The 59,815-nt window shown below is 39.2% G+C and overlaps 1 protein-coding gene and 1 pseudogene across 2 annotated transcripts; one reads left to right on the top strand and one right to left on the bottom strand.

Moving 5' to 3' along the window:
• The first annotated feature begins 11,647 nt into the window (after positions 1–11,647).
• Positions 11,648–18,054, top strand: LOC145908126 (uncharacterized). Its single transcript, XM_082995318.1, has 6 exons — positions 11,648–11,803; positions 12,209–12,418; positions 12,802–12,904; positions 13,433–13,580; positions 14,012–14,092; positions 14,370–18,054. Exons 1-6 carry the CDS (start codon positions 11,692–11,694, stop codon positions 17,229–17,231), a joined length of 3,516 nt encoding a protein of 1,171 aa, XP_082851444.1. The 5' UTR covers positions 11,648–11,691; the 3' UTR covers positions 17,232–18,054.
• Positions 18,055–45,234: 27,180 nt separating this feature from the next.
• Positions 45,235–59,309, bottom strand: LOC145909384 (uncharacterized; annotated as a pseudogene). Its single transcript, XR_014403134.1, has 10 exons — positions 59,232–59,309; positions 58,715–58,885; positions 54,175–54,309; positions 53,208–53,300; positions 49,910–50,062; positions 48,155–49,618; positions 47,766–48,027; positions 47,385–47,461; positions 46,812–47,051; positions 45,235–46,360 (listed from the first exon to the last, which is right to left on the bottom strand). The product of XR_014403134.1 is annotated as an uncharacterized LOC145909384 (transcript).
• Between the last annotated feature and the right edge of the window lie 506 nt (positions 59,310–59,815).

The following is a 59,815-nucleotide window of genomic DNA, read 5'->3' as shown; positions in this document are numbered from 1 at the left end:
ATGGAACAGCAGTCTTTTCATTTCGGAAAATCATTATCATTGGTATAAATATCGCCATTAAACGTCAGAGAATGTCGATAACCATGTAAAAATGAGACTGTGTTCATTACCAACTTATTACACAATATTGTTTTCATATTGTTTTAATTATACTTATTTTTTACGCCATCGATACGTGGAAAAAATTTTACGCCATCGATACGTGGAAAAAAATTGGAATCTTAAAGTAAACTACACTGCCCCTCTGCTCAAAGCCATTTTTACATTTAAGTTGTCGCCTACAACTAAAAAAGTAGCTCATGGAACCTTTCGTATTTTTTATGGATCCCAATGGTTCCGCGGAGCCTACTTTGGAATCGCTGTGGTATAGAAAGTTAAAGGTGCCACAGTTTGAGTCAATGCGGCTGACATATGGAGAAATATATTAAAAAACAATATGTGCGGATATACGTCGAATAAGGAAATTATGTAAGACAATGGCAACTACATAAACTTCGGTAATCTGTGTTGTTTGAGTAGACATGATCTATCTTTTCCCAGACTTGCTGTTTTCATGACAAGTTTAGTTCACTCTGTAGATGTGGTACTTTAAAGATAAGGTTAACCGCATACTATCTTGAAGCTTATACGCACAATTGCCTTCGAATGGTCACAGTGCTTTATAGTTTGTCAAAATGAGCTTGCCTCCTGTCTGGTATGAATGACACGCACAATGAAGGCTTTGTCATGAAGAAGAATTTTCGCGAGCAAATATGTTGTTCGGATATTTATCATTTACAAAACACTCGAAGCTTTTATGAAGACATTGATCGTACAAATTTGCAAGATAAAAAGTTAAAAAACAGGTTTGCAGCCAATTAAAAACCAAAAACAACAACTTTTTCCTGGTTGCAAAAACAACCAATTTTTTATAGCTTGCAAACAATTAAGTACAACCTAACGAAATCTCATTTGTACCTACTAATTTAACCTTCCATTACGTGTTCACAATATGGTTCTTGCAAGTCAAAAAGTGCTACATTTTCTTAAAACGCAGTTGTTTGCATTGATGTGATACTTTTTTCGAGTTTGGTTTGATATCAAAAATTCAATAACGAAGGTGTACAAAGGCCGAATGCCAAATGTTCTTTTGTCGTATTGCAACAATAAATTAACTTTCTTATATGCCTGGTACAAATCTGTCATGTACTTTCAAGTAAACTTTCGAAACCTTAAATTTTAAAACATTGGTTTATATTTCAAAAGCATTAGGCTGACGTGATATCAAAATATAGATCAACATAGAAAGGTCAACTTTTATGACAAATCTTCACACACATAGCTGGGGCTGCAGCAGCGTCCTTCATTTGTCGATAAAAACGTCACACACTAAATATATTTTAAATTTTCATAAGGATGCATATTGATGGGATGATATATTTGCATATGTATAATGGTCGCGCCCTATACATTGCACCACAGGTTGGCAAACTTTCGTACGTGTCATGGTTACAAATTATGTGAAAATGTGAACCAAAATATACGCAGACCTAAATATGTTTACCTTTTTTTAGTAAACCTCAGCGTCTTTTATTCTAATGGGTACATTCATACAACCCCTGATATTAGACATTTTTCAACCTTTCTCCCAACACAATCCCGGGCGTATGGCAATGCGCTATTGGAATATTAGCTGTAAATCACGTGGGATGCCAAAAATAGTCAATCAAACTGCCACCCAAACTTGGCACGTGTGCCAGGGTAGCCGAAATCGAAACTAAACAATTATCCAAGTATGCTAGCTTCTATATTTTGCAACAACATATGCATTTCCAAGCGCGATAGGTTACATAAATGTGTATTTCCAGGAAAGGCTAAAGCGATTCAGTAACTTGTTTTACTCGTGAACTAACGAAGCGTTTTAACCTCACCAAGGAACTCTCTTTTCCAGTGTGGTTGTTGTGCACTGTTAACACAGTACAGCCTTTTGTGTCTTCGCTCCCGCAGCCTATTCATTGTGACTCGTATAGCATTTCGCCTGACGTGTCACCCATTGCGCAACAAATACCAGGAAAAGCCAGCACGTCTAGGCGTCGGTATTCAAACGGATATCAGCTATTATCACCTATGACAGACACATAAATGTCACGTATAGGCTTATGGCTATCAATTGTATAATGAACCTACATTAGACTACATTTTCAGTGTTAATTTCGACCCGTATGTAATTTTATTTTGTGGTTTTTGTTGTTTTGCGGTTTTGCTGCAACCGAATTTCTGTCATACATTTTATTTTTCAACAGTCAGTATGAATATTGTTTGAGCCCCTGAATAATATCATACTAAATAAAATGTTTTTCTTCAAGTGTTTGATGGGTTATCAAACTTACAACAAGGCCAACAACACATAACCGCTTAACGAACATTTTTTGGTGTGAACAAAGCTGTATGTAACGTATGATACTTAACGCATGCACAATATTGTTTGCTTTTGTTTGACATTGGAAAGAGAGTAAAAATCAATGCTGTAATGGGAATTACTTTGGAGCAACTGCTGTCGCAGTATATTCGTTGTGTTTTTTTCTCTCTAAAAGCAATTGAGTATCGATTTTAGTGGGTTTATTCATAAAACAAAACATTCTGTTGGTTGTTTGCGCCCGCAGGTCAGAATACTCTGAATGTCAGATGTAATATTCAAATTTCGAACAATTCGTCGTCATACACTGATAAAATCATGTATGGACATAATGCATTATCGCGTACTTTTTACCGAAGAAATCGCTTCGCCTTCACTGTAATTTACATAAAACGATCGACAACCAACACAACATTATTTTAGCTACGAAGCCTGTGAACCTAATGCCTTAGCTGCGAAGTCTATTAACCTAATGATGAAAATACAAGAGCCGAGATCGCCAAATATAAAGGGCCTGCGCAAATAGGCGATCCTGCCGTGCTATGCAAAAATATGCTGGTATTACTTTAACGTTGTTTTAGCTATGCGCGCTTGAAGGTGAAAATGCCATACACCCCCAGATGTAATTCTGATATTTGAATAAAGTATTTGTTTTTGAAAGTTGATAGATTGAGAAGTATCTGATGTGTTGTTGGACACAAAAATTCGCTTGGTTTTCTTTGCTGCAATTTGTTATACAGTAATAGATTTTACCAAGGCGATGAGTCTCTGATTCATGTCAACTGACTAATTCCTTTGGAAATATCGATTTCATTTACGTTAGCATCATTTTCTCATGGAATAGAATCAGCAGTAATAAAGTAATGAAACGTTCGTACTGTCTAAAAAGTTAAACGCAAATGCTGGATTCATAATCAAACGGTTATATTACGCGAGGATTAGGAGAATTTTGCGTGTTTATCTTGGCTAAAGAACCTACATTAAAACCACAGTTGTGGTGCCACATTATTTCTGGCTTGTTCATACCTCGGAATTTCACAGCATTCAAATATTCCCTGCGCGCCTTGCAGACGACATTATTGTTTGGTCGTAAATCATGTTGTTGCTTGCGGATGTTGTATTCAGCACTTTGGCAATCAAAAATCGTTCTAATCCTCAAATATATGAGTGACTGAAATCAAAGAACAAACCGTTTAGTCAGAGATAACCGCTAACAGGAATACATATAAAATACATGTATGTTTTGTGTAGTAAACATTTTAAAGTATTGTTAAGCAACTTTACACTATGGAACTTTTAATCCTTTTAGGATGTTTGGAAGAAAAAATGCCTTAAATGTTGATACATGTTTGCAGATATGTGTCTATTAGTGTCGTCTAAAAACTTCCAAAGGAAACGGACGTGATTACAATTACTTGATTCTTATTGTAACTTGATTGCGACTGTGCATGTATTTAAATCGCACCTTAACAAGTTTGGCAAAAGTTGGAAAACCTGATGGTTGAATAAATGACCAACGAAATTACGTTTACAAGTAGGCAGTACAATCAGCGCGACTGGCTTATAACGCTGTTAAGTATGTGAAAGTGCTTTACCGCAGTTTAATGCCTCTGCGAAATCCGATGGAGTTTGCCTACCTCCGCTATACCAACGTTTGTTTGTTCAAAGGCCTGTTCTATAGATCATTAACCTTTTAATGGTCGTTATCTACATTCCCCAAGCATTCTTGTTTGCCAACTTGCTCCAAGCAAACGTCTACTTGTTTGTGTAGGCAGGCAGGGCAGCTCCGGGATAGGTTTTTTCATGTATAGCAGTAAAAAAATTCTCTCTACTGTGTTACCAGGAACCGGATAAAAAGGAATTTCGTTGACAATTCCTACTCCCCTGAAAAGTAAACACGGTTTTCCGGGTAACGATGTGGAACTTTTATACACTCATAGGCCGCATCTGAGGAAGTTTGTTGTTTTTGATATCACTCTTAAGTGTTGTCACTTTTGAATTTTGACCCACCATTACTCAGTTCTGCGAATTCTCTGATACGTTTTTGTGTCCAAGACCGAGGTATATAATCTGAGGCTTTTGAAAGCAAGAAACTATTGTTTTTGGCAATTATGTTTTTCGGCCAAGAACTTGCATGTGGTTACACTTCCTACCAAAAACTTGGCAAACCCCTCCCAATCATTCAAGTGTTCATACATTTGTAGGATACGTTTCAACTGGATTGTTGCACAGTGCCAGATGACTTTGGCGATTTTAGGACGTAAATTTGTGTAGCACTTGTTTTATCTACGCCGGGCCCAACTTCTGTCGACCAAGACGAACATTTGGTTTTGAGATGAAGTCAACGAATTCGCGTAGGTTAGCTTTAAGAGGTGCCCAATCCACTTTACCATCTGTAAATATTGTTTATTTATGTTGCACTCATTTTCATAGGAATTTGGGTTCGTTTATATCAGGTTAAACAAATACGAAACTCATAATAACGCCATGGCATTCGTAAGATAAGCTTTACAAATGCGGCGCTCCAATTCGGTGACATATTGTGTCCATTACAACTGTCATATCTAACAGTATCATTTACTATATGCCATAAGAGACAAACATACCAACTATTTGATGAAAATTCCATGTTAACCGTGGGCGTTTACGTAAACGACTTATGTTTGCATGTTTGCCACAAACATATATGGTAGAGCTTGTGAAAGAACAAATCATGCACGCTCAGACTTTGAGCGTAGGCTCTCGATCGCGTACTTCCTTGTATTGCACAAGTTTCCGTTTGTTGCCGGAGATCAGTTTCGGTCGTCTATCTTAAGTTGACTTGCAAAGACTATGCAAACCGGGAATGCAGTCAGTGTTACTTTACATTCTTTTTGACATTCGCCACATTTAAGTAACATTGGAAAGATAACTGCTTATTACTTTTTCATTATTCTTTTTTACAAACGCACCCTTTGTCACTGTGATAATTATATGTAGTAGTGTTACAGGTGTTTTTAAGCTAATTTATGATAGAGGCGTGAAGCTACAAAGCTTCCTTGAAAAATTCAGCCATGTGAATCTTAATGCAAAAACAGCATTTTGAGGCTCATATCTGGCATACTTTGTCAGACCACTGTACAATGAACGCTACATTGCCCAGGTCACGTGACGTTATAAGCGACAACATAGACCGTCATGTTGTCGTGGCATTCTTCATACAACTAAACCACCAGTTATTGGTTAAATCACTCACTAATACATTACGTAAGCATATTGTTGTTTTTTTCATTTCTTGTTGTCCACAAATAACTGAAGAAGACGTTTCTAATTTAAACGTCGCGCAACCTTATTTAAATTGACGACATAGAGACAACGATTTTGATGGCCATACATGCATCAAATCATCAATAGTGTGAGATGACCAGCCTAATGGAAAACAACAAACAGGGTTCCCCAAATGCTGTATATAAGAGAAAAACTGTATCCCACTTTCAAACAATCAAAAAACGTTTGTATAAATGGCAAACAGGAAGCTTCTTAATATCCAAAACAATGCTTCAAATCGCAGCACAAACTTATGTTGTACTGCTAAGTTGTTGCAAGGAATAAGCCTCGCTTTGCATTTACCAGGACCATATGCTATACCTCAAGCAAGATTTGGTTCTCGAACAGTGGAAGGCCTTTAAAAGCTGTGTCGGGAATTTGTGTGCAATTTTAAATAACGTTATTTGAATATGTTCATAATGAACGTAAATTCCCTTGCAGTTAAAGCAAATTTAGCTGCAACAACCGAATTGAGCGGAAGGTATAATTTTGACCACAACCAAACAGATGAAAACAAAACAAAAAGATGTAAACAGCAACAGTGCAGTGTTTGTAAAGCATTCTGCCTTCAAGTCTGATTCATTTCCTTCTTGAATCTGCCGCGTCCGTCACTCTAACATCCACTTTGCATCTACCATTTGAATCATTCATAAGCATATTCATGCAACAACGTTGATATGGCATGACTAGACGTTGATGCTCCTGTAGTTGAGACTTGAGATTCCATTGGACGTTATACATACCTGTACGCTTTATACCAAATATTTGATGGCCCTCACTAACTGTCACTACATTCCATAGGCTATGTACCATTATGTTATGTTATATAACAAACAAACCTTCAGTAGAAATGCACAAAACAAGCCAACCAACGGAAAATGAATGTTATAAAATCCACAGGAGTCAGCTTTAGCTTGGTGGAAAAATCATTTTCTACACTTTTATGGAAATGGATTTTGTGTACGCATAGCCAGCCTATAGGATCTGTCTTGGCTAGTCAGGAATTCAAAATTACTCACAAACAGTTGCATTGCGTCTCGACTACTGGAATTACTATTTTGGTTTCATGCATTGATGTATTTTAAAAAGTGGTGCGAATATAGGACCATATATACCAGTTGACCTGGCTGTCGGGCCATATATTTGTTACAACATAGTGTTATACTGTAAGGCTGGCAACGCACACAAAAACCATTACCATAAAAAAGTAGAAAATGCTTTCTCCATTGCTGGATGCTAATGGTGTACAACGAGCAACGTGGTCGATAAATATTTCTCTTTGTCGGTGACCTGTTGTTGCAAGTAAAGATGTGAAGATATGAAGATAAGCATGGCTTAGCGGTATTTCTTCTTAAGAGCTTGATAAAATCAGTGATTGTAGTCACCTATGATTGATTTTCGGCTGGCTCAAGAGTTCCCAGTATTTACAAAGTACTTCACCAATGTTAAACTATACGTGGGGTAAAGGTAATTTACGAGCGCCCAAGTTTGTGCCTTATCGGCAACGTGTATGCCATACAACCAACGCGTTTACTATCCTCTATGGGAAAACCTATTGTCGCTCACGGTCGCGTGACGTCAAAATACAAATAATCCATTTTTCATTTCCAATGGATCAAGACCGATAGATTGAGAAAGTTGTTCAGCTTGGAAATGAAATCTGGTGAATCTCCCCTTTTTTCAGTAGCGGAAAAAAAATGTTTCAAAAATATTTCTGAAATAACTTTACGTGCTTGACGTTATAAGGGATGTTTTCTTACGGATGAACTCGTTAATGTGCAACGATATGGGCGCGATAAATAAGCCCTTTTCCTTTGAACCCTTTCCTGAAGTTTTGAATCACTCTACTGCTGAAAACCCGAGGGTTCGTAAACTGAAAACCCGAGGGTTCGTAAACTGTAGTTCACACAGCTTTACCGAAACCACCAGAATTATTTTACTTTCCAACTCAAGCATCTGTGGTGTATCTACAGGGCTAGTAGATGGTAACGGCCTTGCTCATGTTTTCGTCATGGTTGATACTTGTGTGCGGGAAATATATCGCAGAAGATTGAAAACGATTGTGTGGAAGTGGCGCCGTTATTCGGTCCGGTTAGTCTCTGTGTAGAGGAAAAACAACATTTATTTTGCCACCCACCACATTTCCATCTCCTGTTATTCTTCCATTCCTTTGTGTTCATGCCACTTATATTTTTGCAAGGCGCACGAGTTGGGTGGGACCGTTTGTTGTTTTGATACGTGGAAAAGTTGATATACCGTCCTTTCATAAATTGTAAATAAAACTGTGAAAACTCAGTTACCATGACACTAATTGTTATGCTACCATATACCTATCAAGGTAAAGTTTGTTTTAATTGAGAAATACAATTATAATCAATCGTCGGTTAAAGCGAGTTCTTTTGTAAGAAACCAAAAGATGCTAACATTTTATTTCGGATTTAACACTTTCCTACAGGAAGATACACATTGTCTATCGAAGTATTTGATGGTGGTAAGGGTTTATTACAGACAAACATTGTATTACCAACAATTTTTTGGATCAAAATACTTCACATAAAAAATATAGTATTGTATATATATATATAGCATGTAGGGTCTAAATTACACTTTCGGACAGTGCGAATTTTATGTTACAACAAGCAAAGCGGACGTGCATCTCCAATTGGTAAATTGTTCCCGCGATATGGTTTTAATCGCGATGACTTGAGTAAATATCGTCTATTTCACCCAAAGCATAAAAAATTCCAGTTAAAAACCTGATGGCACCAATTTAGTAAAACATTTGAGAATTTTTATTAATCCATATGCAGAATACTTATTTGGTGAAAATTCGTAGTTTTTCTCAATGAAAAACGTTACAACGAGTTACATATTTTTTTTTCGGAATGCGTCCATGACTATGGTATAATAATGGACCATTAATGGTAATTGCTTTACCACAATGGTTTACTACCTTTTTATAGTCACGGACACCTTTTACAAAATCGTCTTCGAATATCAGCCTCTCATTTTCGTAAAGTCCCTGCCTCGAAAAAGTCGTGACCTTCTTCACGTAAGAAAACGGGGTTGAACGCAAGCAGGAAAAAAACAGTAAATTTACTTCAAAAAATCAAATCATGTGTATATTGCGTAAAAAAACAACCACGCATATGACACCGAGAAAAGTAAAAAGGTTATCAAGTCAGGTTTTAATTTTAATTAGAAGGCTGTACTTGTTCATTCACGATCACCTGGGACCATCCCACGATACCCCTTGTGGTTGGCTAACCTGAGGTTGGAAACCAGCAATACTTTACTGGAACGTAATCACTAAGTGTACATTTCACCTTATCACATTCAAGGTCAGTGAAATCAACGCCTCTCTTTGAATTGGCTCAATAAGCTTGTACAGCGGTACTTAGGCAACCAATCGATCAGTACGTTCTCAATTACTCTTGGCATACCGCAGACTTGTTGGTCTGAATGGAGGTTTGTAAAAAGGTTGGGCATTGTGGTTTACCATAACCTGGTGGCTTTTAACAAGCGGTATGACGAAATCCATTCCATTTCTGATTATCAGGGCATCAGACACCTGGGGGTAATAATAAAGCTCACTGCCAACCATTTTCAAAAATATATAATCATATGCAAAGGTTTCACCCACTATAAAATATGTAATATCTCATCATGATATACAAAGTCTAGGAACTGTTCGTTTTATCAAAGTGGTCGGTTAGCGGCCCTTATTACCCGTGGCCTTATTACCTTATACATGTTCTGGTTCACTATATGTAAAGGTTACGGCAAAAACTTTAGCAGTAAAGTGTAAAGTGGTCAACAAATACAATTGCTCAAATGCAGCTTTTGGTTGCAACCAACACATTTTTAAGCGAAAATGTACAACGCTTTAATATCATATTCTGAGTTTAATCAAGATTTTGCTTATTACGATATATTGTACATCTACGTTGCATAGTGCTAAAAAATCTAATATTTTGCTACTCTTTATATACATTTAGTGATGCGGCTATGTTCATTTAGTGTTACGAATATTTCTACGTCTTCGGAATTCGACCGAAGATTATTTGTGCACATTTACGATGTGCCTAAATTTGACATAAACCTAAAATAAACAGAATATTTAAATATTTCATATTTTTAACGTGGCGGTGTCAATCTCCCTTTATTTATGTTCCTCACTTTATTTGTTGATACGTAATTACGCACACACGGTTTGTGAACTTGAAGTGAAAATGACTTTTTTGCTCATGTTAGTAAACATTTGGAGTCAACACACTTCGAAATCGTTTCTCTTGCGAAAAAAATTTTCACCATCTGATGGGTGGATTTTTAACCAAACACCGCAAAGTTGATTTTCGACTTATTAGTACGACGTATTCTAGAAGCTGTTTAAAGCTCAACTGAATTCCACTAAATATTGGTTTTATTTCAGTATACACACAAAAAACATATAAACATAAATACACCACATATACTTTCTATTTGTTTTGTTAATGAATAATTTTTTTCGTTTATAGCGTTTAACCCTCAAAAATGTCCTTCGAAATATACGTAAATATGCTGACAATTGTGTTTTGTATTGCGCAAGACAACGCTTGTGAAAGCAGCGTTGTTATTTTGGGCCATCAATACGCTTTATAATAAACGCGTATTCTCTACATGACGCATTTGCGAATGTATTTATATACGACTGCTGGTTGCTGTTTCCCCAGTAGTGGCCTGCTGTCGGTGCGGGCGTGAAACCAGAAGAGAGAACAGCCCATTGAAAGAACGCAACGATTGTTTCGTCACAGGCTGTAATGATGCACCTTTTTCCCTCCGCCCGCGCGTTTATTCTCTTTCTTTCTCCTGGATAGCATCGGAAAATCTCTCGCCTTTCCGCCCGCGCACAAACACGCTGTTAGGCTTAGTCTAGTGCAAAATACTTGAGTTACTTCACTACCAAGCTCTGATAGGTCGGGGGTGCAGCCATGTTCGTTTTCAGGTCAGTAATATCTATGAAATATGGCCGCAGGCAGTCTGGCTTGCTTTGCTGATGATCTCTCTGCCATTCAGGTAGACAGGGAGTCCTCAATTTTGAGTACACCGTATTGAAAAACCAATTTGTTTGTGACAATGTGCGTTCAGAAAGCTTGTGTATTATGCAGCGGTACTGAATTTGCTCGAACTGTAGTGGGTGTAGTTATTGGTAGCTAATATAGTTTGGTTTTTATAATTAACGTTAGGAAGCTAATTAGTTTGCAGAAATGTAGGCCAGAGTATGGAGAAGCAATACAAAGTTCAGCTAGTCATTTCAGGCGTCCAGACATGTACACACCACCGCTGTAGTCACGCCGACAGTCTTATTATATCCAACGTGACGAAAAGAAAAAGGCTTGTAATGCAATACATGGCCTGGTCTTTGGCGTGGCGGGCAAAAAAGGGCGCGCGTTGTAACGCCTGAAACTTATGATGACGCGGCCTTTGTAGATTTCGTTTCCTGTTGCAATTGCGCGCCTCGCAGGACACGCGTTAGCCTTCGGCCTTGAGACTTGCATCACATTTTTCAGTATGTTGCAAACTAAATAAACTAGTATTTCACAAACCCATGACATTCCTTTATTAGGTGACAAACGCTATTATTATGTCATAAAACGCAACAGTTTTATTGTATTCAATGTAAAGCGTGCACTGAACGCTATTTTTTCTTAGTCCCTACTTAGGTTTGTTTTTGGCCTTCGGCAACTACCAAATTCTTGTATTAAACTTAGCTAGATTTAGAACGACGATATTTCTAAACGTATTAGTTAAGTAGTGTAGTACTGCCATGTTGATTTTGTCGGAAGTGTAAAAACCGCTTTGTGTACACAAGTGCTTTGCTGAATCCAACAGCTTCGTTTAAAATAAACGATACCCCGGCGAAGGTAGATATTGTTATAGTGCAAACTGTGTTTTATTTGCAGCACCGTTTACATAACAATCTTAATGCAACTCTTGCTAAAAACCTTGCAATGAATCGAAAAGTAAGTTTGCGTGTTAGAGAACTACACGCCCACCTCACCTGCTATTTGTGTGATGGCTATTTCGTGGACGCCACAACCATCATCGAATGCTTACATTCGTGTAAGTAAACCTATTTACCTTCTAAAATTTTTTTAACCGGAACGCCGTTCCGATCTGCCTGAACCTGAGAAAACAAATTTTGAGAATTCGTTTTTTTCCCGATATTGCCTTCGTCTGGTCAAGTAATGTAGAAATTGTACCAGTTCGACACACCAGTTTGGAACACCTTAACCAGGAAAAGATTTAGATTTAAAATAAATGAACGTTGGATCCGGTACTGCCGAGGTCCTGGCCTTAGGACCTAAGAGCGTTAAGGATAAAACCACTAAATCAAGTTGCCTAAACAATTCGTCCCAGGTTCACTCTAATATTTTTGGGAGGTCCAAATGTACATTTCAGCATTGTTTATTGTCAATTGTTTTCTCTGCGACCCTATTCCCCAAGCAAGAATTCGCATTTTTTTAGTTTGCCGAACTTGCATCGTACGCTACCTGACTGACCACAAATCTTGTCCGATTTGTAACGTGCAAGTACACAAGACCCGTCCATTGCTGAACATTCGCAGCGACCAAACACTCCAAGATATCGTGTATATCTTGGTACCCGATTTGAGGAAGGATGAAATGAAACGAAGACGTGAATTTTGGAGCGATCACAAGATGTTAAAGGATGATGGTAGGTCATTAGCTGTTGTTCGTCCTCTGTTTTTGCACGTCTTTACATTTGCCGACTTGCTTAGTTTTTAAGAAAAAGTACCTTTGCTTGGGCGCCGAGGTTCATAATTTTGTTTATTCTTTGGGCCCGGTTCGTGCACCAGTTTATCCAACTTAACTGTCCCCCCTTAGACATTATATGAGAAAAAAAATTCTGGAACGCTTCCACCGTAATATTTTTCACCATAAAACCGTTCCAAACCTCTGGGAGACTGATTTACGATAGATTTCTCTTGTGTTTGTTCGTCAAGTGCATGGCGAACTTTTAGGGCCCAGGGGAGCGCAGTATTTCCATGTCTTGTTTGCTGTTGTTGATATTAAACTCAGCCTCGGCTAATATTTTAGTTGCATGGAGTCATCTTACCCCCGAAGATCTCGGCGAAGCAGATGAGCTTAAAACAGGAAAGTCATCTAAAAAACTTTGCCTCACCATAGAACCACACAAGCGGTAAGCACTGGCCTACAAACTCCCCTGTAGATTTTGTTGCATTTTTACTTAAATTTCTTCCAAACATCACCATATGCCACATATTTAATAAATTCTCCGTTTTGAGGGCGGTGCGTGGCCTTGAACGGTTTTAATTAATGGCAATTCGTGATAAGGTTAAATCAGTAGTTGAACTTTTGCTTGGGCGCCGAAGTTCATGACGTAACTAGCCAATTTCTTGATCTGCCAATCACCATTATAGAACGTCGTTGACTGGAAATAAAACTGCGATAAACGTTTTATCCCGATCGGGTCGAAGATAGTTTTGAAGAATGGTCTGAGTTAAAAATGTTTGAGTACTGCCAGCCTAATGCACAGCGCATAAATCGCAGCATGTCAAGCAATAAGAAAAGTACGTCATTCACACATTCGGGTTAATTGCGTCAAAACCACCTCCTGGATTGGGATTTTCCAAACCGTTGGAAAAACGACCATTCAACCGAAATAATTCACAAAACACGAACGCTTGTTTCTTTTTCAATTTATCAGACGCACCCGAAAATTGGAGCCGGACAGTGATTGGATGGAGCTTGACAAGGAAATGACCAAACGCTATCTGAGATGTTCGCATGACGTCACAATGCTGCATTTGCACAAGCTCATACGCATGAAATTCAAAGAACCCGAACATATTGAGGTATACGCACTACCCCTGATTTCATGAGTACCGAAGTTGTTAGCTTTGTAATGCGGCAAAGTTCAAGCAACATATGTTGTGTTTTTGCTCGAACGCTGTAACCTTGGCCAGCATTTAATTGATCAATTAAAACCGTTGGCCTTGGGAATATCTTTCGCAACAAATCTAATATCGATTATTAAACATGAGATACAATAATGTCAGGACGAGTCGTGGTAACACGAGAGGTAATAACCTTTCATATCCCGGAGATTACCTTGAAATATATCTGTTTTTTCATGACAGTGTGTGCAGTGGTTTTCTTATTTTTACGGCGCTACGCCCTTTTTTACGTTTTCCAAAGCAAATACCTTAATTTATTGAGAAGAGAGTGGTGTGTATTTGGTTCCGTCTCGTTCAATGACAAACACCTTGACCACTTTCATTTTTAGGTACTCATATTTTGTGGCGAAAGCATCATCCCACAGAAATATACACTCGGAGACGTGTTGGAATCATTTCCTTGTGCCTTGGTAAAAATTCAAGCTTGCTTTTTTGTCGAGTAATTTGTCTTGGCTGGGCAGTAATTCTCAAATAAACATTTTGTATATCGTCAGTGTCTTCTGAAAACATCCTCTGTACTTCATAAAATTATTTTTATTTTTAAAAATTATTTGTGCCTAGATATAACAACATTTTTTCATGTTAGTATTTTTGTCTGTATTCTGTGCTTAATGAAATTATGGTTCTTTTTGAACCCCAACTATAGTAATTTACAAAAGGGAAACACGATGTCTTGTGTTTCCCCAGAATCAAGCCCTCGAGCTCAAATATGGCTTGTATGTTTCAAAAACCACCAAACGCAAGAGGCCGGCATTTTGGGACAATGTGGATGTCGCAAGATTGGCCAAGAAAGTTTCGAATTCCAACGTCAAAAAGGAGAACACCAAATCGAAAAAGCCGCTTTCGGCCACTCCACAGTTAAAAGCGTTTTTTAACAGCATTAAAAACTCCGCTCCGAAGACGCCTAAGCTGCCTACAAAGGTAAAAAGTGAAACCAAGCATCAGCCTTCCATCATGGATAACTCCCAGGCGGTGGAAAATCGTGAAGACCACGCAAAAATAGAGCTGTTAAGCATGGTGCAGCTTAAAACAGTCGACAAAAATTCCCAGGACCTTCTAGATGGGGATGCCGAGTCTAAACTCGTCACAAAATCAGATATTAGTGTAGAAAAAAAGTCCCCAGAACGGGAAATACCCACAAAAGAGATAAGCGCCAACGGCGATCCGCAGCAAAATCACAACAATCACAGAAATGGAGCCGCCCCCCAACCGAAACGTTCATCGCCTGGAAGTTCAAGATCGCAGGAAGCCGCGGTGAAATACTCGAAGTCGGCCAACGTGAAGTGTTACGAAATGCTGGATATTCCTGTGGCGGAGGCGGTTCGTCGTAAACCACCTACACCTGTGGAAGTCCCAGACGTGACACCAAATATTGTGGAAAGGCCGAGCATTTGCAACGTCACTGAAGGTGAATCCGAAAAGGCATCGGAGGAAGCCGTATCGAAACTGATGCCTTTCGTTCAGCGCAAATCCCCTAAGCGCGATAACAGGGACGCGCGACCCAGCATCAGCCAATCTCGAACCAATCGACGCAAACCGACTAATCCAACGCAGTATCCAGGTAGCAACAGCAACGTTCCTCTTCGCCAAGAAATAGGGCATCATCTCGCTGGCGGTCAAAGAACCTTAAACTCGCCAAAGCGTCCAGTGAGTGACGAATATATGGTTCTTGGGAACTCGGTAAGTCCAAGGATGAACCAGACCCCAAAAGCAGGGCAGTTTATTCTCTTGGGCCAGCATGGCAACAAAAACGATGCTAATAAACGACAAATGCCAACGCAGCAACGACCACAACACGCGATTCAACCACTCCAAAACGGACACCACACCAACGGAATCCGTCGAATCCAACCTCACCCTTCAAACCACGTCAGGCCACCACAAAACGGAAGGCGACAGGGCGGTCAAAACCTCAGCAACCTGAGCAACGCCGCGGCGCACCGCGTAGCATTGGACGCTGTTAGAAACACTATGGGTGGCGTGAAGCTTCCTATTGATAAGAAGCAAGGCCAGTCCAAGAGACCAATTTTGCCAAAATCCACTCCTAATTTTTCACCCTTGGTTGTTACAAGGACGGACGGAATACCGCAGATTCCACACGGCGGGCCGACACGGAATATATTCCAAAACGAGAAGGTTACTTATCCAATGGGCAACGCAACTGGACAAACCCCCAACCAACCATTCACAAACCAGAACAACGGCGCATCACCCCCAAACCGCCAACCCCATGCTGTGAACAAGCACGTCCCTTCCGTTAATCCCCCACGGAGCGAAGGCGCGTTTAAGCCTCAGACTTCGCGTGGCAGTGTGCACCCGTTTAACACTAGCGCCTCGTCGTTTGTTTCAGCTTATCAAGGCGTTAACGGCCGCGGTCAGCCCGGTATTAACACCCCCGCGCAACAACCACAACAACAGACGCTGTCCCATCAGCAACAGCGGATTTTAAGTTCCGCCCCTGGACCAGCAAGCAACCGACCCTTCGTTCAAGCTCCCAACAGCTCCATGGTTAATTCTCGCGCAAATCTACCGTCTCATGCTAGCAAAAGATACAACAGACCGGCACAGGCAGCTTCCCATACACTAAACCGTAACGAAAACAACCACCACCGTCCGACGGAGCTTTTCAACAGCGAACTGTTGAGAGCTACCATTATGAGCCATCGCAACCAACCGCCAGCCCCTATACCTCGTAGCGGAACTTCATACATGGACCAACGCATTGATCAGGTTCTGGCCCAAGGACCGAAACCCGCACCAGTACGCGAGACTTCTACGTCATTAAAAGACCCGTACCAGCAGACAACCATTGAAAAGACCAAAGCTTTTGTACGTTCCTTAAGCCAGCAGCAGAACATCCAGCCTCCATCCTCATCGAGTGTGATGAAGGCGATACAGACCGCTAAGCGTCCGCGCATGACGCCGCACACACAGAATCACAACCAAAGATTGAATAAAGCATTACCCAATGTACGTTCCGACCCAATAGAGACAGCCAAGCTTATATCTCAAATCAAGGAGAGCCAACGAGTTTTACAGAAGGCTCCCAGAGGCGGAAGCAGCAGTGGCAACAACAGTGGGAGTGGCAGTGGTATTAATAGTAGATCTGGTGCACCTTCCCCAATGAAACGTCAACATTCAAAGGAACGCCCTGTTGCCAAAAATGCTCCAACCTTTGCTGTCGCAACTCCTCCCGCAGGTACAAGGAGTCCTTGGGCATCCCGTGCTTATCCTCTTCCTGCTCCGGATCGTGGCAGCTACTCGGAGTCGGAGTACCAACCTCCCATTAAAAAGAGCTTCACGCATCCTCCAAAAGCTCACCAACCTCCCCAATCTCCTATAGCTGGAAGTAGGCATTCTCCGGTTACTAAGCGACCACCTGTTTCCCAGGCCCACGCAGCTGACATGGTTCCTCTTGAACTGACTTCTCGTACGAGAAAAATCTCGCAATCCAGCACATCTTCAATATCGTCTTCAGCACCCACTCCTCCAGCGAACCCAGTTCCTGCTTGCGAACAACCGCTATGTCTTGTGATGAAAAAAGCTTGAAAAAAAAAGCCTGTCTTGATTCCGTTTATTTGGCGTGTTACACCTACGCTGGTTACGCCCAACGTGTTTCCTATGGCGTAAGAGAAGAAGCGGGGTTTTATAAACCGTCGTTATTTCGCTTGAAAACATTCGGTTACAAAGAACAACGTTTTGTACAGGCGGTATTTTTTCTCCGGGATTTTGCTTGTTGTTTTGAAAGCAACAGTGTCAAATATAGCTCCTCGAAAAGTAATTATGGTCGCACCCTCCAGGGTTTTATTCGTGTTTTAACCCGCAATCCTGCTTGATTGAAACACAATAGCATGGTTGAAAGGTTTTCATTCGAATGCCGAAACTGGACAAGGTGACTTGGGCGGTTTTATTTGATGCTTTTGTGTATTGGCGAACGTGAAGACTGTCATACGATGCGCGTTATAGTGCTTTTGTGTGGTTGGGTTACGTTACATAGCGTACAGTTTCTTGTTGAATCAATTACGCAAGCCTCATGACAAATGACGCGAACACAGTCATTTTTAAACTCAAACGACATATGGGAACGTGCAGCAGCCATTGCATGGTATAAAAAAATCTTGACGTTATCGATTATGCGTGAATTCTTGTGCTGAGAAGACCGACATGACATTGGAATTTCAGTCGTTGGCGTATCTACATATACCTGGTGTGTTCGACCGGGCTTCAACTCTGTGTGGTTTACCAATGCACAAGCTACCAACGTGTATCAAGTGTATTTTCCAATACCCTTACATAAGTTTCGTTTTCACCAAACGCGTGATATTTTCGTTTTTGTTTTGAGTTATTTTCTTTCAAAAAAAACAGTTGAATACATTGTGTGTGTTTTCAAGGGCTCCCGATTTAAACAATTCTTCAGTTAGTTGATAGGAATGCGGTGAGAAATGCAGTGCTCAATTGACAACCTGCCAGAACACCGTTTGAATCAGTTTTTTTTGCATTACTTCCTTCTGGAGTTATATTATACGAGGCCATTGTGTTCCCTTATTACCCAGTGTTTTAACAGCTTTCAAACAAACGAAAGGGAAAAGCAGGTACGACATTCTCATGTGATCTGCCTACAAAATTTAGTCATTTAATTAGGTCAGGGCTATTTTTAGTATGCATTGAGATGAGGCAACGCACCATAAAGGGTTTTTTTGCTTGTTTTGTTCGTCTGCCAGTAATGTATAAAACCATATTCGCCAGACGTTCGGGATGCTTTTATTAATTTGTCGTAGGCTATGTCGAGTTAATTTTTATCGTTGAGGTTTTGTGGAATTTATCCGAACCTTGTTGATGCAAAAATACTTTGACTAATACCTTTCTTTAGTGATGCGTGTGGTTGCAGTTGTGAAGCTTTAATCGATTGTAAAGCTGTAACGACGTGCACTAAAAAACTCCATGGCGCAGTTACAACATACACAGTATGATCGGTGCCAAATTAACTATTAGGCAAACAAGGCACATGCCAGTATGCACGGAATGTTTTCTAAGTGCTTTTCAAGATCACAGGCGGCATTCTGTATTAACGCGATGGATGTAAACTAACCAAGATGTATAATATGTTTACTCGTGAACATTGCGGGTTTGCTCGGTCGTCACGCAACACCGAACCCGCTCCAAAGTTCACTTGTTGTTTTTGGCTTGTCAGCACATTCTGCCCTCGGTACTTCATGTGTCTAGGCGACCTTCGCCACGTTGAAACGGAAAAAAGTGTTTTTCAAATTTAAACCAGTTTAACGATTCCTTGAACTGCAGGTTTCACTCACAATATACTTGAAACATTTGAAACATTTTATGTTGTCCAACAAAGGGGAAATCGTATTTTTTGGGACAGGTCACTTGAATTCGACATGGAAGGAAAAACTACAGGAAATTAAAAGCTGCGTATAACGTGTTGTGTTATACATTGCGTTTGACAATACGGGCCATAATCAATGAAACTTTTTTTAAACACGTATGTTAGCTCCTATTTTTCAATGCCGACAAAATATCCGACATTACAATTCAAAATTTTTCATGCAGATGCGACTGCAGCGCCCCAATAAAATCTATTGGAAAACTTGAGATGTTACGTATTTGATTTGAATAGCTTTGAAATTATTGGCGCTTAAATAGAGTAAGGCGCTGTTTAGTATCTATTGAATTGTTTAATTGGGTCAAAATGAACAGCTGGGTGCAAAACAGTGGCAACTAGGTTAATTACGGCGAAAATCAATCATCTTGCAACGACATTTTAGATATTGATGAAAACTGTATAGTATGCGCTGTTGTTTGGCTGTTTTCACTTTTATTTTAATCCTATCCCCCCTAGCCAGAAATTCATAAATTAATTTTTTTCTTGGAAACAAGGGCAAATTAAGTGCTTTCAGAAATTAAACATCTACGCAACAACAACTTAAAATGAACATATTCAAAGATCATTAGCTGTCAAATGCAGTTGCTGTATTACCCCACGGTGAGAAGGACACAGCGTCGTTGTTATATGTTTTAGTCGGCCATTGACGACATAATAACAGCGCGTGACGTCAATAGCCAATTAACCAAGCCAATCAGGTTACTTATGGCTTAACGCATCGAACGCCCTTTATACAGTTAAATGTTGATGTAATTACTCATGGGCATAGTGCGGGATAATAGCATTGCAAAACCTATGATAAGGAAGGGCTGCATTAGTAAATCATTTGTTTGTTGATTGATATTAATTTGCTCTGTCCATGTTTAGAACGCTCGGGGTAAATATGATTCATTTTGTGCAAAAAGTAAACACTGTATTAATGTTTTCAGATGGTGTTGAATCGTTCTTTATTGACCTTCGACTGTTCGCAAACATTAGGTTGCTAATTCTTCCATCGGTAATATACGCATTTATGCTGGGTTCGAGTGTTGTTGAGTCCAGGCGATCCGTTTTTATCCATTGTTAGTGCGTTTATCTTTAGAGCTACATATACGGAGCTACATATAAGGAGCTACACCACTTTTACCTAGCAGCAGCATTACGAAGCATCAACCATCACTTAAAATACGTATTACAAACGTGGCTCTCAAGGTAACGGGTCTTATTTCGAGCCAAATTGACAAAAATTACGCGTTTACGAGTGCCCCGGGCTAAAAAAGACCCTAGCCAGGCAAAAATCTCCTAATGCCGTTTAAATGAAAGGAAATGACCATGTCCAAAACGTGACAGCATAAGAATATAATATTGACAAAGAAAGGGCGCTTCCGTGACAAAAGATGCTTCCAAAAATACCCACTTTAACCTCATGGTATTAATAGTATTGATGTACTTGCACGTTTGACAACGTGAGCTGTGTAAAAGATTGAAATAACGAAAATATTTGACGTTTATTGAACATTTGTCTTCTTCCTATTGGCAACGTGGTAAAATGTGAACGGAAATGATCTACAGGTGAAATCAACACATTTCCTTTTATCACTCAACTTCTGAGGACAGATTTTAATGACTATAAGTCGGTTCAATATCTGAAATACACACAATGGAAAGGTTCTGTATGGATTAAAGTTTTTATGCCATGCGTTGTACTGTTTATTGGTGTTGGAAAATTGTAAGATTGTTGGTCCCAATATTTGCTGATACCTTTTAGTAGTAAAGGTATTTGGCGGTGGATCCAAGACAATGGTTGGATTGCCTTTAAGTTAATGTCTACCAAACAAACTGCCTCCTGGTACCAATTTAAAGAAGCCATATTATAAGCCAGTTATCGCACAGAAGCACAATTTTTCGTAGACGATTAAAAGTTGAGGGTCGTGAACGTATATTTTGCCTGTTTGAGTTGTTTCATGTTTTGTCCGTTTGATTTCGATAATCACGTAGGTTTAAGCAGCGTTTGAACCTAATTAAACCGGCAACTTAATCACTCACATATAGTTTGCCGCCGGATTTTGGCAACTGAATGCAATGTAAACAAAAAGCACATATAAAAGAACCAACCACCCCCTTGTTTGAGTGGCATGAATTGTAATAATAAAGTCCTACGGAGCTCTTCAAAGTCCTGGGAACCGTATTTCCGCCTACTCTGGTCATGACAACTGCGGACCTTTTCAAAGGGCAGTAAATGTCAAAATCGTGGCTCAGACCAGCTGTGTAACCGTTTCTGTTAAACAGATTTTGAACAATCTGGCTACTGAACAGTGGAGAAGATTTCGCAAGCGGATGTGTGTGCGCAACGGATATGCAGGTGAATGCGCGTGGCTGACTGCATCTATTACCGGTGAAAACTGTCAGTCGCTTACTTGATATTACAGCGCAAGCGACAGATAGTGGCCACGATTATCGCTGTTGTCGGGGATTCAGAAGGGGCCAAAGGAGACTTTCGCCAAGAATATGATGTTATACTGAAAAAAAAAACTTGTCACTAACAAAAAAAAATGTCTCGAGATTGAGTCCCGTCGAGCGACCAAAATCGCCATTATTTCGTCAATGTGTTCTGAATAGCAATTGCCTCTACTGGAAAAAAATTCCGGATCCGTTCCTGGTTCCAGTCGAAGCTCCAACCTTACTCAAACATCGTTATTTCTTCACTGTTTGCCCTCCTTTAATTTTCGATTTGTCTGGAAAACGCCTCACATGGCAAACATGAAAGTTGACAAAGGATTTTTACTACGAGTGTTTTGTCCGAATGGTTCACACGAATGAGGTTGGCTGTGTGGAGTTTTTCTCGGCTTGTGGTGTTTGTTATGAATACCATATTCAATTCATACTATTGTGGTATCAGTCTGTGTTTACAAACACATTTTTTTGAAAGAATCAGTCTGTCTCAAAGTGCAGATATATTGAAAAAACAGTCGAATAACATGTTGAAATTTTAAAAATCTGTTTTTAAATATGCGTACTTTGCAACGTTACTGGGAATAAAACGTAACACGATTTCTAAATCTGAAAAAACAAAGCAGAAATACACGAACTAGGAAAACATACACGCTTCATACGAGTGTTTCTAAACACAGTCATTTCGGTTACGCGACCGTTTCACACGACCGTGGTGACAAGCATCACTGGTTTCGCCCACGCATATTTTAACGGAACTTATACACACCAGTCGTACTTTGACTCAGGTTTCTGAAGTTGAATCATGGCATTTGTTTTGCCTTGAAATTGTTCATGCAATGTTGAATGTTGCTATAGCATATTCGATACTAAAAATAACCCATCGTGGACACGTTGTTTCATATTTGTGGTATTCATGTTGCTGGGAATGTGTTTGTCAGCCAATAATTAAGTGTAGGTATGACTGTGTATTACAGACTTTGGTATAAATAGGTTGTTTTGTCGGCCCATTATAGGGATTTCTTGTAGTGTTCAACTAACAAAAAGTCAAACTGCACTTTACATATCAAGGTGAAAAAGGAATGACCTAAGACGTTAATTTGTACGAATCAGATGTAAAATACGACCTTCATATAATAACACGAAAGCCTAACCTGTAAAAATGTTGTATCATAAGAAAGGAAATTCACATTTGAACGTCCAAAGTCACACATATACAACATTTTACTCATAGGTTAAAAAATAGAAGGAATACGTGGAAAAGGTTATTGGAGTTGTAACATGCGCCTTATAGCAGGGTATTTACATTGAGCCGATAACGTTGGAAAGCACCCACATGATTGAACTACTTTCGCAAACACAGTAACGCACAACGATCGAAATTGTGCAAGTTCGGCTATATCGGGATCTTAGTGACCACGCATCTCACGTAATTTGGTGCCAGGCTGTTCTGTAAAAAACTTTACTCAAGAATTCACAACATTTATAAACAGTATGCCCAAACCCAAAGAAACAGTCCAAGAGTGAATAAACAAAATCCTTTAGTAATTATACTGGTATTTGCCTACAGTTGCATATCTCTGGTTGTTTTGAATGATTTACGTATAAATGGATCATAGTGGGATCTTACAAAGGAATTTGCATAGACTTCGTAGTGAGGAATAAAGTAAATAAATATGAAAATGTAAGCTTTCTTTAGCCGTTTATCAGCTGTCCCAGACTGCTGGATTAAATATAGAGCTCAGCATGAAGGCGGTTGTGGCGATTATATTCAAATATATAAGGTTTACAAAGATCTGTCGGTCCCCATTCCTGTGAAAATTTGCCTGTTGGAAAGCTCAGGTCTTTGATGAATGATGATATTTACTCATGTTGCATAGCAACACCAGCAAATTGCGAAATCATGACATTACCACAGGTTGCATCACCTTATTAACACGACGGTGAAAGGTATATGTAGGCTTCAAGCCCCATATGTTTTCTCCACATGGTTGCACTTAGTTTGAAGGTAATTGTATTGGCACCACAAAGTAGATGTCTATGCCTGGCCGTCTGGCCACAATAGTCACAAGCTGCAGTGATGAGACTTAGTATGAGGCCGAAACATTGGCCATCTGTCTGTAGCTCGCCAAATACACGATATGCACTTGAAAATGTGGTCACTGAGCAAATAATAATTTACTTTAAATATTGCACAACAAACACTATACGTAGAAATCGTAAGGCATTAACCAGGAATGGAAACCGAAACCCTGAATAGGTTTTATGCCAAGTGGATTTACGTCACAAATTTGGGTCGTTTTCATTTGTGCGGTGGAATTTTCGCGACGCCTCGTCGAAGAAATTGGCTGCTGCACCAAACACATAAAGATACATTTGTGTATTAATGTTCCAATGTTCGTATCTCGTGGCTTAGAAAGTACTTCACAATTGTTTTACCAACAATTTGATGTTGGGATTCACCACACTGATCTATAAGGCTATAACAAAGGGATAACATTAACTGTTCCAATTTCCCGTTTTTCTTTGTTTTAAGAAATCTTGGAATAAACAGAAACGTCTGAATATACGCAAATCAATTTAAATAGTTGGTCTTTTTTTTGTATTCCGAGAATATGGTTTGATTCTACTCGTTAAGAGCTGCTTAGTTTTGAACATTTGGGGATATCCTCTGTATATTCTTTTGCTTTGCTGACACAGCTATGTTGCAATTCCTGTTCCGTTGAAGAGAGTTGTTCTGTAAGAATGTTCCCTCAAATAAAAGGACTGCTTTACTCTTTGCTATGACGCAAAAGGTGTGATTGTCATCGACGTTTTTCGACTTTGAATTGCACAAGGAGAATTACTATTACCCGAGTAAGGTAGTCAGAAAAATGTTGGAAGCAGACGTATGTGTTTTCCAAAAAAAACCTGTGACGAACGATTTTCGTCGCAGGAAAAAGTCGCACAGCTGTTTTTCTTGGCACTCGATGGGACGGACGATCAGGTAACGAACCTAATTCCAGTTACACTGAGGCAGCCTTCCGCGTGAAACGCGAAACACAAATGACGTCATTGTCTGTGGTAAATTCTTTTACTCGATACCCGGCCGCCTGATCAACGAGGGTTTGGATTAAATATTCGTTAATGGGTATGGGTTGGCGAATTTGTGGCGCAACACTCAAAACGTTTCAATCTTGTGTCGGAAAAAGAGCCAATAATGTATTTTTTTACAGTGTAAAATCGTTTCAAGTCACACCTAATCCACACCGAGAAAATATATTCGATCGAAGCAGTGGCTTTATTGCATATCACTAAGGAAGTTTGCATTGACTTTTGTGTGTACCAATCGCTATTATATATATATTTTATAATAATATATAATATACATAGTAGTAACGTTGATCACTTTGTGGACAAAATGCTCTGAAATATTTTGTTTCAGTAAACACTTCTTTCGAACGCTATTTGTCCTTCAGCAATGACAAGCAAAATGTTAACAGTATAGTTTCATTATAAACAACAAAGTCAAAAACACATGATGTTTTAAAGTTGTGTTAAATTTATGACTAATCAAAATATGACGGATTGTAAAATTTTAAATATGTTTTTTTGACCTCTGGCAGCCTTGCAAGCAATCGAATTTCCCTGTTTTTTTGTTGAGTGTAAGGTCCAGAACCCAATTGACAGGTTAATGTATGCTCATGACACAGAAAATGTCGTTGTTATCCATTACGGGTCAGTTTATTGCCTGAAAAAGCTCGAGGCCTTTACGGTTGTAATCGTGGATAGTTGCACTGAAAGCCAACAATGCTTTCAGTAATGTTTGCATCACAGGTTGGTGCCAATGTAATCGGTAAATGTGTTGTTAAATTATTTAAACACTGTGTTTTACAATTGGAAAGCACCATTGAAAACCCGCAGTAAATTCCATATTGTGCTGCAAAATAGTATTGTAATAGGAGAAGGTAATTTTCAATGCAGATTTTCCCTGCTATTTGAGACTGCCATGAAAACGATTGTGCTGTTTTGAAAGACCACATAGGGAGACGAAAGCAAAAACAAAGGAACCGAAACTTCAGAACCATATTGTATGTACTCAGGGTTCAATAAATGCACGGCGGTTTGCGAAACCTTGGTCAACATATTTGCTTCACGCTGATGCATCAAATGCCATATTACTTTGATTCAGTGAGCATTAGTTCAAAAGCACTGCAACAAAAAATTCTTTTTACTGATGAAGAATTGGAATCAATAGAACCGATTAATTGTATGGAAATTAATGCTAATTATAATCAATAATCGCACTGTAGGGGCATTACCATTGTACAGGTTGTTTCGGTTCGGACGCCGAAGCAGTGTAGCTATGGCATTTGTATATGCACCTTTGCACACTAATTAGTTAGTTTGGCTTCCAGCAATTTAAGTGACCTCAAAACATCAATGTAATGTAAGCAATTTCAGCGTACAAATAAACAAAGTTGTGGTTATGTTTCTAAGTGCTTGTTTGATGATGAATGAAAGGGAACACATCGCTTGATACAGTGGGGTTACAATGGACAGTGAGGGAACTCATCAATCAATGACAAAACTCACTGCAAGGCAAACTAACTCAGCGAAAGTGCCAATTTATAAAATAAAAAGTTTACCCGAGGGCTATTTCGTTTTGTTTTCGATTGGTGGAGGAAGTGATCAACAGACTTGCTTGAGAAATACTTCGCTAAGAAATTTGGTTGTGCTCACAGGACCGATAATAATCATGTTCAGAACGTGACCTGGACTCTGTAACTTGTCCGCCAGAGCATTTATGCTCTGGTTTTAGGCCAAACACGTTTAGCCCATGTTGTAAAACACGAAGCTTTCTTGTTCTGTGACCTGACTTAAAAAATAAATCTATGCTCTCTCTTAGTCAGCAACTGTCAGCGTGTAACACGGAGTTGCCTCAAAATTAGTGATCTCAAAATGGGCTCCCGACCAGTATAGGTTGAGTAGTCCTGACTTTACACATTGGCGTGGCCAGAAAGGCAATGCTGCCCGGCTAAAGCGTTTCTCAACTTTTTGTCTGCTTATCAATTTTATGTCACATACATTGAGCAATTTATAGAAAATCATTGTCATTTTCCGTCTTGAGAAGTCTCTGAATCACACAAAATAACAGTTGGCTCTGCTGAAAAATGTTTCGCAGTTTGGTATGTTTAATATGCTGCTCAAACTACAGTTCATGTATTACATGGTGATCTTGTGTTAAGCGCAGATGCTTCGCAAGATCGTTCAAGAAATAGGAGTATACGTATAAGAGTTTGAGAGTAGGGATATATAAGTAATGCTGATCCCTTTTTTATTCAAAGTTACAAATACCTCTGATTTCGTGCATAGAGTGTAAGTTATTGCAATTCAATTAGTTTGACAAAGCAAAATGTCTGTCGGACCATTTACTTTACAGCCACATTTCTTTGTATATATCAGCACCAGCAAAACGACGACCGTATTTGGAGCATAAGCAAAATTTTGAGAGCACATACTTGAAACCGATCTAATGGGTAAGTGTTTGATCTGCAAAAATGCCACGGCCTCATGGTCCGCCAGCGTACAAACGGGGATGCGTAATATCGCTCTTGTAACAACAACAATGGCACCAAGCACGCGTCACAATACACAATTCTCAACATCACAATCGCCCGATTTCCGCCGTCACCGAGAAGCACTGGCGCACAAACTCATGTGGCTGCAACCGCGTGCACGCGCACACACTCCACCACCCACCCAGAATGTGAATAAACAAGGCAGCTAAAGCGGCACTCGCCCACACTATGACGTCACAAACTTCGTATCGCGTGACCTGTCACGTGACTGTCGCATCCAGTACCAACAAAAGAGCAGTGCGATTCTCTTCTTTAGCAGCGACGCGATTCGTTTGTAAAAGAGTTTATTTATTGTGACTGCGTTGCGGCCCAAACTGTACCCGTGAAAAGCAATTTTAAATCCTCTCACAAAAAATCTTTCGGTAACAAACTTTTGGTAAAAATGACTTCACTGACTTGTTTCTAAAAACAAACGGTCATCCGTTGATCTGCTGAAACAGTATCATTGTGTCGCATTTCCTGAACATTGTCACAAAAGTTTTTATTTCTTCATAAATAATTATTACTCTTAAGTCGTCATTTGATCCAATTTCGTCATGCACATTTTCAACACTTAAATTAATTTTGTCGCCAATGCTTCATGGTGTCATCAATAAAAGCAAAAAATAGTTGTGGGAAGAACATCCACTATTTCAAAGAGTAAGCCGTTGTGATTGCTTGTACATTTTCTACCCAAGCAAGACTTTTTCTGTATGGAATTTGAGAGATGACTATGATTAGGAAGCCTTGTTGAATAACAGGCGAAACGTCGGTGAATAAAGTTACGTTTTTTATATGTGCCAGAAAAACAGATTATTAAATTAAACTATGATTAGGTTTGTGCCAACATTTCAAAAAACGAAAAAATCTTTCCGATTTGAACGGTAAAAAATCGATACTATGTACACACATCAATGACAAAAACATTAGTATTTTTGTATAAATAATTCACATCAGTACCATGCTAGCAGATTCCTAGATATGGCATTTATGTATCAGATAATACGGCCACAGCATTTTGCATCTCTCTCGCAAGGTTATTGCATGCGGACAGTGAAATCTGCAGCGCAACATAAAAGCAGACCATTTCTAACATAAAGCAATACTATTTCTATTGTCAGAATATTTTCTACGTAAAATTTCACAAAAACTGTGTACAAATCTCTTTTCTTTTCAATCCCATATTGTGTTACACGAAAAGCTGTATTATTCATTGAGTAAACACATTTTTGTTTATTCATTGGAAGACACCCTCTTTTCGTTGCTGGTTTAGGTTAAAATGACTGCAAGCCGTAGACCTTTCTTGTTTTGGGAAGCGAGATTTCAGCCTTGGACTCCTCTTCGCTTGTATCCAAAACATATTAGGCCCCAAGCCAAAATTTTGGGCTGGCTACGCTGTTGGTGCAAAAAGCTCTTTTAAAACAACTACTACTGGATCACTTATTTTAAGAGTTTTGTTTGCGGCCCCAATGGAGGTCATCAGCAGTATTTTAAATGTCGCAGGGGACTGCACTCAAATTTATATTCAATATGGGGTCGCAGAACACAAAAGTTTGAGAAGCCCTGACTTACAACTAAACCACAAAAGACTTTCCTTTGCTTTTTTTTATCACAAGGCAACCGTTTGCTATTCCAATTTTTTGGCATTCAAAGTTTTTAAAACCTTGCGTATACGGAATCTTTCCGGTCTTGCCTTTTTCATTCCTTGCCATAAAATTGTTCCGGCAATTCTGCCAAAAAATAATGTTGCCTTTCGTTAAGTAGAAAAGTGCAGTGGTTATCCGAATTTGTTTATTGTTTTTTATTGTCGGCCATGGTTAAAATGCCCGGTGTTGACCAAGGTCGCTTGGGATGAACTGCCCCAGTTATGCAGCTGTTGGATTGGTTTGCATGCATTTGCCCGAGGCGCTGTTTTAATTTCCTTTGCAATGACGCGAATCAAAATATGTCGTTTGAGGTCGTTGGTAAGTGTAGCCGTGGTTTTTGCCCATTGAAATAAAGCTCGTTGCAATTGATCGTCTCTTCGAGCTTTTCCTTCACACACTTATTATTGGTGAGTGAGGACCAAAATTGTATACGCTTTTTTACGTTTAACTTCATCGGTAGCTGCAACTAATAAATGTCGCTTGCACAGCCGGGATATCGCTAACCAACGAAAGCAGGACGTGTATTTTATGTATTTGTGAAAACCGATTTCAGAAAACAGATAAGATGTTGGTTAATAAAAAGCAGATGTTTAGCTTAAGTCACGAACTAAAATCACCACCACCAGGTTGTGTTACCCGTGAAAATGACGTCACACTTTGTCAAAGAGGAATCGCTTTTTCAAACATGTAAACAGAAAGTTCGTCACAAACACAATAATGTCACCCGTATTAAGTTAATGGCAGTTTTGTCTTTAATGAGATAACTGCTCGTATTTACTGCCCCGTTGTTTCTCATATACCGGACGCAGCTTGTTTTGTGCTCGGGGAAGTGCACGAGTTTAACGTCAATTTGCCGCAGAGTAACACGGAACACTGCATTCCCCTTCCTCTGTGCTTCCTCTATAACAAACCATGCTGCAATTCGGTACCATGTGTAGGACAGAGAAGGGTGTGTTATGTGTTGCACAAAACGGAAACTTTATGCATTCTGTCGGATTTTTGAAACCGTGCTTCGTTTCATGCAAGTCACAGTACTTAGGGACATTATTTGAAGGCTTCACTGTTTTAAGTTTGTTTATGTTTTAAACTACATAAACTTTAAGCAAGCAAAACGATTGCTGTGTCCATATGAAACAAACATAGACGTTTATGGATATCAATAAAATAATTGGGTAACAAAGAAATAGCAAATTTGAAAATATTCTTCTCTTGGGTCTATTTAAGTGTTTGGACGATTTTACCCACCGCATGAAAATTGAATAAGATAAACATGGTAATTTTGTCCCTAGCCGTAGTTTTTTAACTAAACTTAAAATAGTTGATAATTCGTTGCTATCAGGGAATATCGTCCTTCTTGCATCACATTTGTACCTGAAATCAAGGTCTTTTTCGCAGTTTTTTTGTATCGTTGACGAAGTAATTATCGGGTGCAGGTTTGTACATTCGTACCATCTTCTTATTGTGCACTTTGAATGTCAATTTTTTAATAAGAAACATGCCTTTGCTCATTTACCGAAGCCCTGTAACCATCACACAACCTTGCTTGGGATTTTCAGAACCGCTGCTTTAGCACAGAAACCACTGCTTTAGCACAGTTAAAGTTAGGGCATATTCCACATGCATTAAATAAATAGTATTGTCGCAAATCATTGTTGATGGAACAGATTTATTCGTTTAAAAAACTGCCAGGCTTAAAACTAAGCGATTTGTTAATTTAATTTTAAAAATAAGCGATCGCTGTGGATTATTCAAAGGCACTGCACAGCACAAGAACCCGCGGAATGTAATATAAGTTACGTGCGTGCGAGAAAGTCATGCTTCATTGATCGTGTCGATACAAACGCACACGTACGTTAAATTGGGTACAAGCATAAACACAGGCTACGTGTTAACGCCCCACTTGACGTGTGAGGTTCTGTCTTAGCACATGATTGATTTACTTGACTTCAAAACTCAGCTTGCTTTTTGATCCACACCTGTGCAAATATATGAAGCTGTTAGAGGAAGTAATTTTGACAAACTTATTCTTTTGTGCTGTGGACTAAACACTTGTTTTTTAATGTACATTTGTGATTTGGAGAAAGTGACGTCAAATACAATTGATCGTAAATGAGTTACGTTTTACACTGAGTTACTTAATTTGCGCCCGTAATGTCTTGGTTTTGAGCTAGATTCTTGTATGGGTTTTCAATGAATCTTTATCTATCGTTTTGGCCAATATTAGGGTCAACTACTTAAATTGCTTGTTGACATTGAAAGCAGCTTTATCACCACCAGAAACTTAAAGGTTTTGAATATTATATGATTAGGGAATTGTGTTTGACATGTTAATGGAAAATCAGTCATCCACAACAACGCATCGACGAAGAAAAATTCGTTTGTCTGGGGGGAAAATTGTATGTAAATTAGGCGGTTTGCTGTCCGGATATAAACTTTCTTTTGTTTCAATTTTTCGATCGTGTTGGACCATTTACATTTACCTTTCACACGCTTAACATGAAAAGGACTAGGTAGACATGTTAGTGTATAACTACCACGTATGTTTCTTCTATACATTTTCCTTCTTTGAAATGGGCAGATGCGTTTAATAAGTATATGGAAAGGACTGCACTGACGAGCCCTAATAGGTCGAAATAGTGGCTCTGTATATCCAGCCCGCTTAAAGTATATCTAATGTGGGTCTTATATTCGCGACTCCAAATAAATCAACTTCATCCCCACCGAATTTCCAATGAAATTTCTATGCGTGACACGTGTTGCCTTGTAGAAAGTCAATGCTCACTTAACGCTATGTTTAGGCGGAAACAAGCACGTGTAACGATGAAGCCATGTACTCGCATTTATAGCTTGGTAATGACTCATAAGTTTGTCATACGGACAAAAAACTAAAAAAAAATGCCCAAGAAAAGTCCACTGAAATTTATAGAGATCCCCGTATGAAATTTCACCCCATTTTTAACATATGTTGTGTCTCCCGAAGTCGTGTAAGTTTGCTGCATCCGGATAGATTTACTTATGAAGAGCGTGGCTGGTATTCGTGCTGGTACGATTTCCCGCTTGTCTAGAATTGATTGTTACCAGACTACATCCGTTAACAGTTGCATTGTATTGTTGCATTCTAAAACTAAACCCTGATTCAGCTGTTTGGTCTCCTATTCATTGAAGGACGCAACCACGCGTTCCATTCAGTATAGGTCTGTAGCTGTAATATGATACCTTCTCCAAAAAACTAACTTTTTCACGTGTAATGATGCCGGTACTTAAGGGCAAAACAAACCCATTTAACTTATATAAATAAGCATGAAGCCAATAATTTAAATGCTGTAAGCTTCAAACAGTTGGCCACTGCTTCGACCTTAGGTGCACCTAGTTTGGTGCCCAACGGATGACGGTGATTGTATAGTCATCACAAAGTGGAAGTCTTTGTCTGGCTGTTTGTCCGCCAAGATCGTCAACAATAGTCACACCAAGCTGCACTGTTGAGACCTCACATAGGTCAAAACAGTGGCCATCTGTATGCAGCTTATCGAAACCCATTTAATTGTTCTTTTCTCTTAAATACATAGCGACGGATGTGGGGGCAACGACGATTAATCAACAAAATCAATATTTTTGTACATAAGAACTAATCTTCACCATCGATTTAGTAAGAAACGCAATGGTTTCGTGAGTTATCATTGTGATGATATCTCAGGCATAATCATGTTATAGTATCACGGGTACACATGGCAGAAATTTGAGTTATACAACGACATTATCAACTTTGTGATATCTGGAGTAACATAGAAATCATCTGGTGATATCGGTAATCATATTAATCATTGGGTCACAATGCTGGAATTGTAGCCAGATTCGAGGTCGTGAATGTTTTCACATGACTCATGTGACTTTATCAAGAATGTACGATTTTATTTTATTGTGCGTACAGAGTATTCGTTTGATGATAGGGCATTCAAAAACTTAGAGCATAAAACGATTGTTCCTCATAAAGATACTTTCAAGAAACTCAAGGTAGCACAAGTGTTCAATGTTTTTTTTAACTCGATGTTTAAATACGCCGAAATGTTGCGTAAACAAAATGTGTTTAGCTTGGATCCGACTAAAGGTGACGGTGGCAACGCATCATTGACGCTTTGTCGACGTTTCTGATAAAGCTTTGCGCTGCTCTTTGTGGGTTAGGTTACCGTCTTGCAGACGCGACGAGGGCAAACGGAAATATGTTTGAAAAATACTTAAATCCAGTGCACTAGGGTAATAAATGTGTCAAGCCACCGAATTTGTTCAATCCAATTGATTTGGCTTCGAATTAAGAAACGAATAAAACCTTGATTGATATTTGGGTTGGAAAGAGACAAGTGGTAAAATATGTTTAAAAAGTACCCCAATCCAATGCACTGGGGTTCAAAAATGTTTGCCAAGCCACCTAATCTGTTTAATCTGACTGATTTGCATTCGAATAGGGAGAGAAATAAAACTATGCTTTATTGGACAAACAGGGAATGTGTTTGAAAAGTACCCCAAACCAATGCACTGGGCTTTAAAAATGTTCGCCAAGGTATCCAATCTGTACAATGCAATTAAACAACCTTTAACTTTAACTAAGGGTTTAAAGGGACAAACGGAAACTATATTTTAAAAATACTCCATTGTTTTGTTCAAGATCATTCAGCGTCTTAAGTTCCTTGCTGCTTGATGAAACTGCCTGGGCTGGTTTGCTACCAATATGTACGTGCTATGTGTTTCTTACACCTGTATGTTAAAAGCTGTGTGTATTTGACAATATACCAATTCCTGGGCAAAGAGGTTTCAACAATTAACTTCAAGCCACCAAATACAGCTTAGGGTTGTTTTTATAATAAGGCGGATGGTATGCTCGTCCACGTACAGAAATACTTGCCAACACACAAACAAGCATCTTTGCAGCCATTCGGGCGTATCCGTCATCTACACACATAAGTTACTCCTGATGATGACAGGCATGTTTTATTGCATGCAATACGGCTCTTCTGGCAATAATTTAATTGTATCAACGTTTCGGCCACCATGCAGCAACCTTCATGAGGATGTGAGACATGTGAATTCATTTCTTCTTTTTCGAGTTTTTTCCCGATTTGTGCAATTTCCACATTGTCCGCGTTGTATTGTTCACATTTTTACATGTGCAGCAATCTACACACAGTATTAAGGGATCCACTGAATGTTTGCAATGTGCAGGAAGGTGACTTTCAGAGTTAGCTTTAGATCTAATACAGATTTATGTACATTTCAATAGGCGGAAAATTTAGGATGGAAGTAAGCCTACACATATTAACTATACATCAGACAAGCCAGCTTTGCTAGGTAGAAACATATAGGAACTCCCATATGTGACACAAGCAGCCTGGTTGGGATTGATATAAACTTACTGTGGGGTTTTCGATCAGGAAACACTCGACGCCACGGAGCCTATTCATCAGAGTGTTGATCATCACTCAGTTTAACAATGGTATCAACCACATTAGCTCCCCACGCCAGAAGCTCGGTTATACAATGCACTGATCTCTACGCATGGAGCACATGAACTGCTTTAACTTGGCGATTGGTTTTTGGATCGCAAACAAAACGTAGGGTTTTTTTATCCTTTTTTTATGAATATGAAACCAGACAAACAATTTTTATTTTGCCCCTATCATCTGTTGTATATTAGCAACCGCTATATTTAGTGCCATTTGTTCTACCATATGTTAAGGTTTGTGGATTGCTTAAACATGTCTATGATGCTCCTCGAAAATGCATGACCACACAATTTTGGACCTTGTACAATATTGTTCCTTTTTGATATCCTCTATCCGTTTATTCAAGATGTGGCATCATCTCTACGTATTAATAATAGAGGAGTTAGCTAAGACACCTGGCTCGATAACCATTATGGTTTAATCGGTGTCCTTGCAATTTATGTTGCATATTAACTGTTCATACGCGATGGATGTCACTTTGTGACTAAATAAATTATATTAAATTAAAGCTGTGGTGATGGGCAATCCAATAGTATTGTTTCAGTATTGGGCAACGAAATACTATTGTTTCTATTGTTGCACACCGACCACCTGTTCAAAGTCTATTGCCAAAACATGGTAGGGAATAGCACAAAAGCTATGTAGCCTTAGCAATACATAGCTTGTAATACAGAGTTTTGCGGAATGTTTAATCAATATTGTACATCTGATTAAACACCATACGTGTATGTCAACGCCCCGTTTAGAGAGTCAACATCAAGGTCATTATTGCCTCGATGTAGTCTTTTTCGTCTCGGGTCAATCTGGTGAAAGTGCGATTTAATCGCACCTAAGACTGGTTCCATAATTTTTCTTGAATCCATACATGAACTGGGCATTGTCTTTCTAACAGCTCCACAAATTAGTTAGGATTGGAAGACAGTAATTGGAAACAGAACGTTTCATATTGAAGTCAGTTTAATCGCATCTAAACATAAACGAAATGAATACAAAAATCTCTATGTTGAGTTTGTTTTGATTCTCCACTATTTCTTCGATTATATAGGACGAACTATTTTGTTGAGAAAGATGCACAAAAACGCAAAGTTAGATGCGGGTAATCAGAAGTGGCCATCTTTTTGCTTTCCAAGCGCCAATTTTTCACTTTTGTTTTAATTCAGATGCGCCACAACTTTCATCCCCTTCTTCATGTGTTAATTTTAGATTAGTCCCTCGTTTGTCCTTTAGATTAACAGCCAGTCCCATCGTCATATCGTACCACGTCAGTGACGTAGGCAAGGGAGGGCTATGCTTACGTTTTTAAGGTTATTTTCGTCGCATGTTGAGAGCGTGACGATCCCTGTAATTCCACTTCGGAATCTAATTTCTTCACCAGACGTCAGGCGATTAACATATACGGTGGTAAAAGTCCTCGGCCCTAAGATGAGATTAATCTGCTTTAATGTAGAAGATTAGAAATAATTTCAGTAGACCCATTCTAAGTGACCTAAATTTCTGTTATATTGGTTTTCTGGAAATCATAAGCTACTGTGTTTTGCGACAAGACTTGCTTTTACTTTTATTATCTCTGAGGTCCAGTAAGCTATTTGTAAGCGTTGCAAAAAAATCGCCATAAATTTTTGCCTAAAGAGATGAAGAATGTAATTTTTGTTCCTTTTTTGCCCAAACACTAAAGCTGCTTTTTTGCGCCAAACAACAGCAGTGAAAATGTCACCGTTTGCACTTTAGAGTAGCAGGTAACCCAAACAAACCGATGGGGTAATCGAGTCACGTGCCCTGTGTAAATGATGATTTCATCTCGGATAACCGCGTCAGCCGTCGGGTCGCATCAGGTCCTATTGGTTGGTTGGTTGTTGATTTCGACCGGTCGTATGATACATTCTCATGACCCGACTATCCGCAATTGTATCGATTAATTGAACAGAACACGTTTCGTGCAGACACAACCAGTTAGATTCTGATTTCATCTGGATATTTTATTCAATAACAAGCACACGGTTGTTTGTAATTAGGGGTAAATAGTAGTTTTGATTGTTTGTGTTACAATAAAAACTCGTTGGGGCATTTGCTAACATTTAAAGCAATTTTGAACTTTTGTTTATTGATGGATACTTAAATTAAATGTAACCGAAAACATACATTGAAGACGAAAAAAAGGTCAAATGAAACAACAAAACTTAAATAAGTTTGGGCAAATAAAACAGTTTACAAACCTTACACCAAATTATAGCACGTTTACATCGTGTTAAATTCCATTGTTTATGGAACCGGCACAAGTAGAGCAAAGCTTTTACCAGCACACCACCAGCAGCTATTTGATGTGGAGAATTAACTCGGTAACGCCTGTGTTTAATTGTTGGTAATAATAGCAGACGATTTCTGGCCCGTTGGGTTATTTAATTTAGATCGCCAAATATTGGTACGAATTAGTATCTCTTAAGAAAATTTGTTATGCCTCGTTTATACTGCAGTAATTACATTGCAAGGTTTTTGCTTTCTAGTTAACTTTCAAACGTTAAACATTGTAAATAGCTCAGTTTACAAAGTGTAATATGGAAATTCTTTGTCCACTTTTTATTCATGTGGTCAACTGGCCCGCCTGTAAGATTTTTTTATAATATCTGTCCCGTGAGTTGAAGTGTTTCCCCATCCCTGGGATTTACAGAGTTACTTTCTCCAAACACGCCAGGAAAATCAATTCGAAGAAGACTTTCGGTTTCGCAGAAAACACATCAACTGTGTCTTGTAAGTTTATAAGGTTACTGTGGCAAACAGTTCCCCTTCCCTTATTTATTTCAGTGTGAAAATCACGTATTTTATTGTGTTAGAAAATGACTACAATCCAACAAAGATGCAACGATAAGAATGCTGTTTTTTGTCATATATACTCTTTTTTTTTATTTTAAGGCTTTACCTACCCAACATGTTTTCACAAAATGCGTTTCAGAACTTCACCCTAAAACAACACATTTTAAACAAATAGGCAAATTGTGTAAGCTGCAGACAGATGGCCACTGTTTCGACCTAAAAGGTCTCATCAGTACAGCTGTTGTGTCTATCAGACGACTATGCTGACCAAATAGGCAAATATTTGTTAAAACAAAAGGAAATGCTACTGTGGTTTCCCCATACAATTCTTTCCACTGTGTTTATGTATACGAGAAAACTTTTACGACTGGATGCGAAACTTGCGTCAGAGTTTGTTTAAATTAGGATTGGCCTCGTGCTAACCTGCTTCTCACGTCCGGTGTTCCATATAAAGGCACGATCTAGAAGCTGAGGTCATTGAACGCGTCTAGACGCTCGTAATAGTTATATACAAGGACGTGACCTCACGTAACTGCTGGACCTACTGTGTCGTATAACATTCGTCTGTGGATAAAGCTCATTATGTGTAGAGATAAATAAAAACATCTGCAAATGTTTATGCCATAAAAAAATATGTGGCAATTATTTATCAAGAAAAAACAGAGTTCCCAATTAGGTATTCGTATAGTTTTGGTTTCGCATGTGAAGTGGCGCTTTTATTGCGCAGTTCTACAAATACAGTTTTATACAGCCATTTTACGAACAAATATGCAACAAGATTAACCATTGTTTCCGCACGTCTTAATATGCAGTAGGGCTTTGGCGAAACAGCATGTTAGCTAGAATGCAAAAACCGTTCGTTCACGAGTGCCAGATATTTTGAATGTAAATAAAAAAATGCTGCATGCAATGTGTGTATGTAGGCACACCAGTTACATATTATTTTTCAACAGGACCTTGCGCACAAGAGGATATGAGGGGTCCGATTAAATAGAAAAATGCGTGGCCCGATAAATACAATACATGTACCTGATAAATAAAATATAAACTGCGGGGTTCCCTTTTTGATGTATAAACTGCGGGGTTCCCTTTTTTTGGATGTAGGGTCCGCTTTTTTAAGCTCAGGGTCCCGATTAGGTCAAAACAGATAGGGCAACGGCTTTATTTTGATGGTCAGTAAATTTCCTCTTCCAACACAGCATGCGCCATAAAAATCACAATGACCAAAAATGAAACGAATTTGGTACAGCGAGGTGACGCTTCTCTCCAGACTTGTGTTTTAAACTATCCTGACAAAATTTTGAAACACAAGTAATCAGTTCAAGCAGCAAATTCACTGAGGGCCATTACAGCACGTTGTAAGAGCTTACAGACATAATTAAATTAGGGAATATTCGGTAATTTGCCATGACGAGGTTACTAACGAGGCCGGTTGTAATTGTTGAGACGTTATTTGACATCTTCGCTGTTACACAAACAATTTCTTAGAAGTTCCAACCGCTCTTAACGCCTCGTTAGTGCTGTATTGTCATTACAAGCTACATCCTTTGAAACAAAAGCTTGGGCGGGTTAGGAAATACTAAAGCGTTGATACAGAAACAATTCAATGGGTTTTGGCAGTTTTATTTCGTAGTTGAAGCCAACAAGCCATGCAATGCAATCAATATAAGTAAAGAAGTAAATGATTTTAAAAAACTGCGTAGACATTTTTGTTCGGCCTAACAAAATGTGTGTTTATTGAGCAACGAAATATCTGTGATCATAGAAAGATAACTTTGTGCTTTTGAAAAACAATTCACCATTTTTTGTTGCTAATGGTTTGTATCCTGTATGGTTACTTTTTAATTACAACTGATTGAAGATGTTTCGCCAATATCTCAGATACTATGGCAGGGACTAAATGCCCTTCGAAGTTTGGCACTAACCTGTAAAATGCGCTGTCCTTCAGCACTGTGAACGCACGCATTCATGTTCCGAAAAGGAAACAAAAATGCGCTGTCCTACAAATTTCGTTTGTAAACTACAGCAAAACTCAAAGGTAATAATTTAATTTTGTTGTGGTGTCTTGTTAGCTATTGAGGGAAAGGTAACACCGTATTGTTATGTGTGCGTATTGGTTTGTAAATGCAAATACAAAATAAAGCGAAAACAGCTTTAAACCGGTTTCAACGTTTCTCTGGAAAAAACAAAAGAAGGCCCCGCGAAGCAACATGGCCGCCCGAAACTTTTTGAAATCACCTGCACACAGAAGAGAAACGATCGCGTTGGCATCTTCTTCGTTCGAGAATTGCTCTGCCCCAATCGATGCAGCGCAGCCCTGGAGGCGACACAGTCCAACGAACACAGAATAAAGGATATCGCGTTTCCTCAGGCTCGATTGTACGTTCGCCCAGCAGAGAGCAACGAGCATTTCTCGTCCGGCTGCGCCATTCCTCCGCGCTGGTTTCTTTTATTCAAACGCGCGCGTCTCGTTATTGCGCCCCACTCCCTCCCCGCCTTCTCACAAAACGCGAGCGCTCGCGCGAAGTTATTTTAAAGGTGGGCGGTTTTGGAGCGTTGTTTTTTCCACCATATCTGCCGTTGCAGTTTGAATTTTCTGTTGAGTTTTACTGAAACCATTCACGCCATTGCCGAGACCGTTGAAATGCCAAAGACAAGCTGTTGTTTAAATGTTGACACCTTTTACCACTTTGTTTCACTTCTAACCACTAGACTTTTGTAGGTTTGGGGATGGTTTTGGACCAAATAATACAAGTTTAAAGGAAAACTCGCAGGCATTTTTAAAGTAAAAAACAATCATTTTATTTTAGTTCCGTTTTATTTGCCTTGTGATACACATGCTTTGTAAATCCATTCGCTACAAATAGCACAATTCCAAACAGCTATCCATTGTGATGTTGAAGCCAATTGCGATGACGGTATAAGGGTTCGAATTCAAGGTTGGTGCGACGGAATGTAACCGCGACCGCAAGAAAGCCTTAAAGTTACGGCGAAATGCAGCAACAACACCCGAACCGTCGCTCAAATTCAAGTAAGTTATCATCTAAAGGATGTCGTCCTATTAGCTGTCAGGTTTTGGATGCATGCGATTTCGACTATTGTTAACAGCTACATTATGTATTGTTGCTCATCGATTCGCACAAACGAATTATCAAGAAATTGAAGGCTTAATTGTCATCAGCAACCAAAGCACTAAATACTTGCTGGCAATTGTAATAGGATGCTAAAGCGACTGATATGCACACAAAGATAATATACATTTTTTAGGAACAACAAGTCGGCGAACAGTGTCGCTAATTTTAGAGTGACAAGCTAATCTTGCATTATAACATCGTGCGTGACCTTAGAATCTGGTGATAAGTTACAAAGCACTAAGCTGTTAAAACCGGATTTATGTCTGTTTTTTATTAGTTTCCATTTGTTTGCCAAGCAAAATGCGATAGGACCACTACCATAAGCCGTCTTTTACATTGCCCAAGGTTTGAAGCAAATATTTACATGAAAGCGGCAAACAAATAAAGGTATGGCTTCGAACCAATGGAGACGCTTCGTGTCAAGTTTTCGCTGTCGAGCACAATAGGCCTTGAAACCTGCGGTTTGTTCCTGCTGCTTGCAACCTATCCACTTCTTCGCAACAGAGAAGCCACCATTAGCCTACAAGTTCAGAAACTGCTGAGCCAAGAAGTTTGGGCAATTAAGTGATCGATCCTTTGAATTAATGAACAATGCCACTCCTTAGTGGTCACTCTGTTCTCTGAACACCATATTTTTAGAAGTAATACACCCATACTGCTAAAACATTTACGCACAGGATTTTATAGGAATAAGACAACCAATGCTAATCATTCGAGCTTACACGGACATGAAACCTGCGAGTTTGCGAAACGACTTCTTTCTGCACTGGTCAATAATTGCAAGATGTTCAAAATTATACAGAAACGAAAGCTCCCCTTATTGTGTAATGTGCCACCGTTCGATCATGTGTTATAAGGCTTACATAAACCTTCTATGTGCTAGTGACTGCAGATAACCTGTAGAAGCACATTGTTTTTATTGCTAAACTGTAAATGAAACTGTTACATCGTTGCTTTGTTGCTTTGTTGCCACACCTACACTTTTCAACATTGTCTCAAACAAAACTGGTGGCCGAACAAGAAATCACGTGTGATACAATACAATTTGCGCTAAATAGCCAGAAACTTCTGTGCTCCGAAGTTGGGAAAAATAGTAAAGCAACATTTTTGCTTGAAAGGTTACTGGGTGTAACTATCGTTGCGAGATCTTTGATCAACACGTGGCCTCCAAGGCCTAAATTTCTTGAGAAATTTGCAAGCGTTTAAAGCACATACAGCGAACAAACAACCCTGGTTCTGTGCGTTTGAAATTTGCTTCCCAAACTTTACCGGTTTCGCTCACCAAGTTTGATGCATTACATTGAGACAAACGTTGTGGACTGCACATACCTACTTTTGTACAATATTATTCAGGCTAAGCATGAAACATTTCTTTAACCTTAGAAGTGATGCCTAAAGGCACAGCAAGCAAGTGTCTCAAGTCTATATAAGCATGCGCCATAAAAATCACAATGACCGAAAATGAAACGAATTTGGTACAGCGAGGTGACGTTCTTCTCCAGACTTGTGTTTTAAACTATCCTGACAAAATTTTGAAACACAAGTAATCAGTTCAAGCAGCAAATTCACTAAGGGCCATTACAGCACGTTCCAGGAGCTTACAGACATAATTAAATTAGGGAATATTTCTTTAACCTTAGAAGTGATGCCTAAAGACACAGCAAGCAAGTGTCTCAAGTCTATATGACAAGAAAATTTATACATAAGACGACAGTGGCGCAGACAGGCCGATATTTTAGTATAGGGGGCAAATAATTTGTAGGTTTGGGTAAGTAACTGTATTTACGGTTAAAACTCCGCTCACATGCACCAGAAAACTACTTGGACAAATTATTTTGATACAAAGGGCATGTTTAAAATACAAACTTACAAATCTTTCTCTATGTATTTCATGGGCAATGGCCCTGTTGTCCCTCCCTGACTATGCATTGAGAGGCCGTGTACAACCAAATAATAGCCATCGTAATGCTACATATGCTGCAAAGACAAAAACATTTTTCATTTAGAAGAATGAAATATTGCTTTGACTCATACATATGTTTATCCCATAATATTCCGACATACGTTCGTAAGCCTAATACACCATATTGAATGTGTATTATGTACAAACCTTTCTTTTGTACTGCAGAATGTTGCTTCAACATGCTTAGTATTTAAGACAGTGGAAAAACAATCAGCGTACAAGTCTGAAGCGAAATGCCGAAGCTGCTATTATACATGTGCCGTATATTTACTTTCTTATTCACTGCAACATTCCTTACAAATAATTCACTCTTATAAGCATGAGTGGAAACACAATTTCAAATAGTTGATTACTCTTTTGGTTGAATTCGATTTAGAAGGTCTCAATTGTATTATGGTGTAGCCAGCAGGTCCTCAATCACAGCTTAGAAAAGATATGTTGAATAAAATTCAATTTAAAAAAAAAAAGTATCGACAACAACCGACCTAAAATGCACTTAAAAAGATTTTGCAAGCCCATGAGACAGAGCAATACTTGTACATTCGTTTTCATACTAATTTCTATGTGATATTGACTACCTCAGTATACAAGCCATGTATCAGGGCAATTTATATGCGTTAGAGTTGTGTGTTTTATAATCACATTTGTTTCTGTACTAATTCTTATAAGATATTGACGACCTCAGTATTACATTGATGTAGCTTGTAGAAATGGTATTTGGGTGACAAGACCACAACCACTGAAACGTATAAGATGGAGGAAACGTACTGTGTACAAAGCATATGGACGTCACACACAGGAAAGGTCTGATCTAATACGTGGGTAGACAGTTGACACAGACCCTTACCTTACCAAGCGACACAGACCTTATAGCAAGCGTCAACCGCTGGCTGCAATTCGGTGTTCTGCGGTTTAAGCGTTCAGTCCGTGACGTCAAACACAACAGATACGTGACGTTTTTCTTCGTCACCGGCGACCTATATAGCTCTGCATAATGTTTTTCTACAACCGGTCTTATTAATAAGGGTGCTGTTGTGACGTTGGCGAGAATAGAAAAGGGTTCGAAGTATCAAGAAGTCTGTCAAGTGCCATTGGCTTATATGCCACATTAAAAAATTGTTAAGTAAATTGTTTTATCACAAGTAAACTGGTATAATTATACTTATGATCAACAATAAAATGTTGCCATCGCTTGCCTGTACACACGAAGGCAATGAATGGACGGGAATTAATAACGTTAATTGGAAATGCTTGGAGAAGCCATTAAAAGCCAGTCATTGAGTGTAATTTTCTTTGAATTCAAATTTTATGGAGATTCAATTCTAAATTCGGCATGTGTCCGGGTAATTGGGTTTAAGAATACTTCACCGTGCTAGTATCACAACATTAAGTCTTTGTTTGTGCATTAACCTCAAGGTGCCCTTCCTGGACAACTAGTCAGCCACGAGCATTAAACCTAGAGAAATAATATATGATGGTCACATTTACGTTGCTATGTTAAACCGGCACTTATTGCATTGAATACGTCTGAGTTTTATCAAAGCTTTCTCATATTGCTGGCAACTGGACATATTCAGTGCAAACAGATTGACAATACGCAAAACGGAAAGACGTCGCTCCAATTCTGGGAAATGACTTTGTTTGTGGTAACGTCGGTGTTAATTAAATGTGCATTGCCTTCTACCCAGCGATGACAAACTGAATTGTTACAGTGACGAAACGATCGTTAACTGGTGTATATGATTTTGCTAAATTTTCTCGAGCATCAAGATCATATTCTCTAGACTTAGTGTCTTGAGGACTATTTTTAAACAGGATTACAATTTTACTAATCGAAACATTCAAACGATGCCAAATAACGGTTGGACATTTCTTTGATTTTCGTAGCAAAATTTCCCTGAAATTCATTTTTTAGTGAATCTCGAGCACATCTAGTGGTCGTAGTTAGCTTCCTTGCCAATTTGGTCTTACCAGGTCTCCCAGTTTAATGTAACAATTTTCAGGAAAAGTTGTCAAAATTTTAGTGGTTTATAGCTTTTCTAAAAGCATTTTAAATGCAGCAGAGCGTTTATAATTTCCTATTAATTATAATGCCTGGCTGCAAGAATAGCACCTTAGGCCGGGTCCACACTCACGCTTTGCGCCGGCGGATTCTTTGTTTGTTTCATTATACGCCGGCGTGCGGGCGTACGCTCGGGACATTGAAACAAACAAAGAATCCGCCGGCGCAAAGCGTGAGTGTGGACCCGGCCTAACGTCTTTTATTTGAAACCTTGAATAAAAAAATTACACCGTCAATTTAATATAACGCAAGAATAATTAAACCGCAGTATTTTCAGCACTTTTCGAAACTTAACCTGAATTGTGTTTCGTCTTGATGGCTTGTACACAGCAGCACATTCTTGTGAGCGCGATGCTTAGCTATCTGACACGTTATCAAAGGCAACAGCTTGTTACTGCATAACTTGCTGCAAGTCGGTCCTGTCTTTATCAAACCAAAAGTCAGAAGAGTTAAGCGAGAAGATGAGTAATTACACTGTTTACTTTGTTTAGGACTAAAATAGTTAAATTTAAAGTATGGTAACAGCGAAGAATCGGCGTACATGGTGACCTGAACTTAAACAGTGCAACAACATGATCATGAAGGCCCTTTGCAGGCACGTCGGCTTCTAACCTTCAGGCAAGCGTGGAAATTCTTTGTCAAGTATTCTGGCTCTTGCAGGTATTTATAATTACACTGTTCTGTGCACTGAGAATGCTTTTCAGTGTTCGTTGACACTATTTTATTGTCACTGTTGTTTGGAGTTATAGACTCCGCATAGGTTATAAGAAAAGTGTACTCTTTTTGATCCCACTGAGTTATGGTCTGTGTTGACGTTGAACAGTGCCCAGAGTTTTTCCCGTGTATACTCGACTTATTTCCAAATACTGTAACAATGATCTACATTACGTTATATTCTAAATTAAATTCGGTGATATTTCTGATCCATTCTAAATGTTACGCAAACCTCAAAGAAATTTGTGTGATTTGTTTTTTCACGAAATATTCCCTCCGCAATAACGGTGACTTGTAACGGATTAAGCAAAGTTCATTATATTTACAGAGACTGGAAACACAATAATGCGCAAAATACAACAAACAAACAAACGAACGATCCAGTTCGGCGAAAATAGCACAAAACGCCAGAAAAGTTTAGCAATGACGTCTTTTTTGAAGTTGACGGTGATAGCAACGAATTGATCGGGTTTTTGTTCGTTTAAAAAGTGTTGATATGGAAAGAAAGTTTTTTTTTTGCAAAAATGGCAAGAAAAACAAATGATGCTGGATAGTTGCATAAATTCGATTATTGGTAGCTTAACAAGGAAACCAGTAAACGATGAGCTGCGGAAATACATATTTGTGACGCAGTTTAAACGTACTTTCGTTCTCGTCTGTTTGCCCCATGGTTTGACCTGTAGGGTTTTAAAAAGCTTAAAACTGGGTTCTTTCCATGAGGCTGCGCAGTTGAAAAATACATTTCAATACAGCAAGACCTATAACACTAGAAGACGTACAAAAGGCGGTGGGCGTAGTTCGATATTCTAAATGCGAAGGTCAAAGTACAGTGAACGGATTCTTTTCTAGAAACAAGTGATTGATTTATTCTGAACCTTTCAGTTTTCAAGTTATTTTTGACCCAATAAAAATCAGTCCCTGGACAAGTTTGACCAGGATAGTGAAATGAAATTATGTGAAATGTGAAATCATATGGCGTCATATGGCTATCTGCTCAGTAACGTTTTCCATCTTTTTAATACGAGCACCTGGCGTTTGCGTGGCATGTTCATGAATATATTGTATTTGACTTTCGGAATTTCGAGAATTTGTTCTGGTTTTATTTGCATTTACAAGCTTTATCCCAGGGCCTGCTTTAAATTAACATTTAACCTACAAAGTTCAGAGAGTTAGGTTGGTTCAAGTTTGGTACAAAACCTTTAAAAAAATGTGCTACCATGTAAGCGGTCAAACACTTGGGCCGAAATACAAGTAACGAACGCCGTGTAACTGTGAAGAAATGCGGATATGACGCGCAAATTGCACCAGAAGAAGTAAGTTTGTTTCTCCGTAATTGACAGTGTGGACAGAGGTCTATTTCAAGGGGTCGAACGAGTCTAGGGAGATCTCTGGGTCCATTATTGGAGGACATGGCTTGACGCTTTCCGGCTGTTAAAAAACAATTAAGCATAAGTTGATTGCGTTTGGTCGATTTATAACTATCAAAAGCAGTTCATTAATGTTTGTTGGTCGAGTTTTACTGAGATTGTAAGTGACATGTTGCAGACTTCTGTGTGTTTCATAGAAATAATACTTTTTTGTGGAATTTCCAACTGTAGCTGGTAAAAGTTTCTCCGGGTTGGGAAAAGCAGTTGTAAACAAAATTATACTGGCTAAAACCCCTGAATCTACGAAGCATAATTTAACGTTGAGTGCCCCCACTGGCATAAGAATCTATAATCTTTCAAAATCTTTCAGCCAATTGTCTTTTCCTAATTTAAACACATTTCCAGTTCATGTTAATATACCGATGGGATATTTTAAGGAAAAGAAAGAGAAAAGTATGACAAAGAGATTATGATTTTGTAGAAAAGCTTGAGAAAACCTAGAAAATTCGTACTTCGTTATTCTTTAACCTTTGCATCTGTTGGGGCATTTTTACATCTTGAATTCTATCGAGGGCGGCATGAGTTTTCAAAGCACTTCTTGAATTGCATTGAGCCCATTCCTGCTCTTGCGTTACATCAGAGTCCTCAAGCTCGTTTTGAAGGACTGACGAAAGTTTGGAAGTCTTCATGATCTTGTTAAGGATCTCGCTTTGATTCTCGTAGTTTGTATCGAGATGATGTTGGCGAGAAAGCTGCGGTTTCGAAACACCCACCAGTATGTTAGATAAGCACAGAGAAATAAGTGTATGAAGCAAGGTAGAAATACTTACAGGTAACAAAATGAACGGAGTGAAAAGAATAAGATAAGTTTGTGCTGACAATGGGAACGGAAGAACAAAAGAAGTAAAATATAAGATATATTTGAAAAAAATGGGTTAAATAAAAGCCAGTAAAGGTAACATGCGGAGGAAATTTTATCTGTATGGACATTGATCAATGTAGCTTTTATTTCAGCGCGTTTTAGTCTATTCTATGATTCCTCTGCTTCTCAGAAAAACTGCGTTATTTATTTAAACATGTTTTACCTCCGACTGCAAACTTAGTTGTCTGTCGAGTCGGGAAAGTTCTCCGAGAGGATCGTCGAACAGTTGCTTTGATAGATCTAATAAAGATGGAAGAACAATAAAAGAAAATGCAAAACTCGAGTAAAAGTTACAAAAATGTTTCCTTTAAGGTATTGCCGTGACAGTATAAAATCTTTACAGTTGAAGGAATGGGCATTCGCAAGTAATTTGGGGCTAAAATTGTAAGAAAAGCATTGTCAATATTCGTAAAACCCAGGACATTACAAATATTTGGGATTGTGTGTTTTTAAGCCTTTGGTTTTCCTTACACTTGCCATAAGATGTGAACGGCATAATCCATTCCTTTTTAGCGGGAATATATTAGGTACGTGTTGTGCATACCGTTTTGTTGCTTGTTCGATCTCCGCCGGTTTGACGTTCTGGTTGGGTGGACTTCATCCGGAGATGGCAAACGAATAATGGGGGATCCCCCTTTCGAGTTTTTACTGCTGCCATCAAACGGCTGCATGTCAAACACGTCGCGTTGTTTCTTCGGTGATGGTTTCGCCTGTGAAAGAGTTTATTTACTAGTACATTGAGGAATATTGCATTAGGGCTAAGAAAAGTAAAGAGGTTAACAGAGAAATTCGCTTTTTGTGTTTATCTGGAAGCGACAGCTGTACGAAGTATCACAAGGCTTACAGGAATATACAAAGGAAACGGAAGTGTTTATATAGAAATAATGTAGAAAAAAACAGGAAGTTGAGAAAAGGATATTTTGTGCTAAAAACCTCTGACTGAGTTGACTTCTCAGCTTCAGATAGAATGTCGATTAAGTCCTGGCCGTCGAGAATGTCTGCAGTGTCGTTTTTCTTCTTTGTTTTCCAAGTACGTTCGTGGTTCTTCAGCCACGAAGCTCGCATTACATCATTTCTCACCGACTTCATAAGATTGTGAACTGTGCCGTATGTCGAATCAACATTTTCCTCACCGCCGTCCACGGAAGTCTCAGCTATCTTTCTTGCTTCCTTTAGCAGGAGATAACCGTCTTCACCCGAATATCTACCCAACGTTGAATCGAGTACTGACGAGGTTGCTTGGTCACCTGGATTTTCAGGGACTTTGGGTAGCGTTCGTCCCGAAAGACTCTGTATGACATCTTTGTTGGCACACTTTGGTTCCTTATTGACATATAGAGATCCCTCTGGAGAATCAAAACAATACGAGTGAACTCCTTGTCTATCAGTTGATGAACTTAGGTCGCTGTCGGTTGCTGAGAAGGTCGAAAGAGAACAAACGGAAGAGGACTTTGTGCTCAGGGAGTCGTGGAGGAACTGCAATGGTTTGGGAGGAATTACAGGGTGATCACGTGGAGGAAGAGCAGGTGGAGTGTCTTCCGGAAGAAGATGTTTGAACTTTGCTTGCACCTTTGCGTAAGACACATTCATGTAATTTTTAGATTCTACCACGTCGTCAATCGCGGTTTCTGGCAAGTCTGTTGGCAGAGGAGAACAAGGAGGTGGAGAGGAGATGCTCTTGGTTACTTTGGGATTCTTTGTCTTAGGTCCCTCTTTCCTTGGAGATGTTGAGTTGTGGTTTATCATGGATGCCAATGTACCCATGACTTCGTTAAAGCCAGCATACAGACTAGCATCACTATTGCGCCTCTCTTTCTGCTTTTCAGTTGCTGGGGTGGATGGTGGATTTGTTCGTGACGGCAATGTAGCTGATACACCGCGTTGCAACGGTTTATGCGCAAGACTGTTGCTAATTGGTTCGTCCTTACTTTGCTTATTTAGAGAATTAGCGAGATGTTTTGTCACAGTTTCTTGGATGTCTGATATTTTTTCGTAGTTTTCGTCATCCTCTTCGTGGCTATTTTTCTTACAATTTCCAATGACTTTTTCTTTAACCTTTTTTGGTGAATTGATCTTCTCCTTCTTCTTCATCTTCCTCTGATTGACATACTCTTTGAGATTTTTCAGAGAAGCCTTGGCTCTCTCTACTGATGCGATGGTCTGATCAATGTAGGCTTGCTTTTGCAATCGGCGTGCTGGAGGCAGACTCGGCGAATTAAACCTAGCCTCCAAGTACTTTTTGTTAATTGGTTGACTTGAGATGACGGGGTCACTGAAGATGTTCAAGAGGTCACTCGAGGTCATGCACTCGTTGCTGCTGCTCGAGTATTCACTCAATGAGACCTGACGTGAAACGGAGGGGACTTGCTGATTGCATGAGGTCTCTTCTTTGACATCCTGCAGACTAGTTTCCTCCGTAGGAATAAGATCCTCCTGCTTGTTTGAAGAAATGAAACAGAAGCGAAAGAACATTTAGAGAAAATAAAGCTTTGAGAAAAGAATGAAATAAAACATTATGACAAATTTGAAGTTGTTCGATCAAGTAACACATTTAAACCCCAATTTTAGTCTTTAACGTTTGTAAAGAGCCTTATATCAAAAAAGAAGCAGAAGGTGTTACTTAGATTGAATACTCAATGAGTATTTCACACCTACTCTAATGTGTGAACGCAACCACACCTCGCTTACAATTGTGCTTTTAGTTGGTGTCCCGCGTGTGCGGACGGGAGAATCACCGGGTGATGAAGTGGGGGTCTTTCCAGATTCCAGGTTTAGAATCCACTTCTTCAGTTTCGCGTTTTCACTTTCCAGCTCAGCGATTTTTTTGTTCAATTCGATCACCTGGGGGCAAAAGTTGCGTCGATTAATTGGAATCTGCGATTGTCATAAAAATTTTAAACTTTAAATCAACTCTGACTTAAGTCTACAGTTGGGAAACTTTGTTGTTCCGTTTTGTCGTGATTTAATATTTCGTTAGAAAAGATTTTAGGGAGAAAGATGGACAATGAGGTTTCAAAATCATCGATTTAATGTTTGAAAATGGTGCCTGTTAGTTACAGTGGTTGTAAACTGAGAAAATGGTCACTTTGTGGTGGTTTACAGTTCACAATATCACGTTGGTCTTTGAGTCAAATTTTACCTTTGCTTTAGCAATAACATTCAGTTCGGAAACGTTTCCATTAAGGTCATACGTTTATTGGTTTAAGCAACATGGAGCCAATAATATGAATTCTGTAAGCTGCAAGCAGATGGCCATTGTTTCGACCTAAAAGGTCTCATCAGTGCAGCTGGTGTGACTTTCTGACGACTTTGCTGACCAACCAAGCAAAAACTTCCACTTTGTGGTGACTATACAATCACCGTCATCCGTTAGACACCAAACTAGGTGCAACCTTACGGAGAAAACAAGGTGGAAACACTATGGCCAAGCAAAGCTCAAGCAATAGTGCCGTCAGGCCGCGTGTCACAATAATCATAACATAAGCAAAGTGGAGCCAACAATATGGATTGTGTAAGCTGCACTGATGAGACCTTTTAGGTCGAAACAGTGGCCATCTGTCTGCAGCTTACACAGTTTATTGGTTTAGTTGTTAGAAATAGGTAAACTTTGTGTTGTCACATGTGTACTTGCTTTGTGATTTCAAGAAAAGTAATCTTCAAAATGGTGATGAATATTAATAATATTGACGAAGCTGTCCCAACCATTTGTCTTGCGTTTAAATAGTCGTCTTTATTATCGCATAGGGCAAGTACGGCCTTACTGGCAATACACATGGAGTGTCACATTGCTCGTATACTTTAACTCATTAAAACGTGACCTATGTCCGTGATGACGAATCGGTTAAGTATCCGCTCAGTCCCATTGCTGTTTAAAAAGATAAGGTCTCTTCGTAACATGTTCAGCTCACGCTTGTTGAATGTTATTCTAATTACTTTGCTTAACCAAGAGTTATTTAATAGCGTTAAAGGTTAAAGGCCAACTGTAGAAAAACATACTCCCTCCCTGAATAAAGTACAACGAGTAAACGTTTGGTTTGACATAAAATTTATTTCAGATCGATTTGTAGCAAATTCTTATGGGTATGTAAATACCTATGTACGTTAAACCTAAGATTAGGAGAAAAGCTAGTTGTTTTCATTTTAAATCAGTTCACAATAGATAAAAAGTCGCATTTAATGCAAAATACTGGTGCTTTTTTCCATTCAGGAACCAATATCACTTTACTTGCACATGGTAAGGTTCCTACAATGACAAGGTTCATTTTTTTCGAAGCTATTGTATTTGTTGTCCAAAGCTTCTCGCAATTAAGTTGGCGCAGCTGCAGGGACCTCGTAATTGACGCGACTGTAGGCAATTTATGTTCGGACAAGATCAATCTGCAACAGCAATGCGTTGCACTCAGCAAACTTGCCCTAATCGGGTGGTTGTCAACTTCCTTGCAATGAATTGGCAGAGATTGCGCATTGCCGTCAATTGACTCCATACCCTTGGAATAACGATTGCTCTCTAGGCTTGTTGATGGCTCACATTGTTGGTTCAAATTTGGCCGCTGGAGCGAGGCCCACTACAAAGGAGCCATGACTTCATGTAGACTTTTAGCGAACACAGTACGAAAAAATAGGCAATACTGAGTAATAGGAGGGCGTATTGAACTTGCTGTGGGAGGCAATACACGCCCCATACATTGTTTATAGGATTTTGTTCAAGCATTGAAGCGGGCTCATAGAAATAAAAAAATGGTCGTTTGTTGCATAAGCTTTGGAGGCACAAGTCCACAAGTCTCTTGGGACAACCGCTTGCAAAAGACCCATAATGTCACAACCTATCAGCCATCACAAACCAAGCCAGCAAAGGCATGTTTGTCTTGTTGGATGTTGCCATTGAAGCGGTTCACATTGGTTCGCATATATTATGGCAGTTATACATGTAGGTTTTTAAGGCGATTTAGCCAGCCATGATTTTTTTTATGAGCAAACACAAGATATTTGGCAACACAGACGAAATGTTTATGTTTCGACAAATTCTTGGAATCACGTGTCGCTCATTTGGTGAAAATGTCACCAAGCAATAAATAGGAAACAATGGTTTTAGTTTTTGGTATATTTAAAACAGCTATTTAGATATTCGCAATCCAACTCGTTCAAGCCAAACAGTGGTAACTTTTAGTTCTGTTGTATATTTGGAATTTACTTTTTTAATTTAGAATCAGTGATATCAGTTTGTTAAAACTATTTTGACAGCTCTTCTGTGGCCGTTGAAATGACTCAACAAAAAAGGCAAAACGTGACGTATACGCGCCTACAGATTCAACGTTTTTACCCCGTGCTGACTCATTCTGTAATTTATAATTACAGCACAGCTGGTTGACCCACACATAGCGACAACTTTTATTGGGCCAGGAATAGGTTAAACACGCTGTTAAATTAGTAGACTGCACGGTATCGTTGCTAACTTATGTTATTCACAGAAAATACAGCAGCTGGTGCTACATTTGCATCCATAGCACGTCCGGAAAATGCATTTGTTCATTATTTTTTCTTACATCTTTTGTAACTCGTTTGTCCGAAAGGGCGTTCAACATATTCATAATTTGTCTGCGCATAGACATCATGACTTATATGAAGACTGATGACGCAAAGGAGTAGGCAATAAACACACACACACATATATATATATATATGCGAAAGCTGTCAAAAATATGTCACCGGTTAAAATCAGAAAATCTTTGTTGCCAATAAAGCCAACAGGAAAGTCCAATAACACAAACTGTCATTATTTGTTTTAAAATTTCTTTTGACGCTTGGAGAACGAAATTTATAAATACGTTTAAAAATTTGCACACAACATGTTGGAACTTACATGCCAGTCATCTGTGTGTGGAAAGTTAGGTGTCTGTGGTTAAAATTCACACTAAAATTTGACCATGCTTTATCAGCACAAAGAAATGCTGCAAACAGTTTGCCTTCTGCACAAACGGTTTCTTACTTGTTTGGAAGTCGCCATTCCCTTGTCGGTTTTCAGGTATCGGTCGTACGCGAGTTCAAACGCTTGTCCAATCGTCAAGGTGATGTCGTTAGCCTACACAACCACATAGCTGTCACCAAAGCTCAATAATCTTACAGGATTTGACATTTCCGCGCTAACGACAGTCAATCATTGAAGGGTAGGTGATTAATCGGTCCCTTTGATTGTTGTTTATTCCTTTAAACTTCTCAGTAAGTGCTAATAGCAGCGGTGTTGAGAATCGCAATGACCTTATTTAACACCAACGGTGGCCGTGGCTGCTACACCACGCCTTACTTCCAATGGATACGAATATCAATTAGGGTTTCAAATGGAACAAATTAAGTAAAATTGAAAATCAACAACAAGAGAACGTTGCGCTGATGGACCGCAAACTTTTGGGCGTAAACGTGCAAGTTCTTGTTGTTAAATGTACCTTAACGCTTGCGCGCAATTACAACCTCTGTTGCATGACGAGCGTAAAGTTCACGGCAAAGAAATAGCCGTGGGCATTATCCCTGGAAAACGATTTTTCCTATGATGGTATTTCGAATACCTTTCCTCGCTGCACAATTATACGGCCCTTTGGTGCTATTTCTTATTACACCGAAAACGCCAAAAAATATCAACGAATTTCACAAAAAGTGGTTTTACCTCGTTTGCCTACTTACCTTGTAAAAGCAACATAAAATTACCTTTCTCAAAACTTGTTTAACGTCACAATCTTATCTAAGTCGTTGCACCGGTGCAACTTGGCGTCAACTTTTTAGCCTTAAATCCTAACTTTAAAGCTCTTTAAGATGAACAACTGTGCGCATCAGTCTATCAAGTTTGTCTTGCGCGTCTGTGCCAGGCCCTCTTTAATGACCTCAAACGAGGCATAAGCGCAGTCAGCTGTGGCATCTCAGACATTGAGAAAAGGCAAGCCTATGACGACGCATTTACGAACCTCGTGAAGCGAATCCAAACCGTAACAGAGGTGCTTTCCGTCTGTTCCCTTGGCGATAAACGAGAACATTCGTTTGTCCTCCTTGTCGTCGGCGCAAAACGATACGTGGTGAAGTTTTATGTCGTGTAGCACCTCCTGTAAGAGAAGAAATATAATAAACTCTCCATTATAACAGCTTCGAGGAGTATCCTCACTAAATTATGACATATTTTCAATGGTAAGGTGCGAAAAAACGTAATTACACGGAATAGGGAAGCCTAATGCTGATTAATATCAAGCAAGCGTTTCGAACTCTGCTGTGCAGTGCTATGAACTAGCATAGTAATGGTTTGTGCTCATAATATCTTTCAAGGCATTTCTTCACAATTGTTGTCCAATGAAAGAAATAGTCAAATTTTTTATAAGTTTCGACCAATACCAGGCTGCTCGTTGCAACATAAAACAGCTTTTCTTGCAAATATTTGATGTTTTAAACAACGTGGACTTCAAAGTATGTTTTTGATAGAAAATTGCATTGATTAAAATATCATTTAGCAACAACTTTAGAGAATCAAGTTTAAATCTCTGCGGGTAATGTAGGTACACAGTAATGATAACATCCCCATATCCTACCAATTTCATCATATGGTACACGGTAGACTTCTGTTTTAAAACGCAAGATACATGTGTAAATCGACCAGCATTGATATGTGCTGTTATTTTTGATCGTTTTGGATCCTTGTTACGCTTGAGCTGGTTGCTTAGATCCCGGAACGCTTGCGACTTCACGATGACTTGGAATTTCGTCGCTCGTCAGAGTTATTCCCGATATTATGAAAATATGTTTCACAACAGCGCATATTGTTCTCCTACGAAATGCAGCATGTTTTTGGCATTAATTTTATGCAAGCACACGAATAACTCGGCTTGTCATCATCGTGTATCACAACACGATTTAAAAAATATTTTTTCAGTTGCAGACAGGGCCTCTGTTTCGACCTATTAGGTCTCATCATTGCAGTTTAATGACAATAAGAACTTGCCCGCCAATCGGTCAGAGAAAGACTTTCACTTTGTGTCTGCAGTTTGTTCCATTGCTTATGTAGGATTGACAATCGCATTGTTCTAATGACCGTAACCGATACTAACCTTAAACTGCTTTGCGTTCGAACAAACAGTGTTAAATTTCACACAAGATTAAGCATCGATTAGAAATTATTCCGCGCCGCCAATCGAAACATATTTACGTACAGCAGGATTATGTTTCACGCTTTGTGAACGCCAGCAACTCAACCATAAATAACACTTGTTTTAAATGCGGTTTACATAGCGAGAGTGCTAAATACAGTTTAGACTGAAGCAGCTTATGTTGTAAATTGACCGAGGAAACGATTGTGGATGGAACTAAAACATTTCTGGTTTCTACGTTGTGTCGTGATATTCCTTTACAAGAAATATTACTCTGCCTGCCATAGAATTAGGCTGTAAGCGTCCAACCGTTAACAACGATCGGGGTCTTTTTAGCATTTTCCCGTCACCCGTGTGGAGTTCTAAACCTTTTCTAGCTTGCGCATTGTCTGAAAATTCTCAGGGTTGGTGAAATCTAATACTACGTTTGACAATATGAAGACAGTTATTTTCCCATGTGTGGCTATGAATTATTTAGCACGTCTTTTTATTTGAGATTTGTGGGTTATCATTTCCCCCAAACTGTTATTTGTGTTGACAAATGACAATTACATCTTTGTGTCAACTAAAAGCCAATCAAAATAAACTAAGAATGGTTTCAGACATGTGTTCGACAAAGATGCAACTTCGTTCCAACTTTAAATGTAACTTGACTTGTCCTGTGGCTTTGGGAGTGTAATCGGCAGGGCGCATTGTTGCCATGTTTGGACAGAAACGAAGCAAAAACGGAAATTTGCCGTCACCCAGCGCTGAGCCAACAAGGTCAATTGAACAGCGAATTTTCAATGAAGCAGCAACAATTAATTAGGTACTAAAGACTCGTACACCAACGCAACAGCAACAGGTTTGAAATGTTGTACTTCGAAATTCTTTAGTTGACCTTTCTTGGCAACCGGTTTAGAAAGTCAAGCTCGTCTTTGCGTGGTCAGTTTAATGGCAGTCACGTGGTTTTTTTTATGACGCCAAACGCGTGGTTTGCCATTTGGTAGAGATACAAAAGAACCAACCACGACACTTGCGTCATATAATTTAACCAAAGTAACTTTTTTGTTTTTTCGGCACTTCTCCATTTCTCTAACTGTGATTCCAGCGTGTGTCCTAGACCACAATAGTTGTGTTATTTCAGGCAAGTGATTCAGCCAATCAATGCCAAGTTTTTTCTTGTTTAAATTCTTCGGAACATTGTACTAGACAAGCATATTCTAAAAATTGAAACCACTTTATCTAAAGAGCATAGGCAAATTGTGACTAAATTTCAGACTGCGAGGCAATTGGGCGGTGTTCATTCTTTTGATGGCAAAGCTGTTTGGTCACCGCAGATTACAATTTCTTGCGCGTCACATTTCGCGGCCTATTTTCCAGTATTTACGGTTTGCGCACTATTTCCTTCCCAGGTCGACGCCAACTTTCACGGCGTCCATGCGTAAATAGCCTTGAACATCCACATGTTTTGTGTTTGTTTGGTAAGTTTGTGGAGTGTCCGTCCCACTCTACAAGAACATCACGTAAGTTTCAAAAAGTAATATACCTTCCACGTGGTACTAGACGTACAGAAAGTGGTCCATTACACCTTGTTCGCCATTAGGAAAAACAAAATTTATATAAGAATGCATCAATCTCTTCCTTCAAACATTTTGAAATTTATATCAATCTGGACGTTTTTACTGATTACTGTATATAATGTTGGAAAGCGAAGCGACTGCTGCCGTACGGCAGACAAATTGGTACAAATAACGCCCTTCAAATCAAATGTATCAGAAAACAACGTCGATGTGGACGCTGAAATACACGTTAAGTGTAATATAGTTTTTTTCTTTGTTATTTTTTGTGAAGTTTTCTAGAAGTTTCTGTGTCCAGTGACTTTTTCAAGAAGGCATTAAACCAGCAGCGCACTGACAAGTGTAAAAAAACGAAATTCGAAGCAACACCGACCTTTTCTAATAACACGTTGTTAAGCTGGTGGTTGGTTTTGGCCCACGCGTTGCGACTACCGCTATTGCTTCGTCAGTAGGTGAGGAGACAGGACGACCTCGGGGACGACAGACTGCGTCTTGTCAATGGCATAGTCCCAAGGGATGGCGTTTAAATAGCAAATAACGATGCTGTATGGGTCATATTTTTTGCGGTGCAAGACTTCTCAACAAAGCTAAGTGCAAACAAGGTGTGGCGAATAATTGTTTAAGGGTGAATGCCAAAGCTACAAAGCTACAATGCCCACAATATTTGAATAAATTTTGAATTTGCCAAGTGGCGACAAATATGCACATGTATTATCATCAAGCTATTGTAACATATGGACGAATAGTTCTCAGTGTCTTAATGTGATTGGTAATTGTTTACGTGCTGCAACACCTGATGGTTATCGGTACTTATTCCAAAGCGTAGACCACCGGTCCCTTAATGCATAGGTTCTGCTTAGGTGTGGCCTTCAACACCATAAGCAACCATTTTTTCAAACTACTTGGGCGTGGCCTTAAACACAAATGTCAACACCAAGAGATGAAAGTTTCAGTCGACTTGCTTCCCCCCAAGCAAAGCTCACTACCAGATGAAACTGTGTTGTTTAAAGCGATACCCAAACTGGGATAAAAGAAAAGCATAAACTGTTGGACATGTCCGTTAAATCTTTGGGCAATAAACACACAAAAACAAAGCAAAAAAGAAAAAAAATTACGACAAGTTTAGTAAAAACGAATAGGTTTACTTGACATGTCTGACGTTTTTGTCATAAATAACCATATCAGGTTTCCGCGGAAAAAAATGTCTTGGAAACACTGGTTTAGACATTTGCATTTAGAATTTTCCAAGAAGCATTAAGCAAGTGCATTTCGAACAACCATCTGCTTTGCTCTATTTAAATGAGGAATCATTGGTGGACACACGTCCTATTGGCAGCAGCACGTACGTCATTTCCTGCAAAGCCCATTGAAATGCATATCTGTGTGGGTTCCTGATTCCACGCAAAGGTACAACACAAGCAAGCCGGTATGTGGCCGCTTTTAAAGTCGAAAAGGGGTGTTTGCATGAAATAGTCCAATGCAAATCCTCACCTTACTTAGGGACCGACAGTATGTAAATGAATGCATGCGTTAGTCTTGGACACCCGCGGACAAACTACAGTTGTGTTAACGCAGTTGAAGTAAACACAACGTGTGCCTTTGTTATGATTGAGATTCAGCGATTTCCAATACCCATTTTACGTAATTATTGCACTTACGTATTTATTCGCGTCAAAAAATGGACAAAATGCTTATACTGTGTACAGCAACCTTTCTGACGGAAGCTAAGGTAGATGGCCAACGCCGCCATTGCATTGTGAGCGTTTTCGCTGAGGTAATCAAGTGGTTAATCACGGGATGATGCAGAAACGTACCTTTGTTCTTGGGTCAGTCAATTTCATTCCCTGTATGTTGATCGATAGTTCGACCTTTGGTGGCTTCGAGCCCTCGGAACGTTTAATGTGCCTCGAAAACTTCAGCTTTTGCATAGCCTCCTTTACTATTTCCATTCCCCTGGCGTCGCCAACCTCCACAACACCGACCATCTGAAAACCAGTTAGCTGGGCATGAATACAGACGTGTAATTGCAGTAGTACTCTGCATGCGAAAACTGTATGTCATTTTTGACGTCATGACACGTGCAAGTATCCAAATCATTTGACATTGTCGACATTACATGCATGAAACCCTAACATGGCTGAGTGACAAACAATTGTAAACGTTTTTATTGATCATTAACTTTCACTACAAGCTCAATGTCGGTGCCCTTAATCAATCATCAAATATCGCCTAATACAGCTTCCCTGCAAGTTGTTAGTAATTTTCCAAATGGCCACGATTTTCTTACTACTAAATATTAACACCTAATACAAATTTTCAATACTAACTTACCTTAACATTGTAAGTGACCTTGGAGTTGATCAAAGTTTCGTGAGAATGGAGCCACTTTCCCTTGTTCCAGCTCTGCGCAATAAAATTGGTTTGAATAACGCGTTTGCAGGTGAAGTTTTATAGAACATCAGACCGCAGTACACTGCGTGACGACACATTGCCGTTTATGATATATGACGGTGCCAAACATGTTCCTCATGAGCGAACTATGAACCACTTTTTATTGTTGGTTTCCTTCCTGTGCGCTATCTAATGATAAATATTGTAAGCTAGGCACAGATTTACAAGGCACTTTATTACGAGGAAGAGTTGCAACATTAAACAGGCCGTAACGCCCATGTGCTTTGGTGCGAAATGATTAATCATATTTCATTTTAATGAACTGGTGATGGCCTATGTTACAGTCTGAACGTTTTATAAATAGAACATGCCAATGTTTTATGCAATACGGACCAGCCTTTTTGTTTTCAGAAATGTAAGCAAATTCATCTATAGTGTTCCTGGGATTAATCTTCTTTACAAACGTTGAAGGCAATTTCGTCCTTTGACTTACATGACTATGTCTTAGGTTGTTAAAGTTTGTA

Source organism: Ascidia mentula, chromosome 7, assembly GCF_947561715.1.
Source record: "Ascidia mentula chromosome 7, kaAscMent1.1, whole genome shotgun sequence".
Taxonomy (NCBI): domain Eukaryota; kingdom Metazoa; phylum Chordata; class Ascidiacea; order Phlebobranchia; family Ascidiidae; genus Ascidia; species Ascidia mentula.
The sequence above is the reverse complement of the archived record's forward strand: the minus strand, read 5'-3'. Positions and strand labels throughout refer to the sequence as shown.

Bases quoted from the DNA above. Each gene is read 5' to 3' on its own strand.
- LOC145908126 (XM_082995318.1), top strand. From the start codon at position 11,692: ATGAATCGAAAAGTAAGTTTGCGTGTTAGAGAACTACACGCCCACCTC. The intron at 12,419-12,801 runs GTAGGTCATTAG...CTAATATTTTAG, and splicing joins CAAGATGTTAAAGGATGATG to TTGCATGGAGTCATCTTACC. The intron at 14,093-14,369 runs GTAAAAATTCAA...GTGTTTCCCCAG, and splicing joins AATCATTTCCTTGTGCCTTG to AATCAAGCCCTCGAGCTCAA.